Source organism: Phalangium opilio, unplaced genomic scaffold, assembly GCF_054372755.1.
Source record: "Phalangium opilio isolate 3A_F unplaced genomic scaffold, DU_Popi_V2 ptg000230l_1, whole genome shotgun sequence".
Lineage (NCBI taxonomy): Eukaryota > Metazoa > Arthropoda > Arachnida > Opiliones > Phalangiidae > Phalangium > Phalangium opilio.
Window position 1 is genome coordinate 39,837 of NW_028324221.1, and position 72,089 is coordinate 111,925.

A 72,089-nucleotide genomic window follows, 5' to 3' on the forward strand; every position below is an offset into this window, starting at 1 on the left:
TAAAAGGAGACCCAGCCAAGAGGCTCGCTCTCTTGCTCTCTCTCGCCTTTACGCTCTTATGCTGGGATGCTTTTGGACTCTCGACGATGACCCGTACCTGAATTGAACCAAAAGAATGCCGCCCGATGAGCCCGCTTCCACGATGCCGGACTATTAACCCTTTCCCGTCCAACGGAATCAACCTCGCGGCTCGTGGCCCAACGATCTAAAGAGTGCGCGAACGAATGTGCGGAGAACAAAGAAAAACGGTATCGTAAACAATTATTACTTATGAGCTCACGCGGACCAGAAACCAGCCCCATTATTATGCTACAATATATTTGAACTATTTATTTATAACCAATGCGATATTTTAAACTAATTTGTGAATAATACCCCTAGACAAATGACCACCCCAATTTAAATACTAAATAAATCGACTTTTACTTTTAACTCTTATATCTTGAAACTAGAATGTCGCAACATTTACCTTCTAAAAGCGCCATCTTTCGAGAATCAAGCGCAAAAAATAAGCCGTTGCGTCCTTTAAATACCGCCCATAGCCAGAAGACAATGCGCCGGCTTCGATTAACGTAGGCTACGATTAAAATCATCAATTTAATGACTGATTTGTTTATGAATTTAAAAATTATATAAAAAAGGGAAGATTATACACGCCTTGTATGGTTTTAAATATGAAACGCTCAGTAGCAAAAAAATGTGGGTTCCTACTAGTTTGTGAAATTTTAGCTATTAAAATATAAGTTTGAATTATTAAATTTAGACCGAGAAATATTTTGGATAGTGTTTATTTTCCACAATTACATTTAGAGACATTTAGTAATTATTTGGTTATTTTCCATTTAGTTATTAGATTACATCAACAATAATTATATATGATTTTTAAAACTCGTAAACAAATTGATATTAGTAGACATAGCTTTGGAGGGGCTAGTCATTCGCCCTAATTGTGTACACCTGAATACTGATTTCTGAATTTTTACGTGAATTCCGATGATTACAGATCGAATTTCTTGATTTCTGTGATTACGATTATTTTAGGTGATTTTCATAATCTTAACACTGATTTCCCGTTATTGCCGCGGATTACTTGTGATTCTTGTTTGAGTTCCAATTAATTCCTTTGATTTTTTGGTGAATGCCGTGATTACCACTGGATTCTTCGTGATTTACAATGAATGCAGTGATTATTTCTATTTCAACTGATTACGATTTAATTTTGGATTTCGAAGGCCTCGATTGATTATGCGTGATTATTTCACGAAAGGTGTGATTTCCGAGGTGATTATAAAAGATTACTTAGTAAATCTCGTGATTATTTCTGATTTTCTCAAGATTTCACGTGATTTCCAGTGATTATCGGAGATTTCTGACTACTGATGATTTTCAAAAAATTCTAGAAATGAAGTAATCGATTTCTGCGGTTTTATACACCTGATTGTTCAAGTGACTAACCCCTCGGACGAAATAGAGAGTCACGGCCAGTTAGAGAAAATATTTGTATTTCCAATATTATGAGGGTTTTCAATTGTTTTATTCCCTTCGTGATACTCAGTTATTTTTTGCTATATTTTTAAATATACTTTAGTTTCTGGCAGCGACCTCTACTATATTATTTCGTTTACACTTGTTCCGGCACATAGTATTGTTAATTCTTAGTCAAGCTGATTGCTTTAGTAATGTGTAAGTGTGCAAAATAGATTTGCTGAAGGACCAGATTTTAAAATTTTCAGTTTAAAAGTCACGATTTTAAAATATCAAATATTTTTAAAAAATACTTATCGTATTATAATAAAAAATATCTTAGTTGATAAAGAAAGAGTATAAGATAAGAGAACCAAATGGAAGGACTGAAGTCCCAGGTGACGTGATTATGAAAAAGGAAATAATTTAAAAAAATTGCTTATCTTCGTTTCGTCACTATAATTCCATTTGCCCAAAATATTTTACCATGAACTTTAACTTTTTCTTCGACATTGCACGTGAGAGCAGAGAGTTTAAATTTCACTTTCAAATTTTGGCAAGAAAATTGTTAGTATAAAAATATTACAAGATAAAACCTTTGTGCAAGGTAAGACAGCGAGGCTTCCATTGTCGTTTTTATATGTCTCTGATTTTTCCCTTTTTAAGTCTCAATAATTTAGGAAGCTGTTTTCCGGCGCTTTAAGAAACCATGTTTTAAAAGAAACTGATTATTTTCCTTATATCTGCGCTATTTATTTTTAATTTTTAACTTGCGAACCACAATATCGCGCCATAAATTCAATGGGGTCAGCTTCGTGTCTATATATATTTTTAGGTATTAATTACAATTTTCCTTACACAGTTGAACTTGAATTTTGGAGATCACAAAAATCTGAGAATTGTATTCCCATAGTAAGGTATAAATATTCGCGAATACAATTTTTATCTCTAGTACTTTATCTACAGAAAGTTACTATAGCTTACTATTTTACACAACTATAACGATAACCTTACTTTATTAAGCAAAACAGACATATGCTTAAAATTTTATGAAATTTTGGAATAAATATCGCTCGAGGGGTCGGACGTTTGTCAAAATCCCGTACAGTTTGTTTGAAATCATCTATTTGGACTAGATTTCAAGATTTCAAAAATCTCAGTCAGAATCTCAAAACCTCTAAAATGGCGAACGTCCGAACCCTCGATATCGCTTGTAATTCACGAACCTCAACACGAAAACAAGCTGTTGTTAAAATAATGTCAAATTCATTAAGAAAACCCAGAAACGTTTTCCATTATTAGTTCAGAGATTTACATTGTCAATAATTAGCATCATACGCGTGACATTTTTTGTCATTATTAAATTCCGAATTTTCTACTGTGCTCATTACAGTGTATCTTTACGGAAACGTTGCTATTTCACAAGATTTGAATTTAAAACTGCAATTAGCCAAGTTAACTTGTTAGCATGGCGAAGGCTAGGCCCGTTTCTTTTTCAACCAGCACGACAATTCGAAAAAATAGTTTTGTTGTATTAGTAATAGTTGTAATAATGATGTAAGAGTTTTGTATTGAAAGACTATTCGCTTATAAAAAAACACTAAATCAACATAACCTGTTACTAAGGAAAACGTTCGACCACCTTGTTTTTCAACAAGCTTGAAAATGCCATCAAATAGCTTTGAACTTGCTAACGTTTTAAACTTACATGAACAGCGAATAAACATGGAAATGTCACACTTTTAATAGAAACCTGTTAATTTAAAAGTGTTCCGAATGGTAACTTCGCTGTAGGTTTAAGAAAAAGGATGGATTGGACCACCAACAACCCTATGCTTTTTCCAGGGGAAATCTAGCGGAAAGACAATTTCTTTTCGTTTAAAATTACTGGTGGGTGACACATTATATCTTCAAGACCTAGCGGCCCTGAAGAATAGCCAAAAACATTAAACCCAGCATTGGCAAGTGCCACTAGCAAAATGCGATACCGATACTTCTTGTTTGTTAGGAGTTTTTTTATACAAATAAGCTAAAAGGAGAAGGAACATGGCGCTCGTATGCATATTAACTCTGTTTTAGATTTTATCGTCAATGCCTAGAAATAGCTAAATATTTAAGACTAAACTTCGAATACCTAGCTGTTTTAGAAATCTTTTTGGATTTGATCAGCTGTCTTAAAAACCCTTTATTACCTGGTTACATTCTTATATTGTTCGCATCACCCTAAATACGCTCAGTGTTTAATGATACATGATCATTGCCAGTAGCTCTATGGTGAAGACGAAAGAAGCGACTCCAAGCATTGCCGCCCACATTCCCAACTTGGCTTCGATGTCCTTGAACCTGAGGACATGTACTTCATTCTCAGCCGTTGAATGTTCGAATTCGATGTGGTAGTCTCTCTTGAGGGAGCGTAGCCACGGTGTTATTTGGCCAGTTTCCAAAAAAGCCCGCAATCTGTAATAATGAAAGGATCATAATTACAATTTTTTTATCAGTGGCGTAAATTTCATCTCTAGGTTTCACATTAAGCACGACTTCATTATTCGACGGTGTCCTCCCATTGGATCGAATCCCATTCGACCGATTTTATCTGAAATATGATTTTAAATCCCGCCGTTTGTGCGGTTTCTGCATATTGGGATTTTTTATTAGGAATGTTATTTTTACTTATAAGGCCATATAAGTTAATTTAGAGATAGGAACTTTCGTCTCACCATGGCGCAGTGGAAGAGTATCGGACTACCGTGCGACAGTCCTTGGATCGATTCCCCGAAATAAAAAGTAAACTACGTAATAATAGTTGCATGCGATTGATTATAAATTTCACTTGAACTTAATTGCAGTTACGTTAGACAGAGTGGGAAACTATATAGTAATTAATAAAAACTGTCATTGTAGACAAAGACTGGAAAGTGTAAAAGATAAGGTTTGAAAATGAACTGCCTGAAGTAACAGATATTAAAATTTTCACTTTTGAAGACATCATTATTAAACATCAATTATTTTAAAAAATTCTTATCTTACTTTTTTTCACCAAAATTACTTCGGGAAAGTATTTTAAAAAGGAACATGCGCGTTATTTTAAAAATACTACGGCTTTACATTTTATTTTTTATCAAAAATTTAAAATTAGGTAGAAAATTGACCCTATAACGTGAGAAAATCGTTGAGAGCTTACAAAATATAAACCGTATTGAAACTTTACAAAACATACTCTTAAATTGTAAATCTTTCAAAGTATTAAATATTAACGTGCTGTGTTGCTCTCAAAGATCACGATCAATCTACAGATCTTTTCGACACTAATAACTAAATCACAAAGAAAAGGCCTATATTATTTTCCGCTACGCAATATTTTCAATTTCAAAATATAAAAATTTAAACTCTTCAAGAGAAATCTTTTCAGATATCCAACCATTTGAATCTCCTAGAATCAAATGTTAGTTGAAAGTAAAACCAGTACCAAGCTGTATCCCTTAAACCCTTCTAGGTGACAACTACTATTGAGGACAAATAAATATTGCTGAAAAATATTTTGGGAAAATGAAATTTTGGTGAAAAAAAGTAAGATAAGAATTTTTTAAAATAATTGATGTTTTATAATGATGTCTTCAAAAGTGAAAATTTTAATATCTGTTACTTCAGGCAGTTCATTTTCAAACCTTATCTTTTACACTTTCCAGTCTTTGTCTACAATGACAGTTTTTATTAATATCTGTCACTTCAGTCTTCATATTAATTAAAATTCTTTAGAAAATATGGGAGAAGAAGTCCTAGGCCGTTGCGCGTCCATCGGTAATCTAGCTTAAATACCAGCCGTCGGTAATACGGCTAAATTACTAGTCGTCGGTAATGCGACTAAATTACCAGTCGTCGATAATGCGGCTAAATTACCAGTCGTCGGTAATGCGGCTAAATTACCGGTCGTCGGTAATCTAGCTTAATTACCGGTCGTCGGTAATGCGGCTAAATTACCGGTCGTCGGTAATCTAGCTTAATTACCGGTCGTCGGTAATCTAGCTTAATTACCGGTCGTCGGTAATCTAGCTTAATTACCGGTCGTCGGTAATCTAGCTAAATTACCGGTCCTCGGTAATCTAGCTAAATTACCGGTCGTCGGTAATCTAGCTTAATTACCGGTCGTCGGTAATCTAGCTTAATTACCGGTCGTCGGTAATCTAGCTTAATTACCGGTCGTCGGTAATCTAGCTTAATTACCGGTCGTCGGTAATCTAGCTTAATTACCGGTCGTCGGTAATCTAGCTTAATTACCGGTCGTCGGTAATCTAGCTTAATTACCGGTCGTCGGTAATCTAGCTTAATTACCGGTCGTCGGTAATCTAGCTTAATTACCGGTCGTCGGTAATCTAGCTTAATTACCGGTCGTCGGTAATCTAGCTTAATTACCGGTCGTCGGTAATCTAGCTTAATTACCGGTCGTCGGTAATCTAGCTTAATTACCGGTCGTCGGTAATCTAGCTTAATTACCGGTCGTCGGTAATCTAGCTTAATTACCGGTCGTCGGTAATCTAGCTTAATTACCGGTCGTCGGTAATCTAGCTTAATTACCGGTCGTCGGTAATCTAGCTTAATTACCGGTCGTCGGTAATCTAGCTTAATTACCTGTCGTCGGTAATCTAGCTTAATTACCGGTCGTCGGTAATCTAGCTTAATTACCGGTCGTCGGTAATCTAGCTTAATTACCGGTCGTCGGTAATCTAGCTTAATTACCGGTCGTCGGTAATCTAGCTTAATTACCGGTCGTCGGTAATCTAGCTTAATTACCGGTCGTCGGTAATCTAGCTTAATTACCGATCGTCGGTAATCTAGCTTAATTACCGGTCGTCGGTAATCTAGCTTAATTACCGGTCGTCGGTAATCTAGCTTAATTACCGGTCGTCGGTAATCTAGCTTAATTACCGGTCGTCGGTAATCTAGCTTAATTACCGGTCGTCGGTAATCTAGCTTAATTACCGGTCGTCGGTAATCTAGCTTAATTACCCTTAATTGGTAATCTAGATTAATTACCCTTAATTGGTAATCTAGATTAATTACCCTTAATTGGTAATCTAGATTAATTACCCTTAATTGGTAATCTAGATTAATTACCCTTAATTGGTAATCTAGATTAATTACCCTTAATTGGTAATCTAGATTAATTACCCTTAATTGGTAATCTAGATTAATTACCCTTAATTGGTAATCTAGATTAATTTCCCTTAATTGGTAATCTAGATTAATTACCCTTAATTGGTAATTTAATTAGTAACCCTTAATTGGTAATCTAGATTAATTACCCTTAATTGGTAATTTAATTAGTAACCCTTAATTGGTAATCTAGATTTAATTACCCTTAATTGGTAATCTAGATTAATTACCCTTAATTGGTAATCTAGATTAAATTACCCTTAATTGGTAATCTAGTTTAAATTACCCTTAATTGGTAATTTAATTAGTAACCCTTAATTGGTAAACTACTTTAATTATCTTTAATTGGGAGTCTAGTTTAATTATCTTTTATTGGTAATCCAGAATAATTAGCAGGGAAAAGTTAAAATGTCCATTAAGCTAGTTTGAATTTGACTATATCCGCGACAATTTAGACCCGTGTGTTTTGATGACGTCGCTGTAGCGGCCGCGTCAACGTCACTGCAGCAATATTAAAGCCGTCTTATCTCACTATCGATAGGCCATTCCAACCAAAAGGCATTAAGAAGAAACAATCGGATTATTATGAGGCAACTATACGTTAAAAAATGCCAACATTGGTCTCGCTGATATTGGCGATAATAAAACAGTGTATAAATGCTAAAATATCGCAGATTGGGGTAGTTTTTAAAATTTAAAATTAAACATACTTAAAATTAATTTTTCTGAAAAACCTTAAAAACGGTCCTAGAAAAAGGTTTAAATTTTGATATAAAACCATTCCCAAACGTAACAAACGAATATTTCATTTCAAAAGGGTGGCCACAAAATGTTATTTCTATGGGAAAATTTAACTTTTTCACCAAAAGGGCTGATTAATTTTATGGCAATGAAAACCACCCTTAGCAACTTTATTTTTTATACAATAAACTAATGGGTGGATCTTCTTGAAATTTTAACCACATATTGAGGGCCAGAATTGTAGTTCTGTGGAATATTTTCAAAGCAGTTAATACGATACAAAAAAAGTTATAACCAATCAAAAAACCATCCTTATACATTAAAGTCGGTATGAGGTCTTATCTAAGAGAGCTATCGCTCTCCTATAATATATAAACAACCATTTCAAATAACAATATTAAACAAAATCTTTGGAATATCAAAATGAAACAGAACTTTAAAGCTACAAAAGTACTAAATGCATCATAATTGCGAAAAATACTTCCACATATTCACTTTATATTATGGAAAAAGGGAATATTAAGGTTCTGTATGATTTCTTAACACATCATCACAAGGATAACTGCTAACGCGACGCACTAATGTAACAATGGACGGACACACACAGACAAAAGATAGACTGCTTTTTAACTCTCCGTATTAATTTTGAGTTGAGAAACAAGATTATCTTAAATATTAAAATAAATATAATTAATATTAAATATTTTCTTCGTCAGTTGTTTGCCTTATTGAGCGTTACATCGTTTTGATAAAGAACAATTAAACATTCTTGAGAGACTTGACTAATATTGGCGTTTGAAATGAAGCATACGCCGGTTGCTTCGCCTTACTCAAATAGGTAGTATATAAGGGTGTCGAACTATAGTTTAAAGCAAGAACAAGCGCAAGAATTGCGAAAACCTTTGGTGACGATCTCACCTTAGGGAGGCTAGACGTTTCTCGTAACCCTAGCTGATCGCCGCGAATGTCTTAAACCCAACGATGACGATGGAGTAGAAGCCAGGTGTACAGACTGGTGTCCAAGTGGAATGGACGAAGACCAGAAGATGGTGGTGATTAGAAGCCAGTATGTACAGACTGGTGTCCATGTGGGATGGACGAAGACCAAAAGATGGTGGTGAATAGAAGCCAGTATGTACAGACTGGTGTCCAAGTGGAATGGATGAAGATCATTAGATGGTGGTGATTAGAAGCCAGTATGTACAGACTGGTGTCCATGTGGGATGGACGAAGACCAAAAGATGGTGGTGATTAGAAGCCAGTAAGTACAGACTGGTGTCCGTGTGGGATGGACAAAGACCAGAAGATGGTGGTGTGAGAACTCAAGTAGAGGAGCCATTTCCGTGACTGTGAAAGCAGTTCGGAAATGGCGAACACGTTTGCTCCGATTTGGAAACTGCGAACGCGGTCACGTGGGTGTAACAACAGACACACACACAGACACCCACACACACAGACAGACACATACACACGTCGAAATTAGAACCTCTCCGTGACATACGTCACTCGGAGAGGTAAAAATAATATCTGCGCTTCAGTCAACTGGAAAAACTCTTATCGTTTTGTTTTTTAGGCTTGGGCAAACCAAGTCTTTTTAATATAATATCAGAGAGGTGAAGCAACGCTGCATGCGGGCCAACACGCTCTGAGCCGTTACGGGTGTGCTACTTGGGAATGTCATCTGACCTAATGCTATTCGGGTTTCAAAAAGAGATTTTTAGTCACAGTATCCTTACATAAAAATTGGAAAAAGCACAAAGCCCTGGTCTATTCTTGAGCTTGCGAGCGTCCATCATATTCTACAGAGAAGGACCGATTATCCAGTTTAGCCTCCGTCCCTTTAAACGACTTATTTTATTTATAACCATAGTATTGTTCTGTTTATGACATATCCGCCACCAGGATAGCAATACGCAAGAAATACTCCGCTCTGCCGTTTTATAAAGTGTGGTAAAAATTCTTTTGACCCAGACTTACAGAAAGTATGATAGGCTTATGGTTTTAAATTAGTAAAATTATAAGACCAAAATGTTAAACTTAAATATGTAAATTTTTACAATTGTAGAACGAACGTACTCTTCAGTTCCGGAATGTTTTATAAAAGTTTGGACAAAATCCGTTTCGGGGCAAGAAACGCTTTTGTTGAACCACCTAAAGCCTTCATTCGAGGCCAAAACAAGTTGTTTGCCGGCAGAAGTTTTTTGGATCCTTCTTTGTTGTAGTTTTCACTCTAATTAGATTAAAAAAAATGTCTTAGTGGACGAAGACTAGAAAAACCAAATAATAAGAGTAGAAAATTGAATGAACCGAAGTACCAGATATTAAAATGATTTTCAGCTGCTTGTATGTTTTGTGTAGGCTGTGGAAATACTTTAATATTTGACAAACCCCCTAAAATTACAATGATATAGCGTGTAGCTCTGTACATTCAACAAACAGAGTGCTATCGTGTTCTTCAATGTCCATTGGGATGTCATACATTTCTGTGCGTTGGGAAGATGTTCCAACTTCTACAGTTAATGCGATATCCTCTAGTGCATTTTCGTCTAGATTATGCTCCGCGGGTTCATTGTCCTCAATGTAACTTGCCAAAGGTAGGCTAGTTTGGAGTGTGATATTGACCACCGCTTGAGTAGTTGGCAATAAATTAGGCCTATTTTCAACCGTTTCATTTACCGTCGCGTGAGTGGTTTGGGGAAAGGTTTCGTTTGGGATTGTTCTAGCGTATGTTTTCTGTAAGTTGTATTAACAAGTTAAATAAGCACCTAAAGTTATTTTGCAAAACAGTACAATGCCAGCTCTAAAATTAGAATTTAGGAGATCCTCATTTGATTCCGGTAAAAATAAAGAAGGAATCGCGGTTCTTGTCAGTACTTTAATGGAAGTATTTTCCCGAAAGGCATTTGCCTCAAAATGATCTCCGCAAATCGCGTCATTTGCAGTTGGAACCCAGTCCGTTTTTCCTATGGTTTTAAGCCATTTGTTTAACCAAGTTGCTTTATCTGGAAATCTTATTGTGATAACAACTTAGTTTAATAAATTAATAATGTCAACGTTTAATTTATTGGGTTTTCACCGATGCCATGTAACCTTTTTGTTCCTTCCTGTATTTTTACAAGAGGAAACAGCGCATTTTTTACCCATTTTGTTGAATTTTGAACAGAAATAAAATAAAACACTTAAATATAATTTGGAAACATTTATTCAGATAGTTAAGAAGAAATAAAATAATATAAGGTCCGTCAACTGAAAAAAGGTTGAAAAAGTTACAGATTTAGCGCGAAAAGTTCATTTTTCCCGCCAAAAAATCATTTTTAGCGCGGAAAACCTTATTTAGCTACGCCATCTAGTTTTAGCTCGAATAATATTTTAGTTAAGAATATCGCCGAATGATAAAGTTTACATGGGGTACGTTTATTAACCCTCTTTGATGACAGCGCTTACTAAGCCATGTCAGATTTTCCCTACTGTACGCCTTTTCGCGTTTCCGGTTTTGACATCATGATTCTCAGTGCTTGCCCATCAAAAAAACCATCTAATCGATATGGTTTTTTTGATGGTGTGACGTAGTGCTTGATTGTTTAACACGTGACAGACGAAAAGTTGGCGCAGGATTTAAAATATAAATTAAATATAAAACCGCACGTCGACCCTACCGTAACGCTGGAAGTATTTCGTTTCAACTCCATCTCACCCGTTTCCTCCAAGAAGGTTTTGAATTGGCGGCATTCCTTCTCCCCCAAAAAATATGTCTTTCCCACCTTTTTGGGCCTATTGACGCTAGTAGGTCTATTTTTCCTTTGCGGGCCACTTTTCCCGCTGGCGGTCGATTCCTACAACCAGGGATTGATGCCCAGCTGTGTTATTGTATCAGAGAGAATTTACAAAGGGCGTAGTAGACTCTGTTAAATGTTATGACGCCCAAATAAGACGTCGCGTTGCATCAGAGAGAATGAATCTTGAGCTTTCAGGGCAGGCGAGTTTCCGGTCACATGAGAGCCACTTCGATTTTCATTGGATTTTCGTTCCAACCAATGATGTCGGGCAAATCTTCCCCCGTCTGGGCGTTGGCTAACCAGAGGGTCTAACTGCTACTTTTTAATTTAACATTCAATAGTTGCTTCATAATTCAAAAGCATTCCAAACCTTAACTTTAGAACGAACCAATGTTTTATTTTAATCAAAATGAGGTTAGTTTTCAATATATTCCTACTCGCTTACATGGTGATACCATACTTTTTAATAAGTATACTTTAGTGACATGTTACAATGAATTTCAGAGACAAGTTCATAACACTCATTTCCCTTTAAACGTCTAATGGATTTTTCTTGTCTATGAAGTTCTAAAGACTTCGAGTGGCAGTTTTCAGCTATAGCCTTATAGATCAGGCGACTCGACAAACGCCTACGTTAACCTAGGCAGCGATTTAACAATAGCCTCGTCAGAATTTTTAGGCTGTCTGCCTAGTCACGTCATCTATGGGGCCATGGCCCTGCGGAACGATATCACATTGCCCTCAAGTTCACAAAATCAACAGAATAATTCAAAAAACGTGTTTCGAATACCAAATAATTTGGTCAATTGAATGACAAAAACATTTTTTAGCCACGTCGTATATATACGATGAGGCTATTAGTTTTTCCCGCGAGCCTGTGGTGGTGGTGGTGGCAGTGGTGGTGGTCGTGGTGGTCGTGGTGGCAGTGGTGGTGGTCGTGGTGGTCGTGGTGGCAGTGGCGTAACTACAGGGAGCATAGCCCGCAACTGCGGGCGGGCCCTTGGCTTTTGGGGGCCCTTTCGAACTTTTCTTTAAAGACTGGTTAGTTCACATTGTACCATGTTTTCAGTGACAAAAATCTACATACAGTATAGTCCTAATATTTTTCTGACACAAGTTTCGCAGCTGGGAGGAAGTCAACAAGCTTTATTAAACTAAAATATGAAAAATATAGGCCAAAATCCGTAAGAGCTGTAAAGAGAACCTTCATATTGTAGCGTGGGAAATAGGTTAATAAACGAAATGCCAAGCAGTAAATAGTGAATCATTCTTTACTTCAGATATCTTGTTTCTGCCACATGACCAATGAGTTAATTCTTGGACTAATTCTTACCTATACTGTAAGCTCCAATGGGCGAATAGGGTCAGCTTAATACTTATTCTGAAACTAAGTTACCATAAAACTGGCAAAACTGAAAGTCTAAGTTACCATAAAAGTGGCAAAACTGAAAGTTTAATTAAGTAGTGAAGTCAAGCGATAGTGGATAGTGGAAGAATTCATTGCCAGGAGAGCTAGAGGTCATATTGTTCTTATAAAATCCTATATTTTCGAAAGTGTGTTATTTTATTCTATAATTTAACAAATCGTCTTTTTAGTCCTATATTTTTGGGATTTCGAAGTAATTATTTGTAATTTCAGCAGTAGCACGTTTTAGAAGCAGAAATAGTGGGATCTCATTTGGTCAGATAAATATATCGCGGAGCTCGCTTCGCTCGCTCAGCATTTTTTATCCTGAATTTTCATAATAAGAGAATTGATACGATCCATTTATTTCGTTTTTATATGAAATGATAACAATTACTATGCACTCGAAAATAACTTAATAACATTTCGCCTTAAACTTTTCATTTTAATATCTAAGCTCACAGGTTGAGCACAATACCTTTAAAATATGTTTAGTTATAAAATAGAATTATAAAAATCTGTCATTTCTGAAAAACATCTCTTTCTACCTGACCCTTTTAAATAGTTTTATTTTCTCATTTTAAGTCTTTTTGCTTACAAATTAGTCACCTTTTCAAGTAAATCTAAATGTTTGTCAGTATTTGATTTAATCTACGTGCGATGTAACGCACTTTAAAGAATCTTACATTCTCCATAAAATAAAACTATGAACACTTTAGATCTAATCATTTATTAGTCCATTTAATGTTTCTAGTAAGGTTAAGAACTGTGACTTAACGTTTTACTTTTGCTTGATATATTTAAATCGAGAGATAGGATCATGGTATTGCCTTAGTTTAAATAGAAGGTTTAATACTCCCTTTAAGATTCCTGTCACCCGTCCACAATAAATAAGGCTTTTACGCTTTCAATCCCGCTCCCCTATTTCACAATTCAAAGAAATCGAGGGTAATTTTTAAAAGCAAAAGCAAGTATATACCGACGTTATATTTAGCATGGGCTTAAGGTGATGTTTATTATTAAAAGTTACGTGTGTTTCTCCACAAATCGAGAAGAATTTTAAAAGCAAATGAAAGTACTAGCTTGTGGTCCCGTGGATATTACAATTATAACGTAAGTTTTTTTTTTTGAAGCAAGGATTAAGGGTTATATTTTTTATACTTCTTATGACATCGAGACGTTATTCACTCTGATTTTCTGTACTTTTTTTAATGGGTATTTACGATTATTTCGCTTAACCACTGTTAAAGGATGCTCACGTATTCCGTTCGTGTCACACTATAGAACCGTTAAAGGTAACGGATTGAGGGGCTATTCGCTCAAATATTCTGTATGCCTGTTTAGTACAGTACGATGAGGCTACTATTACGAGTCCAGCCCTTGCGTCTTCTTGTTGGTAATAAAATTCAAGGGGAGTGAGCCAGGTATGAGTGAGATATCTTAGTAGAGAGCGGCGACAAGGCGAATTTGAAATTAAGTATGAAAGGGAAAAGTAGTAATATTAAAATATCGTGATGCTTTCATTCATTTTGAATGCCCAAGACTCGAGATAAGGCCCAAATTGGCGGGCTGCGGGCGGGCCCAGCAAACGTCGTTACGCCACTGCCGTGGTGGTCGTGGTGGTAGTAGTTTTTCGAGATTTGAAATGTGGTCAGAGTTACCCAAAGAAATGGTTATGTCAGAGCTAACCGAAGAAATGGTTATTTTATGCCTTCGGCAGTATAAAATGTTTCGTTCGTCATTGAAGCGAGGGAGAGTGAACGTGAGAGAATTGTGGTAAGGTGATATTTTTCGTTCGTGTATTTTAAAAGGATGGGGATTATAATAGTATGTTTAAGCATTGCATTTAATTGTACAGGTAAGGTAAGGCTTTGTGAATTGTGGTTTACGTTTCCTCGATATATTTAAAGCTAGAAAGAGAGGATTTTAGTATTGCCTTAATTTAAATGTAAGGTTTAATACTCCCTTTAAAATTCCGGTCACCCGTGGACCATAAGGGTTTCACGCTATCAATCATCCAGATCCCCGATTCAAAATTCAAAGAAATCGAGGGGGATTTTTATGAAGCAAAAGCAAGTAAATATCGACGTTATATATAGAATGGTGTTTATTATTAGAATTTACGTGTATTTCTCCTCAAATCGAGAAGAATTTTTAAAGAATGTCCGAGCGGGCGAGAATTCTGGAAGCGCGCTTAGGAAATGTTTTAGTTTCTTCTTAGCTACAAGGTATCGATGGGACTAATAGTTTTAACTGAGTAGTAGTGGTAGTAGAAGTAGTATTAGTAATTTAGTAACGGGCGTTGGCGATATTTGATTCTCTTTGCCAAGCAACCAATGACAATTTATTCCCTCTGACCGGTATATTAGGGGATATTTCACTAGAAGTATATCTATTGTAGTAGGGGTAGCGAGAGTACGTAAACGATGTGGCTTAATTATGGGCTAGACCATCTTGTTTAGTGGTTTTATTCGCTATAGAATAGTCGGTTTTTCGAAGCTCATTATTTGGTATTCTAGAATTTTGAAAACCATTATTTGATTCGTTAGTGCAACGCCTACGTTATTAATATAAAGCCTATGCACGGCGCCTTAAGCTCGGGGACAAAGAGCTGTCTTGAGCCGCTAGTTTTTACGCATCAATGATCATAGATGGCGCTTTTCATTTAGCGGCCACAATTAAAAAAATGCCGGGAAACTGGGTTTTTATATGAAAGTTATTTATACCAAGACGTTTCTAATTATAAGCAGTTTTTAATTATAAAATTGGACGGAAATGTTTATTTTTCCAAATTATGACATAACAAAGGACTATTGCTACTGTATCACAAGAAAATATATCACATTATCTTAAAACGTATTTACCAATGTACATTTTTTTCCTTTTTATCTATAACATTAAAATGGATTAATCCTAGAGTTTTAGGACTTTTCTGGATAAAGGCTTTTTGTAGTTTTTTTTACAGTCATTTTGGTCAGTTGCATCATTTGCGTGGTTAATAAGCAAGGGTCGCAGAAATTTCTCTAGCATAATTTCAACAAACTTGATATCTTTACACTTGCATATCAACCCCTTTTCAAAATGTGGAAGAATTATGGCCATATAAGCCTTCAATGGTTTATTCCTGGGGAACAAGTGTAGGGACGCGCTAACAAATTCCAAGACAAGTTATAACAAATTTATAAAATATCGATTTGAATATTTGAGCCCTCCGTGGTCTTGCGCTTTAACCAAAGCGTATATTGGTGAATTTGAAACCGTTCCGCTAATTTTTTCCAGACAATCATAACATTGTGTGTTTTCTTCCGCAACTTTCAATATATATCCACCAACTTGGGAAATGTTTATGTTCTTGACTGACAATGCGGTGTGGTCTGAAATTTTGATTTGAACTAATTAGAAGTTTTCTTCAGTGGCGCCGCCAGAGGGTAGGCTGGGTAGGCTACAGCCTACCCGTAAATTTCAGAGGGGACCCGAAATTAGGTTCCAATAATACTAAAATACCATTATTACAATATTATGACCTTAGTTTTAAAACGTTTCATAAGCATGATGAACCTTTTGGCATTTGATTTTTACTAGAGATGGCCGATACAGCAGGCTTAACCCGATACCGATCGATACCGGTGCAAAAATGAACCGATACCGATATTTATTCACTATGATCCAAAACCCGATACTGAAACCGATACCGATATTTTTAGTAGTTCAGTGCCACTTACATATGAATTAAAAATACTCTTTAATAATTAAAAGAGTAATTTCATGAATTATACTACTAAGTACATTGTTCAGAGGTACTTCCAAAATAATATCATTGCTTGTCTTTTTGAACTAGTATATGCTGAGAGGCCCGTTTATACTTATACTTTTAGTAATTGTTAGTGAGTTTTCATTGAATTATTGAAAGCAAAATGTTAAAATTATTCAAAATTTGAAAAATATTTGCGAAGCTAACTTTCAGTTTAAAAATATGGTGATATAAAACATTTCTTTAGTTTTATCAACAGTTTTATAGCTATTTTCGCTTATTAATTATTAGATAGACTAAATTCTGGTTCTTTTTATTTAAATGAGAACTGATCACGATTGACATTCATAGAAATGAGATTTTATCACCATCAATGCGTTACTGAAAGACCTAAAATGTCATGTAGCGCCATCTAACGCGCATTTTAAACGAGTATCGGTTTAGTATCGTATTAAACCGGGAAGGGCTCACATGAGCCTTTTTCGTATGAGCGGATTTCATAATAGCGCTCCTCATAACAATAGTTCCCTAAATAGCGGTTTCCCGAAATGGCAGTTTACCCGTTTTAGCAATTAGCGATACCGTGGTTCTCCTTAACGCGGCGTACCGTTACAGAAGTTCTCTAAAGAGAAGAAAAACGATAGTTGTTTTTTTGGTGTAATCTGGGTTATATGAACTCAAATAGAACTAGGTCAGATATGGTTAATTTGGTTGGGTTAAAGTTGATTATTTCAGCTAAGTATTATTTGGTCAGGTCAGGTTAGGATAGGCTGTGTTGGGCTGCTTTCGGTTAGGTTTTGTTTCGTTTAGTTAGACTTAGGCTAGTAATATTTGGAAATAGTGTAACAATGTTACGCCTTTTTCAAGATATTGTTGTTTATCTTCATTGACCTCCCAAGTAATAATATACCTTTTCCAAAAAATTAGTGTTCACAATTATCGACTTCCGAAATGAGATAAGCTTAAGCGAATTATTTCTCTATCCTGGTATGAGATTTGTCAACTGATGCAGCCTGAACAATATTATAATATTTAAGTGTACTTTAAAAAATTCAAAACCACGATCCGTTAGTAGGTCACATTATTGATTAAATGATCACAGAAAAAGGTAGTTTTTTGAAACCAACGAATATAACTGTATTGTTAAGAAATGCTCGAAACTCAACACAAACACTGCTATGTCCCAAAATAGCAGCCGCTTTTTCTAAAACAGCAGCCTTTATTTCTAAAACAGCAGTATTGAACAACGGCGCTGTTTTTTGGAATCGTGGTTGCTATTTCGAGAACTGCTCTACCGGGAACTGCTCATACGAGGTACACTACTATCGGGAAACCCCGAGTATCAGTGCCGATACCGATATGGTATCGGTACCGCTTCATCCATACTTTTTACAATATTCTACAAAATGGAAAATTGTTTAACACATTCGTGGTGAAAGTTTTTCACTAGCATAAAAATTTATTTAGCTTTGTAATTTTTTGTTTCGCGCTCTTTAACCCTCTTCTCTTATTCCTTCTGCTAACATATAACTTCTATATCAGACTCCTTTTGGTAAACCGACTTAACTTTTCCTCACCACATCGACAGTGTACAGTGACCTCATAGGAGGGTTAGCTGAAAACCCTCCTCAGCTTAAGCTATCTCTCCGATTCCGTGTTTTTATTATTTTCTCAAACTACAGTTTTTATAATAATATGTCTATTGTCGGGTAATACTGAACTTTAATACATTTAACTTCTCTATATCAATAATACGATAAAAATTGCTGTTAATTTAATATTATCGACGCTGTGGAACTACATTTTTCTCTTGAAATTGTATAAGGGGCCCCCAAATCTTCCTTAGCCTATCTCCAAAAATATCCTGGCGGCGCCACTGGTATCATGTTTACATTCGGGTTCACCGCGCATAGGTCGCGGGAGTCGCGGCGCAGGTCGCAAAATACGTCAAATAAATTATGCATGACGTCAACGGTGACGGTTTCTACACCTCCTCCCCTTTCAGTCAGACACCCAGGCCCTTAAAATGGCCTCTTAAGGATTCCAAGTAGTAAATCTATGTATTCCTGATAAAAATAATATTGAACTTTTTTCTTAAATTAGTGATGATTAGTAATTGATTACTCTTATTAGTTAATAAAATTAAGAGTTAATTGAATAAAATATCATTAACGTTTATAGGCAAATTTAAACTTGAAATGATAATTTTTCTTTGTCCGAACTTGTTACTGAAATGTGAAAAGAACCTTAGAAAGTGCATGTGCTTGGTAAAATTTATTATTAGGATTATTTGAGAAATCAAACTTTAATAGAAAGATTTTATTGCGAATGCCAATACTTAAAATTAAACATCAAATTATCATTTTTGTTTGTCCGAAACTGTAACAAGCTTATCTAATCCCAACACCCAAATTCCCAAATTAAATGTACAGGTATAGTTAACCCCAAAAATGTGTCTATCTAAGTAACTTAAAATATAAACACTTACATAGATGGTAATATCATAAACTTGCTTAGTTACAGAAGTTACCCTGATACACTCTCTAGAGACTACGGTACAAACTTCGTTTGGTTTACAAATCAAATATCTCTTACGTTAAAAATGTGTTTAGTTTTCATTAGATTTAGACTTTAAGACGAGTAGAATTAACTTAAAATATAAACACTTACATAGATGGTAATATCATAAACTTGCTTAGTTACAGAAGTTACCCTGATACACTCTCTAGAGACTACGGTACAAACTTCGTTTGGTTTACAAATCAAATATCTCTTACGTTAAAAATGTGTTTAGTTTTCATTAGATTTAGACTTTAAGACGAGTAGAATTAACTTAAAATATAAACACTTACATAGATGGTAATATCATAAACTTGCTTAGTTACAGAAGATTCCCTGATACACGCTCTAGAGACTACGGTATAAACTTTGTTTGGTTTACAAATCAAATATCTCTTACGTTAAAAATGCGTTTAGTTATTATTAGATTTTAGACTTTTCGACGAGTAGTATCCCTAAAATAATTTTGTAAACCTTCTTATGCTAAAAACGCGACATACTTTACTGCCAATCTACCATTCGCGAATTTCCCGCCAAGAGTTTATAATTCAGAGGCGCTGCGTGTTAGTTTACCTCTCGCATACGCGCGCTACCATGGAAACGGCCCACCCCTAACTTAACGAGAGGCGAGAGTAACGCGAGTCACGTGGTCCCCCTCCTCTCTCTCTCTCTCTCTTTCCCTCTGGCAAAAAAAATAGCTAGCCCGTCGAGGGAAGAGTGAGATACTGTTGGTGAAAATCGCTACTAGGTACTAAGCCTCAATAGCTCTGTCTGTAAGGCGTTTTACTTTGGTGCCTGTGTGGATACAGACGTGGCGGGTTCAAATCCCGGTCGTGCCAAAAAATTAATTCTTCAATAATGAGAAATTAACGGGACTTCGTATATATGTCGCTGAACGTTGTATTTCTAGCGGGAAGTTTGAAATGAAAGTAACTTTATTTATGATGGATTCTCCCAGGTCACATGAAAAATTGGGGCAGAAAGGGGGTGAGATGACGCCCAGCCGTACGAGGTAATTGCAATGCTTCCGCAGTCTATAGACAGCGAAAGCAAAAACCACTCAAGAAGTAACTTTAGAAAGCATTAGATTGCTCGAAGAACAAACTCACAGAAAAAATCCCTATCCAGGCTCAGTTCCCCTTGTAGCCCCTGAAATGTTTGAAGTAGTCCATGGTGTCTCAACAGATAACTCAAAACAACAAAGCTACCGGGACGCAGCCATGGGCCGACAGAAAATCCTAAACAAGTAGAACTACCTTTTATACAAAACAAGTATACGGATCTCTATAATAAACTCCAGGACAAGCCCGCATCTAAGAAGACAAATAATGAAATCAACAGAAAGCTAGAGGGACGCTCCCAGATAAACCCGACAGGAGCGTCCACTAAAGCTCAAGACACTAACAAACCCTTTAAAACAAAGGCAATAAAGGAAACTGATGTCTACTTTATTGGAAATTGTGCACATGATACATCAGAAAGCTCCCTAATAGAATATATAGAAAGTAAGGATATAACAATTACTAGCTTAAGACCCTCCTCTAAAGAACCGAATAACAACTACAAAAATTATATCCTAAACACCACAACTTCATTAAATGCGGTTTTGAATGCGGACATATGGCTAACAGGCATCTCTTGCGCCATCCTAGGACGTGTTAAATCTAAAGATACAAAAGTCTGGGGATCGCTGCCGAACGTCAAGGAAATTAGATGTGGAGTTAACTCTGTTAGCTATATTCTATCGAATTTCTCGGCAGAAACAGATGTCAATGATCTACAAGAGCATCTAGAAGAGCTGCAAATAACTCCCACGACAATTAAATCAGTAGAATCAGGTCGATATTTTACAACTTTCAAACTAGAATGCACTAGAGACCAGGAACTAGCTCTACGAAACAAGAAAAATTGGCCAGTAGGGATCAAAATAAGAAGGGAATTTCCCGTCCCTATCACCCCTCAAGAAAACGACGAGGTGTGACTGCAAAAGAGGGCTGGACTAAAAATTGGACATTTGAACATACGTAGTCTAATACGTAAAACAGTGGAAGTCGAATATTTTCTGACTAAACACAACATAGACATACTAGGGCTTACCGAAACATGGTTAAAGGAAGATATGCCTGACGTGATATGTAAAATAAATGGCTACAATATGTGGCGACAAGATCGAACTGGCAAGAACGGCGGCGGGGTCGCCATATACTATAAAACTAGAATACCAATTTCACGAGTCCTCATTAACAACGACAACAACTGTAAAGACTCCAACTTAGAATCACTGTGGGCAGCGATCGAATACAAAAACTCAAGCAGATTAGTGATCGGAATTATCTACATACCTCCTTCGGCAATATTTCCTGACACCATTGACAACCTGTGCAGAATCATGGAACAGGTCCAAACTAAACTGACGACAGAAGTAATAATCTTAGGCGACACCAACTGCGACCAATTAAAAATAAATACGCCATCATCAAAGACCAAACTTCTTAATAAGCCCATGAGTGACTTCAAACAAGTCATTACGGTACCTACAAGAATAACCCTGGAATCCAAGACCTTAATAGATCACATTTACACCAATTATCCAATCCCAATTACCGAAACCAAAGTAATTACATGTGGAATCTCCGATCATGACCTAACCTGGATAGTAAGGAAAAGGTCTTGTCCAAAAATTCAATATACTATTAAAGCAGTAAGAAACCTAAAAAACATAAACACAGATATCTTTGTAAAAGATTTACAACTAAAGCTAAAAGTAATGGATGGTAATCTTGTAACTTCTGAGTCGGGCCTTGAATACCTACAGCAAGAAATAATCAATTGCCTTAACTCACACGCACCCGCAAGACGCAAATACGTGAGAAAAGAGAATGCCCCCTGGCTCAATCACTACATTAAAAGCCAAATACACCTGACGCGACACATACAAAACCAAAAGTTGTCAATCCGAAAATAAAGAACTCTTCCATACACAATATCGGAAACAGCGCAACTATGTAAACTGTCTCATAAACAAACAAAAAGCAAGCTACTTTAAGGACAAACTAGATAAAGAAAACAACACTGCAAACATTTGGAAAATAATAAAACCATACCTAAAGATGCAAACTGCTAAAAAAAAATAAACCAAATATACTATGACAACCAACTTGTGGAAGAACCAGAACAAATAGCTAACAGTTTGAATGACTATTTTGACAACATAGCCGAAAACTTAACCACAGCGAGCAACCAAACCGACACGCGAATAATATCTTCGACACCAGAAGCAAACCAAACTCAAACCCTGGCGAATTTTGAGAGAGTCGATGAAAATACAGTATTTAACATGATAAAGAAAATAAAGCCTAACAAAGCTACCGGCACAGATGATTTGGCGCCTGAACTCCAAAAAGCCTTGGCGGCGATAATTGCGAGACCAGCGACTGAAATAATAAACCAATCACTCACTTCAGGTTCCTTCCCTAAACAGTGGAAATCAGCCAAGGTGATCCCAATATACAAGGCCGGTAGTGACACCGACCCAAAGAATTACAGACCTATATCGATATTACCTGCCCTTTCACTGATATCCGAAAAAATTGTATACAAGTATCTAAATAACTACCTAGAGGAACAAGGGACCTTCTATACCCTACAATCTGGCTAGTAAACGCCAAGATGCTGAGTACGTTGAAGCTGAACGTGTTAGAAATCAGTTGAGTAAGGCTAGTAAACGCCAAGATGCTGAGTACGTTGAAGCTGAACGTGTTAGAAATCAGTTGAGTAAGGCTAGTAAACGCCAAGATGCTGAGTACGTTGAAGCTGAACGTGTTAGAAATCAGTTGAGTAAGGCTAGTAAACGCCAAGATGCAGAGTACGTTGAAGCTGAACGTGTTAGAAATCAGTTGAGTAAGGCTAGTAAACGCCAAGATGCAGAGTACATTGAAGCTGAACGTGTTAAAAATCAGTTGAGTAAGGCTAGTAAACGCCAAGATGCAGAGTACGTTGAAGCTGAACGTGTTAGAAATCAGTTGGGTATGGCTAGCAAACGCCAAGATGCAGAGTACGTTGAAGCTGAACGTGTTAGAAATCAGTTGGGTATGGCTGCCAGTCGTGCAAATGTGGAGTTTATGAACCCTGAACGTTCTAGGAATAGATTGTCTGTGGCAGAAAGTAGAACAGATCCTGTGTTTATAGAGCAGACGTATTTTGAAAGCATAAAAGAAGGTCCAACGTGGCCATGTGAAGGGTGTTCAAATCTTTTTTTTAAAGCATCGGGTACCTTAGTTGAGTCTACACGGTTAAAAAAAATGGAACTGTTTGACACCTTTAGAGGTGTTTCCTAATGCATCCCCAGCAGCACCCCTATTGGTGTTTAAAAGCACCATTCGAGAGGATGTCAATACGCACCTTTCAAAACGGTGCGAAATAATACCTTGTCTGAAGGTGCTTTTTATATCCTGTGAGGTGTTTTAATCACTTTGAATAGAGGTGTATATTAATACCAGAAAAAGTGTTAATAAACACTTTAAAAAAAGGTCTTTTTGAGACTAATTTGGTGTTTTTAAATTCCATTGACGTTGGTGCTTTTTAATTCTTGTTAGGTTTAAACCATCACCCTTAATAGAGGATTATAATTATACCAGAAAGGTGTCTATAGACTCTGTAAAAGGTGTTTTTTGAAATTATTTTTTTCAAAACACATGAGTTACCATAGATTAGTCTATCAAAATAGCTGCTCAAATCCAGTGGATTAAGGGTAAACGTTTTTCTGCTGTAAGCCTTATTCAACCGTGTAAGAATTGATATGCGTGTGAAATGGTTACTTTATCCTTTACTGTATATCCTATATAGTTCTATTTAAGGACCTGATTTACATCATTTAAATGTGTATTTAATTTTCGGCTCACTGTGAACCGTCAAGACCTCCTCAAAGACACACGAATTCATGGAACCAAACCGAACAACGCTTACCAAAATCTTTAAATGTAGCATTCAGTGTAACTAGGAAAGTGTAATTTCAGGTTTACACTGTATATAAATGTAGTAAAGCTGAATTAAAAAGTAAACACCAAATTTGAAATATTAATATAAAAGATGTTCTTGGAATATTGAAATGAAACAGAGCTTTTCAGCTACAAAACTTCAAAATGAATCGTAATGCCGAAACATACTAAATATTTTCATTTAATATTCTACAATAAGAAAATGTTATGGTTTTGTAAGAGATAATTTTATTTTACTCGCTTTATATTAACTTTGATATGCGTATAGTGTTTCGATTCAGATGCAATCTTCATTACTCGTTCTATATTAACTCTCACTTGTGTCAGTACATAGAAATAAGTTTATCTTAAATAATTAATTAAATATAAATGATATTAATTTTTTAAATCGTCAGTATTCTACCTTAATTCTAGTTAAGTGGTTTAAAGAAGCGTTATTCTTAAAATGATTTTAAATATAGCTATTGTTGATGTTTGACTTCTAGCGTAAACCGTTTTCACAAATTTTGGAAATTTAGGGTATATAAGGCAATTGATTGACAAATGGTAGGAATAAGCGCTATTGCGTGAACCTTTGGTCGAAGCCCTGCCATTGGGAGGCTAGTCGTTTCTCGTAACTTAAGCCGTTCGCGCGTACATCTTAATCCCAACGATGATAATGGGGTAGAAGCTAATGTTTCAGATTGGCGTGTATGTGGTATACACAGATGGTGTTGTCAGAAGCCAATAAGTACAGATAAACGTGTATTTCGTATATACCATTAGAAAAACAAGTGTGGAGATTGCGTAATGAAGTAGAATTTAAACCTCTCCGAGTGACGAGAACGTCTGGCACCGTGTTCGCAGTTGGCAAAATCGAAGCAAACGTGTTCGCAATTTCCGGACCGCGTTCGCAGTATACAGAAATTCGAAAAATGTTACTTCATTGCTATATCCATTTTATTTAACGTCAATAATTAACTATCCGTTACACCTTCATCTGCCTTCTAACAACCAATTGTTTCACCCAATGCTAACCGGTATTTAATGGTTTCTAACAACAACACCATGCACTAGTCATTCGTGTACACCACATACGCCACACGTCCACACGTGAGACATGAGAAACGTCTAGCCTCCTAATGGCAGAGCTTCCACCAAAGGTTCACGCAATTGCACACTTTCTTACCTCTTATTGTGAATCAATCACCTTTTATACCCTTAATTTACAAAAGTTCTGATATAGGTGTTCCCTAGAAGTATAACGTTAAAGATAGCTATGTTTAAAATTATTTTAGGAATTAAGTTTCTTAAACCGACTTAACTATAATTAACGTAGAATACTGACTATTAAAATAATTAATATCACTTATATTTATTTAATTATTTAAGATCAACTTCTTTCTTTGGAATGACACAAGTGAGAGTTTATATAGAAAGAGTAATGAAGATTGCATCTGAATGGAAACGCTACACGCATATCAAAGTTAATATAAAGCGAGTAGGATGAAAAGATATCTTACAAAACGATAATATTTTCTTTTTGCAGAATATTAAATGGAAATATTTTAAATATTTTTCGGCATTACGATCCTTTTAGTAGTTGTGTAGCTATAAAGTTCTGTTTCGTCTCAGACACACAGATACGTCCAGTGTAATACCTCTCCGTGACGTCATCGTCACTCGGAGAGATAAAAACCTGTGTCAAGGGGAAATTAAAGTATTTTTTATGAATTACTCTAATTCCAAGATATTCCAGCATATTGAACTCTTCGAGAATTATTCTCCAATGATTGAAAAAATCATAATAAGTATGAATTCCTTCTAATATTTGGTATAAGGTATTGCAAAGCAATTTTTAAAATCTTTGGGATATTTTTAGAATTTAGAATGCTTCACTATGCAGGTAGAATTAATAGGTGATTTCCCTCTAAGGTCATATCAAAAACCTTTCACTTAAAAAAAAACACCATATCAGCTAAAAATGTTAAGTCAAGCCCAAAGGTGTTTATTCGCACCATTCAAACAGATTTATATTAAAAACACTATTTCCGTTTTTAAAAAAATTGATAAGGGTCAATTAATATCTAAAGGTGTTTATACGTACCAGTGAATCACCATTTCCTTAAAAAATACCTTAAAAGAGTCAACTAGCTCCTTTTTACGGAGAAAACACCATCTCAGTTAAAAAACACTCTAAAAAGAGTATATAAACACCTCGAGGTATTTCCGAACACCCATGAAACACCTTTTTTTATAACAGTGTAGAGTGTTTTTGGCAGTTCCTGGGGTTCACGGTCGTGAATTGGGTGACAAAGTATTTTTATGTAGTGCTTGTAATAAAGCGGTCAAGAAGAACGAAATCCCCAAGTTTTCCAGAGAAAATGGATTTGAATTTCCTGAAGTTCCGTCAGAACTAGTTAATTTGTCTAATTTGGAGGAAAGGATGATTTCACCACGAATACCTTTTATGCAAATAAGAAGGTTGGGTTGTGATCAACAAAGGGGGATTAAGGGAAACGTGGTCAACGTTCCTATAAATGTCGAGTCTACAGTGTCAGTGTTACCACGGTTACCTCGTGAAACAGATACTATTCAAATTGAGTTTATGAGGAGAATGCAATATAACACACCATATTTGTATGAAACTGTTAGGCCTAAAAAATGCACGAAGCTCTTAAGGTTTTGGTGAAAACACCGTTGTATATTAAGCATGGAATATCTGTAAGAGTCGATATATTGGATCCAATTCCAGAAGACCTTGAATTTATTGCTGACGAAAATGATCGTTAGTTAAATCAAGATGATATATTAAGGGAAAACCCAGTTGGGTCAGTGAATTTAGCGAACGAAAATGATAGCGACGACATGTGGAATGAAGTCAATGAAGCTAACGAAGTTAATTTATTACCAGTTGGGAATCAAGACACGTTGTTAGTGTCATTGTCCGATTTCCTTCCGACTAACACCATGCATGTTAAGTTTGCTCCTGGTGAAGGTCAAACGCCAATGTCTTTGCTCTATGACGAGGACGCTGAGGAATTGTCATTCCCCAGTATTTATGTCGGTCAGAAGAGAAACCTTAAGGTTAAAGGTAGATTTGGGGATATTGCCAAGTGGGAGCTTCGTAATGTTGATCGACGTTGTGCCATGAATGTCTCAAAATTGTTTTACGCTTTTGTTAAGTTGGAAACAATGAAAGTTAGTGAATCTATACAAGTGTGTATGAGAAAAACCAAGAGAAAAGATGGCTTTAATTACACTGCTGGGTTTTTATCGTCTGCTGGTGCACTTGATTCAATTGTTAAGCAGGATGACGGTTTTAGAATATTAGAGAAATTGCAGTCCTCTCCTTCATATTGGCAGCATAGCCAGAAAGAGTTAATGGCTATGATTAGGCAGCTTGGTACGGCTACGTTTTTCATAACGTTTTCCGCTGTAGAAGGCAAATGGCCGGAGCTTTTGAACATACTGAGAGTGACCTCAGGTCTAGAACGCTTAGAGGATAATGAAATTAGGAGTTTAAGTTTTTCGGAAAAGGCCAAGTTGATTCAGAATGATCCTGTTACTTGTGCTAGATATTTTGACCACCGTTTTCGGGCTCTGCTTAAAGCTTTGCAAAAACTAGGTCCCCTTGGTGTTATTGAAGATTATTACTTTAGAGTTGAAATATTAACCCATCAACGTGGGTTGATATGGATTAAAGATGCGCCTAAACTCAAAGATGATTTGTCGAATGTTTCGTACTAGTCAATTCCAGGAAAAATTCTATTGTTAAATTCTTACTATCTACGTAGGTGATTAATGCTTTTGGCATATATTCTATAGACCCATACTTATAGCGTATGAATACAGTTGTATTGTTATAGTGAAATCAATTCTAAATAAAGGAATAGGGTAATAGAATTTAAGCTTAGCAATAACAATGGAATCAAAATTTTGCCGAGTATATTACGATTATGAAAACACTCTTAGTTACGGAAGCGCAAATAAATTGAAACAAGGACTAAAAAGTATTTCAAAGAAAAAAATTGAGACTTGGCTTCAGTCTCAACCCACATACACTATTCATAAACCAAGGAGAATAAACTTCCCTCGAAATCAAACTTATGCTACAACAGCTGATGAAGTATTTCAATGCGATCTAATTGATCTACGACGTATCAAAAAGCATAACAAAGGTTTTCAATACATTTTGACTATAATAGACGTATTCTCAAAATATGCCTGGAGTTTTCCTTTAAAGAATAAAACTAGTAGAAAAGTTTTAAGCGCATTTCAGAAAGCGATCATAGAGAGAAATGTTGACCAAGGCAGTGAATTTCTATCAAAAATGTTTAAAGAATATTTGAAGAAAGAGGGTATTCAACTCTATACAAGCGTTGGAAGGATAAACTGCGGTGTTATTGAAAGATTTAACAGAACGTTAAAGGATAAAATATTCAAACTATTAACAAGAACCAAAAAATATAATTATATTGGTAGTTTGCCAAAAATCATGAAGGCCTATAACTCTAGTACGCATTCAAGTATTGGTTTCGCTCCAAAAGATGTTAATATCGAAAATGAACATTTAGTATGGCAACGTTTGTATGGCAATCAAAAACCTGCTAAACTCCCAAAGTTAAAGATTGGTGATTTTGTCAGACTGTCAAAGAGTAAACCTCTTTTCGAAAAGGGTTATAAAGGTTATTGGACGAGGGAAATATTTACCGTATCAAAAGTTCTTTACAGAAATCCAGTTTGTTACGTAGTTAAAGATTACAACGACGAAGAAATAAGAGGTGCCTTTTACGAATGCGAACTTCAAAAAGTAGTCTACTGATATATGTCTATTGGCAAATAAATAAATGTTCATTTTAATCTAGTTAACCATGTCGAACGATTCATTTTATGTTACACTCGTAAGTTCGGCTTCTATGAATGTCTTTCCGGATAACACGCAATCTCATTTTAAAGTTCAGTTACCAGCTCCTTTAAACTTAGTTGGTAATTGGCATGTGGGGCTTGCCGAAGCATTTTTACCCCAGGCCTGGGATAATGTATCCGGCGAGTATTTATATTTCAATGCTGGAGTACATGACTATACTGAAAACAGCTAGGACCAGTATAAGATACAACTTGTCGCGGGAAACTTGCGTGGAGACGAATACGATGTTTATAAGAGTTTAATTAATTCTATTAATAATGCCATACCCCCGAAATACGACGGTCGGTTTATATGTTTATCACCTACAGTGATGACAATGAGAAGGCTTTTTGCGCTCTGAGAGCTAAAAATGGATATGAAGTTCAAATACCGGAAGAAATGGGGATAATCTTAGGCTTACCCTTCATGGATTGGATCAAAGAGAGATACACTTTTCCCGAAGAACTGATTAAAAGAAAGAAAGACGATCCTTTAGAACTTCTCGGCCTTTTGGCTAAGATCATGTGTAGTATCTGTTCTGATCAGCTTAATATCTGATCGGGTTCCATTGGGACCCTTCGATATTAACTCGCTTTTTGGAACTGGGCAAAGTTTAACGGGCTTGCCCGACTTCGCCACGAGTCGACCTGATATTGCATTACATTCAGGATCGGCTCACCCCCTCTCTAATTAAATCAAAATTAAACACGCTTATTCTGAAGCAGCTAACATCAAAGAGATTAGGAGTTGAAGCTATCTGCTTGGGCAAGGCATTGTGGGAGTTGTCGCTGTACTGCTTTATCCTCAGGTTATAGTTCACTCTTTATATCCGGTTCACCGCATTTCAACCAATAAGAGTGCAGAGAAAGACTTCCAAAGCGAGAACACTCCAGCCAAGCAAAGAGGGTAGCCTCTTTGTACCCTCTTTGCTGACATATGTCCATACTATCTCACTCCATTTTATCTCTATTTGCCATTGATACAAATAAACATATTTAATTTAAAGTGGCCAGTAAGCGATTTGCAGTAGATCAGCTCCAGGTTTTTGCACAGGCTCGAATCCAGCCTGTGACAAAATTAGTTCTTTACTGTTTGGATTAGGTAGTTCTCCCAAGATAAAATAACAACACTATATTAAGCGTAACTAAGATATAAACAAAAATGTGTTTCCTATTAAATCTGCATTAGCCAAGAAACCCGGCGTTGCCCGGGATGTTTTAAGGATCTGAAGTCTATGTAGATGCCCACTCAAATAAAACATCTCCTTGAAGGCATTTCTTTTTAACCAGTTATATTGCAACTATCAATTTTAATTAAACGATGCTCAATTAGAAGTTAATTATAAAGGTTACAGGTATACAACAAGAAGTTCTTAATAGGCTTAATGGCTAGGTGTTAGCACAAGTCCCAACCCTTGTGAAGAACTGAACCAAACTACTTCTAATGAACTTGATTTCCCTAGTGTTACTGATATCATAAGTTACTAAGATATGTTCCAAAAGTATGAGACTACCCATACTTCGTAGTGCTACAGACTTACAGCTCGAGCTAGTTCGAGAACGACGGAAGCGAGTATTGAAGTCCTACATTCGGTGGTTAATTTTGCAGGACTTCCATCTTCCTATTTAGTCTGAATTGCTAAGCCTTTGACAGCGCCTCATCAGGCGTATGTTGCTTTACCTCCAATCTATGACCTACTTCAATCACTTCATGTCAAACTCCAGTTTGTAACCAGGAGTTTGAAAACTTATTATGGAACATATCTTATGAACTTATGGCTGTCCTTGATACAGCTTGACCATTCATATTCTGTAACCAATTGCAACTGTGTAGGTCATGAAGAAAAAACAATCTGAAATAAGATTACAAGTTGATAAATCTGTGATTAAATGTGATGAACTTTGGGAGGGATGACGAATTCTTCTTGGAAATGAAATCAAAAAAAACTAAAGTTACTTAAGGGAGAGATAAGCCCTAATGGAATCATTAAATTTTCAAACAATAACAGTCCTGAGAACCAAGGAAGGCCGAACGAAAAGGCTGATTCGGGGTTAACAAATAGAGAAAGAGAGCTGAAAGCTGTTTTCAAGGACCTTCCGAACCGGTCGCTTCGGTTGCCATTGGTTACCAGCTGCAGATTACCCAACTTCGAAATATGGCAGAGCGCGTGCAGAGAAGCCTCGATACACTTATTGACAAGCATTTTATTCCTTCATAAGCCCACTTCCTCGATACCCTTTATGCATTACCCAACAAAAGTTGATTAATCCGACGATATCAAATAGGTCTACTGTTTTCAAAATGGGGCGAAGTCGATCGCAGTGTCGTCTGCTTATATATAGAGTTTAGACGGAACATTGAATATTTATGTGGACGCAAAGACGTTAAATAGGGCTTAAATGTCACCAGTCAAAATTTGTTACGTATTGTAAGAAGACTTATCTTAATTAATTTGTTGTCCGCGTAAGAAAACAAGGTACTCAACACATCAGACTCTATTTTACTTCCAGACTTTTGAAAATGGTGTATTGGGAAATCAAGATAAATCTAGCCATCCTATAGGGTTTTCAAATCCCAGTGGTTTTCAATGAGCGCCTGTAAAGATGTTTACTCTGCCGAACACAGATGTTCAAGGAAATGTGTCCACTAAGGCAGCAATTAAAACTAATTGATGTAATATGATTAAATTAATCAATATAGGGTTGATAAATAATTAAGATTGGGTATGTGGTACTTCTGTCCGCAGTGCATAGACTATTTTAGAGCAATTTTTCATCCAGTAAATAGCTTTTTTTGTATAATTTCGAGTAATTAGGTTCTTAATTTAATTAATTAATTAGCGTTAATTAATGAAATATTTAAGCTTAATTAACCGTGCAATTAGTATCGCTTCTCGGCCTTTTGGCTAAGATCATGTGTAGTATCTGTTCTGATCAGCTTAATATCTGATCGGGTTCCATTGGGACCCTTCGATATTAACTCGCTTTTTGGAACTGGGCGAAGTTTAACGGGCTTACATTCAGGATCGGCTCACCCCCTCTCTAATTAAATCAAAATTAAACACGCTTATTCCGAAGCAGCTAACATCAAAGAGATTAGGAGTTGAAGCTAACTGCTTGGGCAAGGCATTGTGGGAGTTCTCGCTGTACTGCTTTATCCTCAGGTTATAGTTCACTCTTTATATCCGGTTCACCGCATTTCAACCAATAAGAGTGCAGAGAAAGACTTCCAAAGCGAGAACACTCCAGCCAAGCAAAGAGGGTAGCCTCTTTGTACCCTCTTTGCTGACATATGTCCATACTATCTCACTCCATTTTATCTCTATTTGCCATTGATACAAATAAACATATTTAATTTAAAGTGGCCAGTAAGCGATTTGCAGTAGATCAGCTCCAGGTTTTTGCACAGGCTCGAATCCAGCCTGTGACAAAATAAGTTTTTTACTGTTTGGATTAGGTAGTTCTCCCAAGATAAAATAACAACACTATATTAAGCGTAACTAAGATATAAACAAAAATATGTTTCCTATTAAATCTGCATTAGCCAAAAACCCGGCGGTGCCCGGGATGTTTTAAGGATCTGAAGTCCGCCTAACACGCGGAAGGTCCCAGGTTCGAGCTATGGTAAATACTTGTTTTGACCATCGTGATTGGGCATAAAAGTAAGCTAGATCTTTTGGAAAACTCGGAATTACTACGTATCTATGGTGTAGTGGTTATAACGTCCGCCTAATACGCGGAAGGTCGCAGGTTCGACCCCTGGTAGATGCATGCTTTGACCATCGTGATTGGGCACAAAAATAAGCTAGATCTCTTGAAAAACTCAGAATTACTACGTATTTATGGTGTAGTGGTTATAACGTCCGCCTAACACAAGGAAGGTCGCAGGTTCGAGCCCTGGTAGATACATGTTTCGACCATCGTGATTGGGCATACAAATAAGCTAGATCTCTTGAAAAACTCAGAATGACTTCGTATCTATGGTGTAGTGGTTATCACGTCCGCCTAACACGCGGAAGGTCCCAGGTTCGAGCCCTGGTAGATGCATGTTTTGACCATCGTGATTGGGCATAAAAATGAGCTAGATCTTTTGGAAAACTCGGAATTACTACGTATCTATGGTGTAGTGGTTATAACGTCCGCCTAACACGCGGAAGGTCCCAGGTTCGAGCTATGGTAAATACATGTCTTGACCATCGTGATTGGGCATAAAACTAAGCTAGATCTCTTGAAAAACTCAGAATTACTACGTGTCTATAGAGTAGTGGTTGTCACGTCCGCTTCACACGTGGCAGGTCGCAGGTTCGAGACCTGGTAGAGACATGCTTTTACCATCGTGATTGGGCATAAAAGTAAGCTAGATCTTTTGGAAAACTCAATGTGATCATGTATCTATGGTGAAGTGGTTATCACGTCCGCCTAACACGCGGAAGGTCCCAGGTTCGACCCCTGGTAGATGCATGCTTTGACCATCGTGACTGGGCACAAAAATAAGCTAGATCACTTGAAAAACTCAGAATAACTACGTATTTATGGTGTAGTGGTTATAACGTCCGCTTAACACAAGGAAGGTCGCAGGTTCGAGCCCTGGTAGATACATGTTTCGACCATCGTGATTGGGCATAAAAATAAGCTAGATCTCTTGAAAAACTCAGAATGACTACGTATCTATGGTGTAGTGGTTATCACGTCCGCCTAACACGCGGAAGGTCCCAGGTTCGAGCCCTGGTAGATGCGTGTTTTGACCATCGTGATTGGGCATAAAAATGAGCTAGATCTCTTGAAAAACTCAGAATTACTACGTATTTATGGTGTAGTGGTTATAACGTCCGCCTAACACAAGGAAGGTCGCAGGTTCGAGCCCTGGTAGATACATGTTTCGGCCATCGTGATTGGGCATAAAAATGAGCTAGATCTTTTGGAAAACTCGGAATTACTACGTATCTATGGTGTAGTGGTTATAACGTCCGCCTAACACGCGGAAAGTCCCAGGTTCGAGCCCTGGTAGATACATGTTTTGACCATCGTGATTGGGCATAAAAGTAAGCTAGATCTTTTGGAAAACTCAGTGTGGTCAATTTAGGGATGGCGGTTTTCGGAAAATTCTGAAACCGGTATTTGACGATGTCAAATCCGGAATTTACCGGAATTCCGGAATCTTTTTACACTCCGAAAAATCCCGGAATCAATCCGGTTTTAATTCCGGAACCAAACCGTATTGATTCCGGAATCAATCCGGTTTCAATTCCGGAACCAAACCGCATTGATTCCGGAATCAATACGGTTACAATTCCGGAATCAATACGGTTTCAATTCCGGAATCAATACGGTTTGAATTCCGGAATCAAAACGGTTTCAATTCCGGAATCAAACCGGCTTCAATTCTGGAATCAAACCGGCTTCAATGTCGGAATCAAAACCAAAATTACACCGACACCAAATCCGGAATTTAACCGATATCAAAACCGGAGCTATTAACATTAACTATATAGCTATAACCAAAAGTCTGATAAGACTTCATACAAAAAGTACTTAACTGGCGCGGGGGTGCGAAACGTGTTATTTTCAGTGCTTACCCCTTTGTCTGCGTGGGCAGATATCTCTGCAAAGCGGCCCTTAAAATCGAGTGACGTTTGCGCCGCTTCACCAAACATAGAAGGAAAATAGTGGCTACGCGCTACAAAACATAGTTCCCCCGGTTTTTACATATAACACAACTGTTACCAAGCGTAGAGTGATGGTAACAACTAAGAAATGAAATTTGAAGTAATTTTTCCGATAGAAAGATTTTAAGTCAACAATGAATTAAAAATATGAATTATTAAACCATTATTGGTTAAATTTAACCACATGAATCGCTCTTGATTGGTTCACTAAGTTCGTCTGCTGTATTATTTTGGAGTCATGGCTCCCGAAACTTTGTAAGTAAACCTAGTTCCTTTAAAACTAATTTTAAATTAAATGTAATAAGTTTGAACTATTGAATTAGGTTAAAGATGAAACTTGATTTACTGAAGGACTTTAAAATCAAAGACATTCTCAATTTTGAAGATGACTTTATCAAAGTTTGCCATTCAAAAAAGAAAATATTAGAAGACTTAGAAGGCAGTGGGAAATTGGACGAGATAATTATAATCTTAGTTGATAAGTTCTTTGAACTCAAAGATAATTTCGAGATGGGCCGCACACCGAATTCCAGTTTTCTTTGCGCTTGGAATTCATGGCTGCCTTCATATTCAATGAACCAGCCCGATAATTTCTTAATGAAGCTAAACTGTGATGAAATTGAATTTTCTTTAATAATTTATTGGATTGCAAAAAAAATACTGGAAAAGCATGCTAACCAACTGAGATCCAGCTCAACTGATAGTCAAAGTAAAGCCAGCTCAACTGCTAGTCAAAGTAAAGCCAGCTCTACTCAAGTTATCGTTTCCCCTAAGAAGAAGAAAATCGTACGCAACAGGAATTCTGACCGGATTTATTCGTTGCAAAGACTAGGTGGTGGCTGCCTTGGGGAGATGTGGCGCGTGAACAAAAAAAGGATGCAAGTCTATTCAAAAATTAGGCAAGGGAAGAAGCCCCTGACTCAAAAGCAAAGATACATTGCACACAAATTATACCAAATCAGCCTGTCACTACGCAACATGGATCAATCGTCAGAAGACATACCTCCAGCTTTAATACAAATCAACCAAGGCGGATTATTAATACCCCATGTGTCCCTTAATCCATACATTGAGAAAGTTCATGATCTAGTTGTAGATGAATGGATAAAATGGGATAAGATTAAACCAGGAGAAGTACTAAGTAAGAATTTTAGCAATTAATTTTTAAATCATTATTCTTATCAATCGTCACATTTTTTTCTTTAGAAGAGACTATGGCCACATTAATGAACAATGAAGGTTTCAAAGAAATGTTCCACGACGCTTTATCCAAAATAACGGATATAGTGAATAGGGATTTTTCGTTTGACGAACTCGAACAATTCAGGAAGGTATATCAGAGAAAGATGGGTCACGCTAAGCTTGGTGATTTAGTACGTGCAAAGATACAGTCACGAAATGACAGAAAAGGAAAAAGAGGAATTGGTGGTCAGAATCTCAGGTGCTACTTATACAGAAATACAGTTAGAAAGCCAAAGACAGGGGAAAAGGGCAATCGCACAACACAAAAATCAGTATTGCTTAAGCAGTGTAAAGCCTCAAAGTCAGCAGTGGTAAAGAAAATTCGCAAACGTGTTCCTAATGGTCTTGTGATAGAAAGTATATCTGTTCCTAATGAGCCTCCAAAATCAGTATTGCCAAAGAAATCTCACAAAATTAAAAAAGAGGCGACTTCTACTACATTCTCAAGTCCAAAACAGTCTAGAAGCGGAAGGGTCCTGCGACGAAAGTTACTGATGGATGAATTCATTTACCAATGAGATATTGCAGGATAAGACTTCATGAAATGATTTTTAATTGATTCATCAATAAAAAAATTACAAAAAATATTAATTTTGAAATAAATTTAGGATTCATTGATATCCTCGATATGATTTTTTATAAAAACAAAGCTTTGTGATATTATAAAATGTTAAAATAAACATTGAAATTTTATTTTGGCTTATAGCGATTTCCACTGACTGCACTAGAGCACTCTAAGTGCACTCTCGGCGCGTTTTCGTCCGCCACTGGGAACACGAGTGCAACACGCGCCCAGAATCGCGTTTTCCACTGACCCCAAAAACTGCCCGAGAATTGCTCTTTCGTGCTCTGAAAAATTCGACGGAGCGACGGTGCTCGAGTATGACGTAATAAAATCAAAATGGCGGACCACGCGGTATCTCATAGAAGACAGGCTCTCGCTTATGCTTATTTCTGGAATCATCTTCTGAAAGTTCTGAAGATGAAGAATACGAGGTTTTATGATTACTTTAAAGATATTACGCCTCGTCCTAAAACAATAATTATGTCAGAGAGGTTGTCGATCATTACTCAAAATAGATTTTTTGTAAATTAATTGAAATGTTAATTCTATTAATTGGTTTCAGCCCATTTGCGTCAAGATATACACACTTTATTACAATTTCGTCTCAGGCGCCAATTTTGATTATTCAGAGCGCACTCGAACCTCTCGATCGTGTTCCACTGACGAAACTATTCTCTCCAAAACTCGCTGAGGGCAGTTACGTCATCCTAACCCTGAGAGCACTCATTGGAGCAGTCAGTGGAAATCGCTATTAATGAAATTGCAAAATTTACATTTTGGTTGAATAAAATTATTTGCTTGAAAGATCAACTCCAACTTTACGATATTCAGCTTCTGCGTTTTGTGTTGTTTTCGTGCATCCTTTAAATAGTAATGCCCGTCTAGAAGTACGGTAGTTTAAACTTGTGAGTTTACCTGCTGTTACATATTTTTGTTGGCTGAAAATTGTTTCCACTGCAGAACCATTTATGCGTACTGGGTAAATATACTTGGTAGGGTTACGTGAGGTGAAATCTTCAGCAAAGTCACAGAAACCAAATATAGAAATTCTTAAGAGCTCCCATGTTTGCCATGCTAGAAATTTCTGGCCAGTTTTTTCTTTTAGATCTTCTTCACACAAAATTCGTTCCGTTGCCCAAGACTCAAAAAATTCCAGTCCTTGCAGCATCGATTTTACAGGTGCAGACGTTAATGACTCTACTTTGTCGTGCGATAATAACCCCTTCTCAAATATTTTATGGCACGCAAATAAGTAATCGTGGCATGCCATAACTTTATCTTTATCCTCAGGTGGATCTCCTGCCATGGGATTTGCGTAATTAAATAATTCACCCAAAACCTTCTGAGTTTGCATAATTTTGGCTGGAGTAACATTCAGTTTTACCCAAGGATCTCTTTCGATGAACGCCAAAATTAAACCTTTCACTTGTACCAACTCATTGTTATCACGTCTGTCAACTTGCCTTTCATACAAATCAACGATTTGTGACCAACCGAATACTATATCTCCCAATATCGTAAATTCTTTAGAATCGTTATCCTTGGAGTGGTTTAACGCATTAATCATGTTTTTTAATTGGTGTGTTGGGCAAACAATCCAAAATATTCGTCTTCCCTTGAGAAATGGGTGTTTAAAGCAAGGCTTGAACCGAAAATTGAAGGTTCCATTCTGATTTTCAGAGTAAGTGAAGGGTTTCTCAATTCCTATTGTGTGTCTTAATGCTGCAATATTGGAAGTGCCACCATCACAAACCAGAGCAGATGTTTCCAAACCAACACATTGAAATGCCCAGATGACATCGTATATGGTGTTAATTAAGAAAGAATTCGAAGCAGCCTTTGGCAACATAAAATAAGGACCAATTATATCAAAGCTGCTGGAAACGCATCTCCATAAGGATTGTAAAACATATTCTGCCTCTAAGGTTTCAGATACGGTATTTTCTTTAAATAAATCATCCATTGAAGGGTATTCTGCCGGATCAATACAACAACCAATGAACTCGTTGTTGCTCGAGTTCCACATTAACTTCCCAATAATTTGGACCTCATCAAAAATTAGCACTCCTTCTTTAGGGGGTTTATTCTTTCCTGGATACTTCTCAACGAATTCATCGAATCTCTTTGCTTCTCCTTGTAGAAAAATTAAGTCAATACCTTGCTTAGATGGAATGTTTTTCATTTTGTTCCTTAGAGAATAAACACTGGGCAACTTAAAGATGTCAAAGGAAGCTAATGCTTCATAAGCAGCCGGAGACCGCGAAAACACGCTTAGAGCTATACGGTATGTTAACGGACTCCACCGGTTTCCTTTACTCCCTTTTTCACATCTCATCTGATCATCAATGAAACCATTCCTTTCAGTATCCAGATTCCAGCTTTTTTTCAAGGCAATGCCTAGTGTATGGTTTTTTTCACTTGCTTCTTGGAAAACCTTTTCAAGTTCTGCACTTCCATTAGTATTGATACTGGCAATTACTTCCTGCATTTTTCTGTGTTGATCCATAATGAGCTCTAAACTGCTTTCCTCCAACTTTTGTTCTAATTCCTTAACTCTTTTATTAACTCGGAATCGTATAGTCCGATTTTCTATGAACCGTTTTTTCCGGGACCTCGGCGTTAAAACACTAATTCTGCACCTTGAAAGCACACTCAGCCTTTTAAGATGGGTTCGTGGTGTGACTTCAGTTCTTTTTTTCTTTTGTCCCAAAATATATCTACAAGAAAAAAATTAACTTTCCAATATTTGCTAAAAAAAAATGGTGAAATTTACCTATTAAGGTAACGACATTTTCCACACTGATGCTGATAACTTTGAGCTTTTAACTGTTCTTTTGGTAAATTTTTTGGTGCGGCATAAAAAACTGGACAATCAACAGACTGATGTCTCCTAAAAGGATATTGAATTTCCTCAAGTTTTTTGGTTTTGATATTTTCACAATCTTCCTATTGAAGAGAAACAAAACAAATAATTTATTAGTTCCATACCTATTATTCAGCTTAGAAAATTACACAAACCTTAGGAATCCCTGGGCAAAATACAAGATTTTCAACTAGATCTTTTAATGCTTCATCAATTGCATTATAACTAATTATTAACCCTTGCTCCTCAGTAGATCTAAATACTTCTTTCTGCTCTGCTTTTTTGAATGGTTTTAGAATAGTCAAGCGTCCATCCATTGTAAAAAACGGGTGTGACCCAAAATCCCCCCAGCCAAAATCCCCCCGGACAAAATCCCCCAAATCATAAGTAACGGACAAAATCCCCCCAATGTAGGACAAAATCCCCCCAAATCATTATAACAAGACAAAATCCCCCCAAATCATTATAACAAGACAAAATCCCCCCAAATCATTATAACAAGACAAAATCCCCCCAAATCATTATAACAAGACAAAATCCCCCCAAATAATTAAAACAAGACAAAATCCCTCCAAATGATATTTAACGGTTAGGTTTGGTTTGGATAGGTTAGATTAGGTTAGTAATATTTTATAAATCATTTAACAATGTTACGCCTTTTCCAAAATTTTGATGTTTAGCTTCATTGACTTCTCAAATAATATGCCTTTTCCAAATCATTACTGTTATGTTAGGTTAGGTTTGGTTAAGTTAGGTTAGTAATATTTTAAAAATCATTTAACAATGTTACGCCTTTTCCAAAACGTTACTGTTATGTTAGGTTAGGTTTGGTGAGGCTAGTAATATTTTATAAATCATTTAACAATGTTACGCCTTTTCTAAAATATTGATGTTTAGCTTCATTGACTTCCCCAATAATATGCCTTTTCCAAAACATTACTGTTATGTTAGGTTAGGTTAGGTTTGGTTAAGTTAGGTTAGTAATATTTTATAAATCATTTAACAACGTTACGCCTTTTCCAAAATATTGATGTTATGCTTCATTGAGTTCTCGGTACAATTTCGGTATGAGTGAATAAGGTCAAAAATCATTTTAGAGCAAAATCAAGCACACCATTCAATAGAGCGTAAAATTTAGATCTAAAATGGCCGCCGCTTTTTTCAAATTTCCAAAAAAAAAGTCTTATCCCCCATAAGAATTGCCACCTTTTCCAAAATATTGATGTTTGACGTTAGGGTTCATTTTCACTTAAGAGGCCGAATAGGTTAGGTTAGGTTAGGTTGGGTTAGGTTAGGTCAGGTTAGGTTAGGTTAGGTTAGGTTGGGTTAGGTTAGGTTAGGTTAGGTTGGGTTACGTCGGGTTGGGTTAGGTTAGGTTAGGTTAGGTTTAGTTAGGTCAGGTTAGGTTAGGTCAGGTTAGGTTGGAAAAGGTGCCAAATTATTGGCCCTCTGATGTTTTCCACACTGTTTTTGACCTTGTTCACCTATACTGCAAAAAATGTTTTTGGTTTTTTTTTGGAAATTTGAAAAAAGCGGGGAATATTTTAGATCTAAATTTTACGCTCTATCGAATGGTGTGCTTGATTTTGCTCTAAAATGATTTTTGACCTCATACCGAAATCCTACCGACTTCTCAAATAATATTTTATAAATCATTTAACAATGTTAGGCCTTTTCCAAAATATAAATGTTTAGCATCATTGACTTATCAAATAATATGCCTTTTTTAAAACATTACTGTTATGTTAGGTTAGTAGTATTTTACAAATCATTTAACAATGTTACGCCTTTTCCAAAACGTTACTGTTATGTTAGGTTAGGTTTGGTTAGGCTAGTAATATTTTATAAATCATTTAACAATGTTACGTCTTGTTATAATTATTAGGGGGGATTTTGTCTTGTTATAATGATTTGGGGGGATTTTGTCCTGTTATAATGATTTGGGGGGATTTTGTCTTGTTATATTGATTTGGGGGGATTTTGTCTTGTTATAATGATTTGGGGGGATTTTGTCCTACATTGGGGGGATTTTGTCCGTTACTTATGATTTGGGGGATTTTGGCCGGGGGGATTTTGGCTGGGGGGATTTTGGTATACAATCGTAAAACATTCTGATAGGGGTATCATAGTAGTTTCCAAGAATTACTAAATTGTCAGATCTGGTGACTTCCAAATGACGCAATGTACCATCAACACTCTTCATACATTGAAAAACAATACAGGCTTAAATGAAAAAAATCGTTAATATACACTCCTCATATTATTCATTTTTTTATTCTATTATTATACTTACCGAGTTCTAATTTTGAGATGTAATCGTAAATGAGGTCTAATGCAGAAGTAGTAATTGAATCATCTTGGCATAACTTCAATCGTTTCGTAACTTGATCACCTGAATGTGTAGATTTTCTTTTCAAAGGGTTGGTTTGCGTCTCTATGGAACGTGTTATTTTCAAGTGAAAGTCGCACTGTGTTGTTCTATTACTGGTGTAAACATAATCGGTTTGAGAGCCTGCTATCTGCGTTTCCCTTACATTCCTGTTTTCAGTTGTTTGTGTCCAGGTATTTTTAAATCTTTGTTGTTTTGTTTGGGATTCTGCATTCCACAAAAGGGGGTTAATCTGAACAGCTTTAGAAGAAGTTTCTTTCAGATAAAAATCGCACTGCGTTGACTGATTTTTGGGTTGTATAAGTGGAGTTAATGATGGTTTTCTTTTAGGCGGCATGGCCAAGGCTTAGAAGTTTATAAGCTTTATAAAGAGCAGAAAGTTATCTTAACTTGGGTTTTTTATATAAAAACTTTTAAATTGCAATTATTTACTTACCTGATGCTAAGAAATGTTTAGGGAAACACTTAGAAACAATTCTATATTTAAAACGTCGTTGAAACTTGAAAAAACTAAGACGACCCGAGTTTAAACCGTTTGTTCTCAATTAAGAAACCTCACTTCGTACTACTTTCAGAACTTCCGGATAATTCGCCTAGCTATTGGCTAGTTTTGAATTTAGGTATCTCATTCTCATTGGTTAGTGTAGACTACCGTCGTCTGCAGTGTAAATTACATGTTTTCTATTGCCACAGCTAGAACCGAGAATCAGTTAAGTACTTTTTGTATGAAGTCTTATCAGACTTTTGATATTGATAGACTAGAAGAGGTACTTAGTGGTTCAGAGACTTCGCATCGTCTGAACAGGATTATTGTTCATCCCGTATCAGATTCACGCCTTCCGCCAAGACTTTTACCTCAACTTTCGAAACAAGACAAAAAGAGAACCATCCATAATGCAGATAAGCCTCTTGATTCCTACTATGTTCGAAAAAAGAAAGGTCCATTATCGATAAAACCCATGGTTATTACTTTTCACACCAAGGAGCTAGTTTTTCAAGCGCAAGTCAAAGATTTAATATGGATTATGGTTCGAGACTTTGATTCTGCTGATCAAACAATAAACGCTTGGATGGGATTTAATATATTAACCAGAATCAACGTTTGTCACTCCCGATACAATTGGATATTTACCCACAATTAACGTTCCTGCAACTGAACTGGCCACTGTCCAAGAGCCTCTGCGCAATTGCTCGGAAATAAAACGCACGTTAAACTTGAGTGCCATTGCGGTGGTTTTTGACCAGGCTTTATAGCCCAAAGCCACTGAAATAATGTAGGCTAAACAAGACATATACAACAGTAATTTTTAATGATGGGAAATTTTCATACCATTTGCAACTTTACGTTAAGCATTGGCAAGATGTTCGGCGATGCCGGGCTTCGCGATGTAGCGGTTGAATCTGGAGTAATCAAGGAAGGCTCGATTAATAAAGTTCTCGAAGGAAAGCGGTAGAACCGTGCTGTCCGTTTACATAAATTGATGTTTGAAGCCCTCATGAGCATAGCATGGCGAGGTTTCACTTCAAGAACGAAAAATAAAAGCCCGGAATCCGCCGAATTAATGGAAAAAGGTTATGACGCTCTCTTAGAAGTTTATCGCGACACTTGTCACGAAACGTATACTACTGCAGTTTCTAACCAATCTTGCGATACAATCATAAAAGAATTTATCGACTGTCTAGACACTTTCCGCAACCAAAGGGGTGACCTATCAAAATTTTGCATGATTTACTTAGATATGGTTAGCGTTCTTCTCCAACTAATTCGAGCTGATAGGGAAGGTGATTGGTACCTCCACTTATCAGCCATTCGGGAAGTCATTCCTTGGTCCTTCGCCATGGACAAAGTGAACAACTCAAGATATCTGCCTTACTATTACGCAACCATGACTCAACTCGAAAACACTTGTCCTGAACTATATGAACATTTTAGAAACGGAGGATTCTCGGCTCAGTTACGTCAAGTCAACCCTTTCGGTAAAATCGCCGTGGATCAGACAACCGAGGAAACCTGCTTAAGCTAGGTTAGTAATATTTGATAAATCACTTGACACTGTTACGCCTTTTCCAAAATATTGATGTTTATCTTCATTGACATCTCAAATAATATGCCTTTTCCAAAAAACATTACTGTTAGGTTAGGAGGACTAGGTTAGTAATATTTTATAAATCACTTTACATTGTTACGCCTTTTCCAAAATATTGATGTTTACCTTTATTGACTTCTCAAATAATATGCATTTTCCAAAAAATTACTCTTAAGTTAGGTTTGGTTAGAAGCACGTCTCTTCTTCTTTGGAGCGGTTATATACTTCAATTATATTAAAACGGCTTAAAGTATTTTCATGATGAATATAACATAAAATGGCACTATTTGGTTAAGTTAGGTTAGTAATATTTTATAAATCACTTAACAATGTTACGCCTTTTCCAAAATATTGATGTTTATCTTCATTGACTTCTCAAATAATATGCCTTTTCCAAAAAATTACTGTTAAGTTAGGTTTGGTAAGGAGGACGTCTCTTCCTCTTTGGAGCGGTTATACACTTCAAGTATATTAAAACGGCTGGCTTGAAGTATTTTCATGATAAAGATAACATAAAAAAATAAATAAATATTAGCAATTGGTTTTATTATGTCATATTTTGCTGATTTACTACTATTTTGTTCTTACAATCCTTAGTTTTAAAATAAGTATTTAGAAAATGTTTGGATCTAGTGTTAACTTTACATAGGCCTTAAATTGTTTTAAGTTAATTTAATTTTTTCCCGGGAATTTATTAATTTAAATTACATCGGGAAAAACCCAAAGTGCGGGTTTTTCGGTCCAATGGGATTGGTTTCGGTTGATTGGGATTCGGCGCAATGGAACTGAACCGTTCACCATGGCTCTCACGCGCACTACCTCGGTGCTCAGCCGAGGAGTAAGACGTCAGGTGATCTTTTGAGAGGGAAATTCAAAAATGGTCGGTCATATTGGCGAATACCACGTTGGCGAATTTTTTTATTTCCTCTTTGGCGAATTTTTTTGAACGAAAAATCCATATTGGCGAATTAGTTTTTTACGGTAATCTACGTTGGCGAATTTTATGAAAACATTTTTTTTAACATTGATTATATATAAGGCACAATGAAGATTACTTCGTCACTTTCGTTATGGATAGTTGTCAGAACTACACAAAATATTTAAGTTGGTCCAAAGGGAAAAGAACGTATAAACTAGCTCATCATGGATATACATATTCTAAACGGAGCACGTTCGAGGAGTTACAAAACCTCACAGTCAACCCCGAATTCATAATAATGGATTTCGAGAAAACAGCTGCAGCGTACCCTGACAGCAAGGTTCGGGGGTGCTTTTTTCATTTAAACCAAATCTCATGGAGAAAAGCCCAAGAACTTGGGTTTTAATCCCGTTACCAAACTGACAAACAATTTGCTAAATGTATATAATTATTAACATGTTTAGCTAACATTACACACTAGAGATCAGCATTCAGCAAGGTTACTGTAGCTTTGTCTACGGTTAGCTTACAATTTATTAGCCTAATAATGGTTTCCTATAAGAAATGTTGTTACAAAAACTGTAATAATAATACGAAAAACTGTAGCCCCAATATTAAATTCATCCCATTCCGGTATTCCCCAAACATAAAACCAGATTTGACTTATGTAAAAGATGGATTATTTCGCGTTTGGTAGAACTGATTTAACCACGGAAATGATAAAAAGAACACTTGTGCGCCCCTTGAACAACAGAGCAGTGTCCAAATGCCTCGAACTATTGCGACAGCCACGGTAACAACAATACGTTACTATCACCATATTTATTATTTTTCTTTGAATATTGGGAGGTTAAAAAATAAAACACTGGAAAGGGTCAGTAGATTAAAATAAGAAACAAATTTGATAATTACCGTCGCCGAGGCACTGTAAGCACGCACGCGGCACGCACGATTCGCGAGTATCGGAGTATCACCGAGACACCGACACCGTAAAACTCAAGCTTCGGCCGTAATAATGTAAACAAACTTCTCTGACATTTTTCTCTCTCGGTTGCGCCGATTGCGCATGTGCGCCACGCTCTTAGAGAGCCACTGGCACTGGTAACGTTTTTGAAAGGGGGGGGCTGACGGAGAATTTGGTCTCTACGACTCTCCTCTACTTTTGTGCTCACTGCCGCTATGAAGAAACCTATAGCCAAAGGGAAAAACAAGGAAATTACTTTGAAAGCTGACCATAGGCTCTTTGCCAATATGGTTCTCATATCAGAAAGTCGGAAATTAGACATGCAAGATGTTTCCAGTCATCCACTAGGTCCTTTGCAAATACCGACGGAACGATGAAGAAAACAAACAAAGCAGCCTTGTCACATTATCTGAAAAAAGTAACATTGCACCCGTTTCCGTGGTTCCTTGCCCAAAAACTACAATAATTGACGCAATGGCTCTAATTCATAAACTTCAAGGCGAACACCACACATTTGACGAACTTTCGGATAAAATATTTTCGCAAGTTCTTCATGTTGCTCGGGACAGTGACCGAGTAGACTTAGTTTTTGACGTTTACAAAATAAATTCGATCAAAACCATAGAAAGAGCTAAAAGAGAGTCACAAAAAGGAATAGCGTTCGGTCAAATTCGACCAAATCACAAAATCAAAAATTGGCATAGGCTATTAACGTGTGATTGAAAGTAAAAACAGCCTAATAGAATTTCTCGCACTCAGCTGGAAGACCAGAAGAGAAGGGAAAATATAGGCAATAAGAAATTGTGCGTGGCGCATATGGAAAAATGCATTGAACTGACCAAAGACAATATACAAGAGATTGAAGATTTAAACGTCAATCTAGAAGAGGCAGACACTCGCTTAGCACTACACGCCAAACATGCTGGAAAATTTTACCCAAACGTCATTTGTGTTTCCGACGACACTGATGTTCTATTTCTGGCCTTCAATCGTGAAATGAACACTAATGTTTTTTTAATGAGAGGCCAAAAATCAAAAGTCAGAATTCTAGATGTTTCAAAATTAGTCAATGCAATAGGAGTTGAAACGTGCAGCGCGTTGATAGGTCTTTACGCCTTTACTGGCTGTGATACCGTTAGTGCTATGGCAGGCCACGGCAAATTAAACGCACTAAAGATTATTTCCAAAAATGAGAAATGAAAAAACTATACATGCTCTATGTGCAAAGTGGAACCTTGATGAAAATATCTTTGACGAAATTCAAAAACTTACGTGCCAATATATTGCAATAACATTAAGGTGACAGATGTCAATACACTGAGGTACCAGATATTTCGTGCCAAGAAAGGAAATGTCGAATCGGGGCAATTGCCTCCATGCGCGGATACGCTTAGGCAGCACACTTTAAGAGCGAATTACCAGGCTGCAATTTGGAAGAGAAGCCTCGAAGCATTTGTTGACATTCCGGACCCAACAGATGGTTACGGGTGGATAAAGGGCGAGGAATTACTGGACATTCTATGGATGACTGGCCCACCAGCTCCAGATATAGTGCTATCTCTAATGGCTTGCAAATGCACGCGTGTTTGCCGTCCAAACGATTGTTCATGTATATTAAATAATTTGAAATGTGCGACAGCTTGCAAAAAAGCAAATTTCACAAATATGGTCGAAGATGAAGATATTTATCTACGAGACCCTAAAAACACTTTTTCTTCGGATAGTGAAGACGACTGAGAACTGTACTAGCGTTTGGTTCAGTCTTACATGACAACGTAGATAAGAATGCCAGATTTCGATTTAAAGTCGTTTTCACAATTACGTTTCAGCAATTGTCCTTATAGGAAAAAATATATAGGTCTGAAAAAGCATAAAATCCTAATTTGGCAAAATACCTGCCACAAATTAAAATTTATCATTGAAAGTTAATAATAGAACGTTTCATTGTCATTCTCTTGGTAAAACCCGCATGGAAATCCGTCCAATAGCAGCGGAGATATGTGTCATTTAAGAAACCATCTTGGAATGGCCGCCATTTTGAATAGCTGGGCTATAGAACCCCACACCAATTTTTCCCATACATCTAAGGCACCCATGTTATCGAAAATAGCATTTAAATCTGGTGCCTGAGTTGGTACTCGAATTCCTCATTTTGGCCTTCTGGCCGACGGACTATAGTTCGTTCCTTAGTTTGGCTATTGTCAATTTTACCTCTTAACAAAAGTATGGGCATTAAGTAACTCAACGCGACAAAAATGAAAAGGCAAACAGCGAAAGTTAATTGTAACCCTAAAATTGTTTTAATGTATATTAGTTCCAGCGCAACTAAAGGTAAACACTTTCATTATTCAGAAAGAATCCAAGTGCAACCTAAAACATCAAGATCAACAACGTAATAGGGCAACTCGAGTTCGGGACAGTCGCAATCACGGATCATCCACACTTTTTTTCCGTCGACAATTGTCGAGTATATTTCCGGTTCTACTCGTGGTTCAACAGGTTTGCGCGCTACACCGTCAATATCCAAGATTTCCCGGAGAAACCCTTAGTCGCAACGACTTCCGGTTCACTATTCACTAATTTAATCGAATTATCCAATGAATTAAGAAAATCGAGTAGTCTAGTTATTCCCCCTCTAGTATTTTGGAAAATTAAAAAAATATCATCTACATATCTTAACCATAGTTTGATATGGCGACTTTCGATTTATCGATTAAATTTACATTAGGGGAAGAAAAGGTTGGGAAACTCCCATTTTTAGATGTTTTAGTAGAGCGCTTAGCTTCGGACGAATATCTTAAGTGTGGGTTATACCAGAAACCTACCCATTGTCATAGATTTTTAAATTTTCAGTCGTATCATAGTAATAAAATAAAAATTGGGGTTGTTAAAAGTTTAAAACATAGAATTGAATATATTTCTGACACACCGGAAAGGGACAAACAAATTATCGGTAAACAATTAATTAGTTCCGGTTACCCTAAGCCTTTGATCTCTGGAATTTTTAGCTCTCACGACTTAAGACCTCAAAATAAGAATAAAAAACAGAACCAACTCTAGTGTTACCGTATGTGAAAAATAAAAGCGAGTTAGTAAATAGGATTTTGAAAAGTAAATTTAATATTAGAGTAGTTTCAAAAATGGGAGAAAACCTAAAACAGATATTCAAAAATAGCCAAAAAAAGTCATGTAACAGTAACATAAAAATGAGCGTTGTGTAGTATACCAATTTAATTGTAGTTGTAACAAAAAATACGTAGGGGAAACAAAACGTCCTCTAAAAGAAAGAATTTCTGAACATAAATATTGTATAAAGACAGGTGATTTAAAAAATGGCATGGCTAATCATATCTTGGATATTAATACAAAAAACTGTATCATTAATTTTGAGGAACCAAAAATATTGTATAAAGAATCCGATTTATTTAAAAGAAAATTTATCGAAGGGGTGTAAATTAATGACGGGGGGAGTTAAATCTTGATGAGGGAAAGGAAACGGCGAAACTTTGGGATGAGTTCGATAAAAAACTCTTGTAATCTAAAAGGGGGAGGTTAAAAAACTAGTTGGTTATAAAAAAAATTTTTTAGACCTAATCTGACTATATATATTGTATAATATTCATTGGTTGTTAGTTTGATAAAGACCCGCGGGTCGAAAGCTCACGCTGTAATTTTATTGATCTTTTACATCAATAAAAATTTGATTTTATCCATGTGTTTCCTCCGTTGAAATTCCTTAAAAGATATTCTAAAGAGAAATTAATATTCAAGAAAATTTAAATAATCGGTCCACAAATTTTTGTCGCGAAAAAAAAGACAGGTAAAATATTTTGTGCGCTCGTGCCAGATAGACTCGCTTGGTAGAGCCTTCCAGAACATTTGCGACGTTACGTGACGTGGTGATATTTAAAATACAGTAAAAACCCCAGTTCGCCGGTTTTCGCGGTTAGGTTTAGCGTTTGGTGCGCTCCGCTTTTTATATCCCCGGCGTCAAGGGCTTCCCAGGCCGGCATGAGGGTAAGGTAGGATTTAACTTTATCTAACTAATCCAACCAACACGGGTTTCTGACTGACTAGACCACGGGGAGTTTGGAAAAATTAGTGACAAAATTCTAAACCCGCCGCAAGTTGGTCAAAATTTTTTGGAAAATTTGAAAATTGCATGTGCTTACCGCCATTTGCGACGAAAATATAGCTATGATATTTTAAACACCAGTTGAAACATTTTCAATTTCCATACCAGGGTAGAAAAATATTTGAAGAAAGCTCCAATTTTAAAAATAAACAACGATATTTTGGAAAAGGTATAACATTATTTGGGAAGTAAATAAAGTAAAACAACAAATTATGGAAAAGGCGTAACATTCCATACTTCCATCTATGTCCTATTTAGTCTGCATTACTAAGCCTTTGACGGGGCCTCACCAGGCGTATGTCGCTTTACCCTGAATCTATGGCCTACTTCACTCGCTTCGTGACAAGCTCCAGTTTGTAACCAGTGACAAACTTATGGAATGAACATATGACGGAGAGAACTTATGAAATTATGATCTAGAGGTCTAAGCGCGTCTGAAAAGATCAGTCACGAACTGTAGAGCCAGAAAATTTAAAAGGGGTTTAGTAAATTCGTTATCATCTGTCTGTAGCGCCATTTGGGCTCGCCCTACTGTTTATTTCATTCAGTATTAATTAGAGGAAAAGTTCAGCTTGCGTAACTGATTATACTGTAACCCTCAACAAAATATTTAAAGGGAGATTCTCCCGAGGGCCATAAAAGTATTGATTAATAAAGACAACTTATGGTTCAAATAATACCAAAACTTTATTCTTGTTGACTGAACTGAAGAATAATTAAAGGGATAAAACCCGCAACCTAAGTATCTAACTATTACGAGCTCCGTCTTGGGAGATAACAAAAATAATTAGAGAACTACTCTCTTTAAACGACAACCGTGGACTGACTATCGTAATCACACAAACATATCGCAGTAAGATATAGACCTTTTCACCGGTAGAGCGGGGGTGAAAAGGGGGAAAAATTTCGAGAGGTGAGCATGCGTAGAAAGAATGTTTGGGGGCAGTGCAGTACTTTTAACCATTCCTTTTACCTTATTTGCTACGCATTCGAGTTTATTTTTATAAAACAGTGTTGTATTACTTGTTGTAAAAGTATTAATTGAACTTCCGAGGTGAAATTTTATCAAATTAAATTGATAGACGTAAAATTAGGGCATTAAATGAAATTCTACTCACTAAATTGGGCGCCAGGGCTTACGGGCATTTATACACAGCGCTTTCGGCGCGGCATCGGCGGACATCGCCGTCTATTCGCCGATGAAGCGATGATCTCGTACCGTCGCCAAGGCTTAGTGAGTTATAGCGGCCTACTAATATCAATGCACCGTTTCCATTACAACTTAAACACTTTATTTCTTAACATGATTTTAATTGTACTATCTCGGTTTTAAATACCAGGCATGTTATTTTAATATTAAATTTCAAAAGGTCTCCCATACGTCCATCGTAGTTTAGTTTACACGTTTAACTCCATAGAACTCATGCCCCCAAACATTGCAACTTCTCATGCGCGGCCCTTAATGTGAACAGGTCTATAAGGAAGGAAGAGGAGCATGCAGCATGGAGGCAAAAGCCCTGCCAGATCCAAGGAGCGGAAGCTCCAAGGATTCTGGCAGCGATGCTACATCCTCCGCTCTTTAGGGAACGTTTTTACATTTGAGAAGAAAACAAAAACCAAAAGGTTACCCCGAAGAGCCCAGTAAAGTTTAGCAGGGGTTTTTTTGTGTCTTGTTTTTCTTTCTTCTTCTATTTATTGTTAGGCGTAGTTAGCCAGTAGGGCGAACTTCTGATTCTTGTCCCTTCTTTCGATGGCTTCGGCGCTGTGAGGAAAAGGGCAGTCCGTTACCATATGGTGGCCAACCATATGGCAACGAAGGCATTTAGCGTCGGTCCACACGTAGGCCTTTTTGGCCCCGGGAATTTTAGACGGAATCATTCGCTTCGGTAAGGCTCTAGTAGAGCGGACTGGATTTATTTCTCGATGAAGAGGAGAAGTTGATTTAGGGATCCACCCCATCGACCAGACCCTTTCCCATCCTATTTCCTTTGGGTCGGTTTCGGACGATTCAGAAGACGAACTTCTCTTTGCTTGCTTTTTGGCTTCTTCCTCTTCTGGCAATTGTTTTTTGAACTTCGCGTACGCAGTGATAGGTCCTGCCACATCCAAGTCCTCTTTATCTTCGTTTAGAGTTAAAACGGAGTCACATTCCCGGGCAACATGCCCCTCTTCGCCGCACGTTGAGCAAGTCACCAGAATTTCATCGTTCTGTTCATGAAGTTCTGCCCTACTATTTTGGGTTGGAAGATATTCCCTGGGAACATAGCAATCGATACTAGAATGCCCTTTCTGCTTGCATAGTTCGCATTTTTGTAAACTAATTGGACTTTGGAGGGTTTTCAGGACTGCCAATGACAAATCCACTTTAGTTTGACGGGTTCGGGATTACGGTTTTTTCTTTATAGACATTCCCTTCGGTGGGTCAAAGTAAAGAGGGCGATCCTTTCCTCCTTCCGTCATCTAAAAATGTAAAATTTTAATAATTTCTCTTATTTGCTTGGGAGATAAACTCCCAAGGGAAAACTGAGATTGGCAATCGGGCAAAAGAGAAATGTTCCCTGGTTAAGTTAGTTATCTTATTATTCTGGGGGTAAACTTGGACCTCCTAAGGTGACCTTAATCTTTTATTGTCTGGAAGGCAATAGTAAATATCGACTTCATTTCATCCTGGCCTAACCGTTGCCCTTTTAAACACTTCTCTTCGCCATCCCAATCGAAAAGGCTCTAAATAAGCATCGGGTAAGGTAACCCTATTTAATCGAGGAGTTCTCATCAATTCCTATAACGTGGTCGAGGAATTTTCGGACGCACGCGGGGATTGGGAATGCGATTGAGGCGTTAGAATCTCTTCCGTAAAACAAGAATTTTGCTCAGGCGTTAGAATCTCTTCCGTAAAACAAGAATTTTGCTCAGGCGTTAGAATCTCTTCCGTAAAACTAGAATTTTGCTCAGGCGTTAGAATCTCTTCCGTAAAACTAGAAGTTGATTTGTGTAGCTCAGTTTCCGCGACTGATGTTACATGATCAGACGGGGAAGCCTCCCCTGCCACAGAAGGCGGACCATCACTAGATGAACTAGTGAGCTGGAAAGCTCGCATATCGAGGTTGGTATGGAGTAGGAGAGGAGGGTCTTCAAATAGGGCCATGCCCGGTTCACTTTCAGAGTCAGTAGGTTGACGAGGTACATCTGAAATATCAGGAATGATTTGTTGATCCGCAGCTCGACCGTTCAGAGTAGTTGATGTCGAGGTATCAGATGAAGTTGGTGAGGGAGTCCTTGTAGGTTGGTGTTCGCGACCACCGTCAGGGGAAAAGCTTGACTCAGGATCATCTGCAACTTCTGACTGAGAAGCGGATGCATTGTTGGCATTATCGAAGACAGCTACATTTGTCCAGTAGAATTTTAAATGTTCTATATTGACTTTTCCTAAATTCTGCCCTGAGTTAGCATCCTCTAACTCGTAGATTACAGGAGAATGTTTGGCGATTATTTTAAAGGGACCTGCCTATTTAGGACTGAGTTTCCTCATAATTTGACCTGTCGTACTTGACAAAGGGTGGGTTTTCATCCATACAAATGTTCCTACCTCAAATTCTAGAGGGTCATAATATTTCTTTTGATGAGCCTTGGCTAATTTAGATAATTCATTACTGAATTCTAATTGTTCCTTAAGAACTTTTAAAGCTTTAGTACGACCGAGGTCATCAGGGTCCTGAATGGGTTCTTCAATTTCTAAATCCCATGGGAGACGTGGCTGCCACCCTAAATTCAAAAAGAAAGGGGATCTGCCCGTGGTTTCATGGGGTGCAGAATTTATAGCAAATTGAAGGTCTAGGGTTTCATCCCATCTGTCATGGTGATTCCCTACATAGAATGATATAAGCTCGCCTATTACTCTATTTACTCGTTCGGTGGGATTTCTTTAGGTGTGTAGGGGGTGGTAAACTTTGGCTTAACTCTAAAAGCTCTGCACGTTTGTAGCCAAAGTTTCGAAGTAAATTGTACCCCTTTATCACTAAGGATAACTTTAGGAGCTCCCCCACCTAGTAATAATAGAGTTAAAAGCTTGGACGCAAGTCTTGGCTGTAATAGTCTTTAGTGGAATCATTTCCACGAATTTTGTCATATAATCGACAAAGACTATTAAATACTTATAGTGGTGTCTACTTTGAGGGAAAGGTCCCATTATATCGACACTAATTTGGTCCCAAGGACTTGTTATCTCAGAGGGTTGCATTAGCCCTGGCTTTTTATTATTCCTAGCCTTAAATTGTTGGCATAAAGTACATCCTCTAATATAGTTCTGGACTACGCTAACTATGGTTGGCCACCAATATCTAAATGTCACTTTTTTTGGGTCTTATCTTTGCCCCTGTGAGCTGATAAAGGGTGGTCATGTAGTAGCCGCGTGGCTTCTAGCCTTAAAATATATTTTCTCAGCATAATTTCTATAAGGTCTTCTATACAGAATATTATTTTTAAGTTCGAATCATTTATGCCTAACTGAGTTAGGTTCTTGCAAGGAACTTATAATAGGGGAAGCAAAAGGGTCTTCCCTTTGTGATTTTCTCACATCTTACAATGTAAACAATGAATATAACGCTCTAGGACTTGCGGCTGTATTCTGCAGAAAAGTTAAGCTCCTCCTTCTCTCCTAAGTTCGCTGGTTGGGCCGTCAACCATTGCCCTTGGCCTTTTAATTGGATACGTCCACCGATGACGTTACATTCCTAGGGTCATTGATTGGTGAAAATTCCGCGCAGACTCTGATGTAAAATATCAAATTATTTACCAAATTCAAAATGTGTTTCATCAACTGACAAATGAGTTACCGGTTAAACACCGGTTTCAATGGTTGCTTCGGTAACACTATGTGCTGAACGCACTCACAGTAGACGACATTTCAACCCTTAAATCAACCTCCCGACGTTTATCAACGTGTCAAGAGAAGTGGCGAGCATAATTTATGAAGGATTCAACTAAACTCTTTAATTTCCCCCTTTAAAAATCCGATATAAATAAAAACAAACCATTTATTTGATTTCTTTTATAATTTTTTTCTTGTTCAAATTATGTGGCAACTGTCGATCGCAGTAAAGAAGTCACTGCAGTGGATGGGAAAAAAAGGAGAGGGGTTGATCGCTCGTGGTAACTGAATGGTTAAGTCCTTATTTGAGCACTTAGCATGACCAAAATCGTAAGAACAACTCCATGATTCGTTCATGCTCTTCTGGCACTAACAATTTCGCACTTATCATATTCTCATGGAATGGTGTGCTGATGAGCGAGGTACGCCCTTACCCTTTTATCAATATTTATCCTTTCCTGTCTCAGACGAGGTATCTCTTCCAGCTGCTGACGAACAAGCTTATACAGACATTGAGTGTCCAGTGCTGATTGTGTGCTTGCATGGTGGTTATAAATAATGGCATCTTGAGTAAAGGCTAGTCACCATCAATATACTTCTATTGTGAACAGATTAAAGGCATGCCAGTAACGGTTTCAAAACATTAAAGGGGGTAACCCACTTTTTTTCCTTTATTAAACCCATCTCATCCACGGCTTCACTAAGCTCTGTTAACAGTTAATGAAAACAAAAATCAAAATAATTTAAAATATGTTATGAAGTCTATGTAATAAATTATTAAATGCATGCATATAACCCATGCAATAAATGTAATTGGCTTCTTAAATGAAGCGGCTAATAAATTACAATATAAGTTAACAGTAAATTATCACGAATTATTAACATTATCATGTGAATGCGAGAAATAAATTAAATCATAAAATACATGCATACAGCGCATGTAATAAATGAAATGGATTAAACTGAATGTGTACACGCCAAATTCAGCATGAAGAAAATACCTATTTATAATGAGATAATGAAAAAAGTGCGTGTCAAATTGGACATTAAAGAATCTTTGGTGAAAATAAATTAATATTTACAATGAGTACAATAAAATCACAATGGAAAATACAATCAAAGAGAGAGTTCATGCCTTAGAGAAGAAGGTGCATGCCAAATTGAGCAATAATAATAATATTAATACAGGGAGACGTTATTAAAACAACCTATCATGGCATTAAGAACAATTATCTACAATAAAGTGGAGCATGCTTCGCTTGAGCATGTCTTCAAAAATCAGAACTAGTCATTATTTTCAGGCTGCAGTTTTTGCCTAACGTCCGCAAAGCCTTGGTCATGTTGTTGGCTTGAATACTCCCAGTTTCCAGTCTAAATCTTTTTTTTAAACCTTAGCTTTCGTATTACTTGCAAACATGAGCAGGGCCTTCAAACATGCGTTAGCTGAAGCTATGAGCGTTTTCTGCTATTCTTACTAGGCAGGGACTCAGCTATAAGAAAGATGAAAAAAGAACAATGAAATGTTGATGTAAAGAAATACCTTATGAAGAATAAAATTAAAAGGACACCGCAGTAACTCCTAATTGGCAACTGACTTTGCAGAAACTCTATATCTTAAAAGAATGTCCAAATATCCTCCACGTCGAATTGGGGGTCAATATTTTAGAAAACAATGTTATAACCATTTTTATATCCATTCCTGCTATTGTTCGTAGAACAGCAAGTTCAATGGCCAAAGTTATGTTCTTGCATGGAACGGAAACTGATACATTTTGACGTATGCAGGACTCGGTTAAACGACATAGTTGAAAAATACTTTTAGATTGTCTATGCAACCCACCATTGTCTTTCAGTTGCGTAAATCGCGATTGCATATTAAAGCATAATTATGCTAGTTTGGGGGCTCTTCGATTGCTTGGAGACAGGTTTTACATCTTATGGCTTTGCAAAGACGCGATACCACAAAGCCAGCAATCTAGAAAACTGAATTTCCTCTGAAAATGGATGCATTTTCTTGTTGGATGTAAAATTCTTTAATTTTATCATCTTCTTGATTGTGAAATTCTCCTACTGTTGACGGTTGCATTTCAGAGTCATATTCCGGGTAACGGTAAACGTTGCAAATTCTGGGGATTTCAGTTTCATTTAGAGCAGTGACATTTTCGGTTTAAGTAGGAGTAAGGTGAGTCGCTAAATATGGTCAAACTACAGTTTTAAATTGGCAGCTAGATTTCTACTTTTCCATCACTTTTGCAGATCTCTAACATGTCTATAACTGTGGTCAAATTACAGTTTTAAACCAGCAGCTGTTTTATCTACTTTTGCATCGCGTTTGCAGAATCGCGCTGCATATTTCTGCCAGTACAGACAATTAACAGTTAATAAAATAATAAACAGAAAATGTAGAAACAGCAGATAATTTGCAGTTCTGGAATTGCTGTGAAATTTTCCCGTTTTTTGAGCTGCAGAAATTCTAGCCTTAATGTATACATATTACAGCGTGGTAGCGATAAAAAAGCGCGTATGCAGATGAATTACAGCTTAAAATGTTTGTACAGGAGATCATAATGTAGTAATTTATTGATCTACCAGTAAGATTAATAATTAGTTTGTTTATAATTTATTTGAACCTACCGCAAGTATTTGTAATATCTGGCTTTTATCCCAAGTAACCGAAGATGAAGTTGCATATAATAACATCAACATAACGCTATTTTGACCGAGGCTTAGCGAAATTGCTTAATAACTCGTGATTTTTACGTTTAAAAGTAATTATAGTATTCTATTAATGTTTAAAGACATTTTCTTACGAAAATAATAAAAAATCTGACCTAATTAGCCTCCAGTTTCATTCCTAATCCAAAATTTTGGTTTCAACCGAGAGCTCTAACGCCATGTTTTTATTGCCTAATCTCCCTCTGACGGCGTGAATCACGACAAAAACGCCGTAAGTCCAATATTCTAGAGGGCCGGTAGGAACTTCTAGATAAGATCCCACACCCTCCCGTAATGTTAAATGAAAATTCACAGATTGTCGCCGATTTTCCCATAGGAATAACATGGGGTTTTTGGGGCTCCAGCACATCGAATCATTTAAAAACTAAAGCGAAGTTACGTTTCGGAATACTTTTAAATTAATAAGTAACTATTCAAGGTGTGCCTTTTTCAAGTTTCATCAAAATTAATTAAGTCTAAGTATGTTAATTTAATTAAAAATGCAAGTACCTCAAAAGATTACTCTACAGCAGACGACGCTAATTGCTCTACAGTAGACGACGCTAAATTGCCATTTCACCTCCTTGAAACTTTAACTTGATATTTTTCAATAACTATAACACTAAAATATTTAAAAACTTCACTGGTGGGTCTAATTTTTGTTTAATTGTGTGTCTCGGTTGAAATTCTATACTTAAGATACCTTTTTTATTTATATTTTAGATGATAGTTTCGACCAAGGCTTAAGTTGCCTTTGTAAGGCAGATTAGTGAGTCCATTTATTAACTAACGCTATCCCTTAGTTAATCCATGGTGAGTATACTGCAATGGGTGATTGTAAAAGCTTGAAGGATAGATGGATCAGTGTAGGAAATAAGGATTTTTTTAAAACTGGACCAGTGGCCTAGGTATTTTAATTAAAACAACTGGCCACGGTGCCACCCAGCGTGGGCAATATGGCGGTAGCACAGAGTAAATACCAGTTTAAAAATTGCCTGGACCAGTTTAAAAACTAAATTGGAGGGGGATTCAGTGGTCCTCGGAATACTTTCAATTTAACAAGTAACTATTCAAGTTGTGCCTTTTTCAGGTTTCATCAAAGTTAATTAAGTCTAAGTATGTTAATTTAATTAAAAATTTATTACCTCCAAGGATTACTCTACAGCAGACGACGCTAAATGCTCATTACTCTACAATTGACGATGCTAATTTGCCATTTCACCGCCTTGAAACTTTAACTCTATATTTTTTAATAAATATAACACTATATTTATTCAAAACTTCACTGGCGGGTCTAATTTTCGTTTAATTATGTGTCTCGGTTGAAATTCTTTACTAAAGATACCTTTTAATTTATATTTTAGATGTTTGTTTCGACCAAGGCTAAAGTTGCCAAACTTAGGCAGACTATTGAGTGAGTCCATGGATAAACTAACGCTATCCGTTACTTAATCCATGGTGAGTCTATGTAATGGGTGATTGTAAAACCTTTGAAGGACATATTTAAGGGTAACCAGTGTCCTGGCATTAATTCAAATATTTTATTTATCCACTTCTTTAGTTTAGCAGACGCGTACCAATGGTGAGTTAATTTACCACTAGCCTATCAATGGTGAATTAAGTTGCCAATCGCCTACCAAATTATTTAAACTTTCCCATAAAATTATGACTGACACTTGGTTTGAGCCAATATGCTCACGAACATCTTACTGAATCCTCGAATGAATGACGTTTTAGAGGCAAAAGATTATTTATAATAGATTAATACGAATAAAGACTGAAGGAACAGATATTATATAAAAAGGACTTGGTTTGCCCAAGCCTTAAAAACAAAATGATAAGAGTTTTTCCAGTTGACTGAAGCGCTGATATTTTTTTCTATTGAATTTTAAAGACAATCCGTATTTTACTACTCTTTAGAATTTAATTCAATCTCCTGATTTTACTGGTAATGGATTTATTTCCTATAAATTAATTGAAATAAAAAATTACTTATCTCAGATTTTTCAACAACAATTACATTTTCCTAAAACATTTTATCATGAAATTTATTTTTAAGGGATATCGTGTAAATTTAATCTAATTGACACATTCTTTTCTATTTTCTGAGGATTTTCCTCTCGAAAGGTTTCAAACACAAGAAGTTTTCATAAACACGAACTTTTCTATTTCGTACCTCAAGTTAAACAATAAAAATATTGGATCTTATGGATTACATGACTATTCAACTGTAATTAACCCAGGTATCTTGAAAATAAATATTCTTTGGCTACAAAAGTTTGATTTCTAGTCATCTTTGACCCCCAACTACAAAAACTATTTTAATTCATGTGTGCTTTACTCTCTTTGTTTCACCATTATGATGAATTAACTAAGCTACCCTGTGTTGCTTTATGCAACTCAACCAACACTTCTAAAATCTTCCCTAAACCATCCAATAATTGTGCCTGTGCATAAAGAAGAAACAAAACCCTTTCTCAAGTATATTAAAGGTTATAAAAGTCCTCCCTTTTGTAGTCGAATGGACCGCTTATAATATGTTTTTAATTAGAGAATTGTTTGAAAGTTAAACCCCTTCTCCCTTGAAAAAAAAAATAAATTTCATGATAAAATGTTTTAGGAAAATGTAATTGTTGTTGAAAAATCTGAGATAAGTAATTTTTTATTTCAATTAATTTATAGGAAACTAATCCATTACCAGTAAAATCAGGAGATTGAATTAAATTCTAAAGAGTAGTAAAATAAGGATTGTCTTTAAAATTATATGGAAAAAAATATCAGCGCTTCAGTCAACTGGAAAAACTCTTATCGTTTTGTTTTTAAGGCTTGGGCAAACCAAGTCCTTTTTATATAATAATATTAGGCCTAACCTTTAAGCCTAAAACACAAAAAGGTAAGTTACATTTTAGGTAATGTATGTACACTTGTTTAGGGGTAGTTTTCAATTGGTGTAGCGAAGTTAAGCTAACTTTAGGGATAAGAGACGTGTTTTAAGCATACAGAGATTGATTGATTGAACGTAATTATTGAGATTAACAATCTTAATCTTTATTCTTGAAAATATTACACATAAACATTTTAATCACGTTTATCGCAAATGCATCTTTTATCACTTAAGGCTTTGCAACCTGAGTACTTTCCAATGGGACATTTACAAGAGTAATATGCATTCATTTTATTTCGAAAGAAAGGCTCGTAATTAACTTTGCTGCAGTCTGTAAAATAAAGGTAACACTTTTCAACAAATAAAGGTGGCGGGGCACAGTATCGTCTGGTCAGTTTTTAAGGGTTAAGATAGTGTTAAAATTGAGAGGACCATCGGCCATACCCCTGCTAACCTCTCGGAAAGATTTGGGCGGGGCTTAGCGAATGGCGACATCAGTTAACATGCGTGAGAAGGGACGGATAAATTCGAAACGTCACTTCCGCGTGTCTTGTGATTGGCTGTTAGAGCTACGCAAAACGCGTCACCCAAATAATTTCAGTATGATATTCATTGTTGTATAGATTCATGATATAATGGTATGAGGACAACTTAATCGTTAATTAGATATTGGATAGGCTTTAAAGTTACGAGTCCCGCACATACCAAAGTACTAGTTCTTTGTTGTTTTTAAGCCATATCTTAATATCATATATGTCCACTAAACTGTCCGGTCAATGTTAACACCGTCTTAAGACACAAAAAAGGTGCTCGGACACGTGCAGACTTTTCAAACCCAGATAGTATCAAAAATAACTCGGTTTGGGCAAGAAGTGATATCTAGTTTATTAGGGAGAAGGAATAAATTCATTTATCCACATTTCCAGCTCTTTATCTCCAATCCAAACGTAGACGTGTCCGGAGTTAATCCCCGCCGCCTCTAAATTACAACCAGCAGCATCTCATTGGTTCTTGAAAACTCGTGCACGTCAGCGCGACGCGAATGAGAAAAAATTACAGTCATATTTTCCGACCGAGGAGAGGAGGCGAAATAGCCCGGTGGCCTCCTTTTAGGTCCCCCCCTTGTATTTTGAAAGGGGGACTGCAGGACTAAGGCCAGCGTCAATACTTACGCATCTTAAACCTTTTCCCTAATAAACTAGATATCACTTCTTGGTTTGGGTTACAGTTAAGTATAAGTGATTCTCTCTCGTTTTTGGGTTTAGAAGTGGGAATTATCCATAAATATTGAATTTATAGTAATTGACTTACCATTATCGCAGTTGCATATTCCATCGGACTCGCAACTTCCAAAATATCTAATACCATGTTTTTCATTGCAGAGACATATTCCTACACCAATTTCTTTCTCACATTCTTTAGGAAAAACGGTGATTTTAAAATCAGAAATTAAAACATTTGTTTTTTTCTGTGAATACTGAAGTGTTTGAAATTCTATAAGACAACTTACTGACGTCAGGCTTAGGCTCGGCCATCGAAATGACGACGCAACAAACCAATAAGAAACAAACTAGGGTACCTCGAGACATGTTCTTTTCTTTATAGTACAAAAAGGAAGTTAAAAAATTTAGATAGAGAATTAAAAGATCAGTTTAACTTTGCTTTAACCTCTATTAAATAGTATCTAATATTGTCCCCAATTACAAATAATTTTAAGAGTAATTTTTAGAAAACAAATTTCGAAAAAGTGTTCGTTGTCTAGTGAAAAATTTTAAAGTTTAGAAACGTGCTTTTAAAAAAATAAAATTCAAAGTTTTCTTACCAAAGTTGAAGAGCGAAGAGTTAGAAGCTGACTTTCGAGTTCTCCGGGAGAGTTAGTGATGATTTGGCAAATGAAACATGGCCTTTTATCCAATGTTTTGCTGACGAAGCAACTACGGTTGAAGTATATAATTTCAAAATTAAAAATTATATTAAAAAACGAGAACGTGAAAAATTTTGCCATCCTCGTCTACATTTGTCATATACTTTGTTATGAATGCATTCATATTCACCCAGCCACAAATATAATTATTATATAGAAATACAGCGTATGTTCTGCCTCTAGTGAGAGACTGGGACCAGGTTTACTATTCTACATTCATGCTCTTATACGAGTAAATTCATGATATGCACTCTAAACAAAACGCGGGGGTTTGTTTTTGCGCGCGCTTTCTGGTCTACTTAAACGAGGGTTTCTAATGTACTTTCAACGGTATTTGACAAGGTGTCTTTGCATTGGGCTGGAAAAGGGGAAAGTCAGGAAGTTTTTCTCATATGAATCCCCAGCGCCACAATCGGGAGGAAACTGCGTAATAACTATAGTTGAAGTTTTCCAAGGTTTAAATTTTTCAAGCCTCTATATTTTTCTTTTTGCCTTAATATTAGGCCTAACTTTTAATCCTAAAACGGAAATGTTTATGTAAACTGTACACTCTAAGAAAACGAAGTGTTAAAAATTTGTTGAAAGGGTGTCAATTTAGAATACACTTTTTCTTACACCGTAAAAACACCCCAAAGACACCTTATTTATTTTTAAACCTTGAGTTTTTGTGGCCAATTTAAGCCGTAAATTGGGTTTAAAATAACACTTTTAAAACACCGTTTGAAATTAATCATAGAAAATTAAAATACTGCGGGTTTCTTAAATAAGGTCTTTCATTTTCATTAATGTTTTAATATTAAAGTCAATCCAGACAGTAAAAAAATATTGAAAAATATAATTGTTAAACATGATATTCATGAAAGAAGATATTTTAATCCTTTAAATAAAATTAACAAAGAAATTGTACTTTCATAAAACACTGCTTAACGTGTTACGCGACACTCTTACAGGTGTTAGGCGACGATACTAGGTCAGGTACTGGTTTGACAGTATACTCTTGTTTAGGGTTAATTTTCAAAAGTTGAGGTGAAGTTAAGCGAACTTTATAGGGATAAGAAACGTGTTTTAAGCATACAGAGATTTGCAGAACGTAATTATTGAGATTAACAATCTTAATCTTTATTCTTGAAAATATTACACATGAACATTTTAATTAGTACTTTGTTCGCAAATGCATTTTCTACTACGGGTGCTGCAACCACCGTATTCTCCACTGGGGCATTTACACGAATAATATGACTGGCGCATATGGAGGCCTTCGTAATTAACTTTACTGCAGTCTGTAAAATAAAGGTAACACTTTTAAACAAATAATGGGAGCGGGGCACAGTATCGTCTGTCAGGGTAAATTACCATTACTTTGAAAATTATCTATGCCTAAAACCAGGGATAGATTTAATTTTAGAAGTAGGAATGGAGAACAGAGTAATCTGGGCGCGCGTCAAAGTCCCGGACCCCCTTTTAACGGGACAGAGGGGGGTTGAAAGAAGAGGCGGGAGGGTCACAGCGACAGAGGTAAAAAGGAACTACGTATTTTCTCCGCCGTCCCCGTCAGCAACGTCATCAAAACGTAGGGTTTAAGTGAGCAGCCAATAAGATAATTTAAACTTTTCGTTACGTGTTGGTTGGAGGGGGGCATATCTATACTGGGTGGGCTATGAGTCGGACTACTGAAGTAAATACTAATCGTTAGACTCCATTCCTACTTCTAAAATTAAATATATTCCTGCTTATATTGAGTAATATCTTTCAAAGGGTGCGGAACAAGTGGGAATCATCTATAAATAGAGTAGAGAATTTGTAGTAATTGAATTACCAGTTGCACAGTTGCAAGTTAAATCCGGCTGGCAAGTTCCATATCCTGTATAATAGCGTATTGTTCGGCAGTAACATATGCCTCTACCATTACTCTTAACACAATCGTTAGGAAAAATAGGAATTTAAAAAATTTGTTTTTTCTTTCACAACTGAAAAGCGTCCAATTCTGTAAAGACAATTTACCGTTTCCACACTGGGCTGTCGAAATTGCGACGAAAGAAGCCAATAAGAAACAAATCAAAATTCCTCGGGACATAATTTTCTATTCAGTTCAGTTCAGGAAGACAAATTAAAATTAAATTAAGAAATATCAATTTAACTGAGACGCTTTGTTGTTTCCTTAACTTTGCTTAAACTTCCCCAATTTCAAATAGTTTTAAGAGTAATATTTGGAAAACAAATTACGAAGAAGTGTTCGTTGTCGAGTGAAGAATTTCAAAGTTTTAAAACCCGCTTTTTAAAAAGATAAAAAATCAAAGTTTTCTTACCAAAGTTGAAGAGCGTAGAGTTTGAAGCCGACTTTCGAGTTCTCAGGGAGAGTTAGTGATGATTTGGTAAACGAAACATGGTGTTTTATCCAATGTTTTGCTGACGGAGCGGCTACAGTTGATGTTTGTATTAATCATCCACGAAACTTCAAAACAATAAGACAATGGAAGAACCACAACGTTTAAAATTTTAAATCCTCACCTACATCTGTCGTCGGCTTTATTACAAATTCATTCATATTCACCCATGAATATGTACATACAGCTTTGATTTAAATATTATACAGCGTAGACTTTAGTGATAGACTGGGACGGGGTTTTGTTATTCCTCATTCATGTGCTTATACGATTAAATTCATAATATGTACTCGAAACAAGGCACAGGTGTTTTTGTTTTTGAGAGCGCTTTCTGGTCTACATAAACAGGAGTTTTAAATGTCATTTCTACGGTATTTGACAAGGTATCTTTGCACTGAGCTGAAAGAGGAGAAAATTAGGAACTTTATTTTTCAAACCTCTACTTCATTTTGTTATAAAAATAACCTATCGTTTGAGCCTAAAACATACATAAAAGCCATCATAGATTATAGGTAACTTATGTACTCTTGTTTAAAGTTAGTTTTCAAAAAAAATGAGGCGAAATTAGGTGAAATATATGGATAAGACACGTGTTTTAAGCAAACGTACATTGAATGAACGAAATTATTCTTGAAAATATTACACATCAAGATAAACATTTCAACTAATTTGAGATTAAAAATTGATTGATTGAACGTAATTATTAAGATTAGTAATCTTGATCTTTATTTTTGAAAATATTTCACTACATATGCTTAGCAGTAAAAGAAACGCAACTGCCAAAACGGGAGCATACACCGTATCCTCCTTTGAAGGTTATACAAGAATATGGAAGATTTTTATCTACGGTTTTGCAGTCTGTAAAATAAAGGCAACAATTTTCAAAAAGGGTGGCGTGGCACGGTTTCGTCTTCTTAAAATTTAAGGTTATGACGTGGAACATTGATAGGATGGTATGCTAAATAACAAAGATTACTAGATTAGTGAACAAATTTGAGGATTTTATGCCGCTTCCCACGCGCTAAAACTAGAGAGAAAAAAATTGGTCGAGTTCCAAAAACATTTCCTACCCCCCTTCCCCTCAACGTAAAGCGGCCGAACACGGACGCGGCTCCTTGAATCTAGTTCGGCCGTCTATCACCGCGAGCGTCTCACATTTTGGAGGGAAAATTCAGAAACCGCTACTAGAGGGCCAACTGTTCTTGTGTTATCAAGAATATTCACTTTCGCCGAGTGAAGAATTTGGTTAGCTCAGTACTTCTGGTCTCATCTCACTTCTGCTTGAACCAAAAACGGATTTATGTACTAAGAACGTTACTCGACGTCTACAGATTCTTGACCCACAAATAGTCTAGGAAAACTGGAGTTAAATCTTTATGTCTACCAAAGAAAATCTTTCAAGTTTTGGTAAATCCATAAAAAATTTGTGAGCCAAAGCCTTGAGTTGTATCCAATATTTTTTGGGCAAATCTACCTCCACACTTTGAACCCCATTTTCAAAACTCAGAAGCTTATAAAACAAACATTTTTCTTCGCTTCATTGAAACTTGAGACACCCGAATCAGTTCATTCAGTCTTTGTAGCGGAAAATGCGACGAAATCGGCATTGACTCCAAGTATGAATAAAAAACGGGCCTAGGTTCCACGAGAAAATCTAATCCAGTCAACCATTCTTGTCCACATTCTTATAAGAATGATACCATTATCCCCGGGTTCGAATGCAGTGTCAAAAGGGACTGTCTTTAGGATTACCTTTTCTTTAGTTTAAATCCCTTTGCGCGCTTGAATTATTAAGAACATACAGAGCACGTAAAACTGCTAAGCCTATTTCTCTATTTTTTTTCTTTTGATTTATCCAATGTCTCTTGGGAAATCTGCCGCGTAGTTTCGGTTAATATTTCAAGAATATTTTAAGAATAGGGCCTTGGTCTCTATATTTTTTAGTTAGATCACGTGGTATGCGGTTATCAATGAAGTACGTTTCTAAAACAGTAAGAATTAAGACGTTGTATTATTATGGACGCTTAAGCCTAATTTTAGGCCCGAATTCTTAACCCTAAATAGTCGCGGAATTTTCAGTTTTAAACCAAAATGCTAACCCTCCTAATACGAATTTGTTAAAAATAATTAGGCATAACATGTTATCACTCATTAAAAGAATAATTAGTCGGTTAATTAACGTAAAATTAAGCTATTAGCGAAGTATATCTTATGATTTATTACACCTACTATAATTATTTAGGCTTAGCAACGAAGGCATACAAATACAAGTTGGGAAAACCAAAATATTACCTCTCCGAGTCCAGAAGAGGCCTACTTACAAACTTATTTACCCAGATATGGAAATGTTTCTTTTTTTATGAACGAATACTGAAGTTCATTTTATAAAATATTAAAGAGGTATACAAAGCATAGCGAATATACTGTAAATCAGACGACATTTTACATCCAATAAGGATATACTTGTACACATTAAAATCATCCGATGGGGGAAAAACGGGAAATGAAGAGATAAAACTTTGGAGGGATATTACCTTTACGTGTTTGTAAAGGCCCAATTTTCTACTCTTAAACTGTATACCCTCTATGTTCAAAGCCAGATTCTCAACAGGGTTGCCGTGTAAACACTATCCTCTCGTTTCACCTCGACGATTTTCTTAATTTGTCAACATGACTGTTAACCGTACATAACACCAAAGCTTATTTGTGGCTACTCGCACTGAAAGTAATTGCGCACCATAAAACGCATGAAAACACGAAGCTAGACTCCGATTACGATCAGACCTTTCACTGATCTGCGCTGCCTTCAGCAGAGCTCACCAAAAAAGACAGCGGATTTTGGAAAACGTTAACCGGTGAGCTCTGTCGTCATAGCTTTGCTGAACGCTTTTCTCCGGTCATCGGTGTTTTAAAAATGACACTAGCGCAATAAAGCGTGCAAGGTACCAAGGCTTAACAAAAATTGTATGAAAACATATTTATAGAGATAGATAAAAACAACTTTTATAATTAAAATTAGAAAGACTAACATGTCTCTTAAAATTCACGCGTGATCAACTGGTTTCACGCCAATTAAGTAGGTATAGTCCCATCAGAATCAGCAAGAGCTATTTGTAATAATACCTCCATGTTTTTACCGCCACGTCACGTTATCCAAAAACCCGACTATTATCTTTGAAGACCGCGCTGGCTGAGTGCTGAGCACCGTGACGTCAAAATTCAAAAACAAAATCCCCTTCTGTATGACATTGCTAACAGCGCTGAGCTCTGCGGCCTAGATTTTCACCATGATGCTTTATTCAATTATATAATCTAAGCCTGATTATTTAAAAGTGTATTTAACTTTCGGGAACTCTGAACCGTTAATGTCTCTGCATTACAGAAACGAAAACCAAACCCAAGCGTTTACTTTTGGGTTCACTAGGCCTATTGACAAATAAAAGTTCATTTAACCGACATAGCAGCGTTCTTCTTGTTATTATCCTATAAACAAATGTAGTATAGCTTAAGTAATATATAAACATCCATTTCAAATAATAATTATAAAAAATATTCTTGGGATATCAAAATGAGCTTTAAAGCTACAAAACTACTAAAGGCATCGAAATTACGAAAAATATTTCCATATATTAATTTTACATTATGAGAAAACCAAATATTAAGGTTTTGTAGAATTTCTTTCCACATCAACACAAGGCGAACTGCTAACGCGAAGCACTAGTGTAACAACGGACGGACACACACAGACAAACACAGACTGCTGTTTTACCCTTTCCGTATTAATTTTGTTTTGAGAGACAAGATTACTTTAAATACTAAAATAAATATTATAAATATAATTATAATTATAATTACTATAATATATTTTCTTCGTTAGTTGTTCGCTTTATTGAGCGTTACATCGTTTTGATAAAGAACAATTAAACATTCTTGAGAGACTTGACTAATTTTGGCGTTTGAAATGAAGCATACGCCGGTTGCTTCGCCTTACTCAAATAGGTAGTATATAAGGATGTCGAAATACAGTTATAAGCAAGAACAACCGCAATTGCGAAAACCTTTGGTAGACACCCTACCCTAGGGAGGCTAGACGTTTCTCGTAACCCTAGCTGATCGCCGCGAATGTCTTAAACCAAACGATGACGATGGAGTAGAAGCCAGGTGTACAGACTGGTTCCATGTGGGATGGACAAAATCAAAGACCAGAAGGTGGTGGTGTTAGAAGCCAGGTGTACAGACTGGTGTCGATGTGGGATGGACATAAACAAAGACCAGAAGATGGTGGTGATTAGAAGCCAGTATGTACAGACTGGTGTCCATGTGGGATGGACAATGACCAGAAGATGGTGGTGATTAGAAGCCAGTATGTACAGACTGGTGTCCATGTGGGATGGACAATGACCAGAAGATGGTGGTGATTAGAAGCCAGTATGTACAGACTGGTGTCCATGTGGGATGGACAATGACCAGAAGATGGTGGTGATTAGAATCCAGTGTGTACAGACTGGTGTTAGACAGGCAATGGAATAATAGCCTGTAAGTGTAATACAATTTTCGAAATTTCCGGAAATTGAGCACACGTTTGCTCCGATTTGCAAACTGCGAACACGGTCCCCTGGGGTGTAAGTCAATAACAACAGCCTGACACACACACACACACCCCCCCCCACACACACAGACATGCCTGTCGATTTTAGAACCTCTCCGTGACATACGTCACTCGGAGAGGTAAAAAGAACTACGGAAGTTGGAAAGTAAATTGACCAAACTAAAATGATAAACGTTTCATTTCTCAATTTGTACATATTGTTTCTAGAAAGCATTAAATATGCCTTGCTTTTTCAAATTTCATTGTTTCCTGTTTCGAGTTTATTTTATAAAAATAATGATCACAATCCTTATTATATGCATACATATATAATAAACATTTTCTTGTGTACACCCTGTTTTACGATGCCTACCTATTAGTATATAGACGTCTTTCCAAGCGTTCGCTTTGTTCTCTTTGGTTTCAGAATGTAAATTTGTGAGTAAAAACATTTCGCTAAAGACGTTTTTCATCATTTATTGCTTCAATTTTCTTGTAGTCAGAGCACCTATAATGGATGCTAGGAAAATCAACCCGTTTCTTTTGGCAAAGGTGTTTGGTGACAAGAACCGTAGTAAGGGTCATGATGGAGCCATGCCCATTTCTATCGGAAAGCCGTCCGCGTTGGTAGAAACTTCTACCCTTGTTGATGTTGATAAATCTTCTAGAGCAAATAGGTACGATGTCTTTATTACATTTTCCAGCACTATATTTCTATTTGGAAACGACTTTTTGCCTTTTATATACCAAGAAATGACCGAGACGCTCTCCCCACCATCTATCTATTAGATTAACAGCAAGAAAAAACACAAGATGGTGCCAATTCTTTAACTTTTTAAGCTAGTTATCGCGAGTGATAGCAATCATCTAAAGGGTTGATGTCAACCTTGTGCTTTCTATGAGTGCAGGATATCTAAATAGGCTATTAGGCATAGGTGTCATCCAACCTTGAACGAAAATCGGCGGATGTCTCACGAATTCCCCTCATGCAACTAGAAAACAAGGTGGTTAAGGTAAAACTTTACCTTCTACCGTCTATAGTTATAAAGCAGCGATAACTTATCGACCTGCTTAACGCTTTCGATAAGTTATCACTCTCGTGAAAACTAAAAAAGTAAAAGTTGAACTTCACCAACTTGTTTTTTATTAGTACGAGGGGAATTCGCAAGACATCGCCGATTTTCGTTCAAAGTTTGATGACACCTAAGACTAATCACCTATTTAGATATCACGCTCTCATAGATGGTACTAGGTTGACACCAACCCTTTAGACGATAGTTCCCACTTCTTTAAAAAGTTATAGAATTGCCCCCAATGTCTTTAGTTCTCATTTTCGCTATGACTCGTATCTTCCGTATTTGTGCCGCTTCGACTGAACCTTATAAGGTCACATTGCCCGCGGTGGTAATCTAAGTGACATTTTTAACATAACATAGTAAACTTGGTGGTCTTTACGTTGTGGCAATCACTACACAAAGGTTACTAAGCAAACTATGTTATCTGTAAAACAGGATTAATTTTAGAGCCATATTTTAAATTAACGAAAAAAAACGGAATCTTCTTGGAACAGCGTTAACGATATTAAAGAAACACACAAGAAGAAACAAAACACTGAAAACAAAACCAACCTTGATAGTGGTTATCAAAGTTTATTAATGAAGTAATAAAATATAATGTGAAAGCACTTATAGTCATATTTTTATGGTGATAAGAAAGTACGCAGACTATGAAGATAAAAAGATTCCAGAAGGTGTTATCGATATTGAAGAAACGCCCATGAAGAAAAAAAAGGCTGAAAATAAAACGAAAGTGATAAAGGTGCCCATAGCGTATTAAAGAAGTAATAACCATGTAATGTAAAACAACTTTGAGTCATATTTTTACATATAGTTCTTGTTAAGGGTCTGTCTATAAATAGTCCAGTCTCCAGTCTTCTTGGCTCTGTTAAAGAGTTTACGAGTGAGCATGCGAAGCTTGCCAAGTTCCGTATTCCACCAAGGAACGAGCGTTGGCCGGCTGGCAGGTTTCGCTGTACAGTTATGGTGGTAGGAATTGATAATGGCTTGTTGCATAAGATAAACAGCCAAATCAAATTCCAACACCGAGGTAAGCTAAGGAGCATTACCTCTGAGTAGATGGCAAAGTTCCTTCCTGTAGCCGGACCAATCGGTCCGACCGGGGTTACGCAGTTCCGTCTACCGAACTTGACTTGACCGCGACCGAGAAGCAGATGTGCCTATGGTCTGAGAAAGACGGTTCATTAGACACATGCCAGTTAGATACCGACAGATTGATATTGTCTGTGGCAAGGGTGACATCAATGATCTCCATTTGGACGATACTGTTGCAACTGCCTCCCATTTGGACTAACTTCAGCTTCCGAACATTATCAAAGCCAAATGGCATCGTACATTGAAGGAATCACCAACACCGTATGCCACCAGGACGACATCCTAGTCTGGGGAAAAGACGTCGCGGTACATGACAAATATCTAAAGACCGTACTTGAAATACTTGCCAAAAACGGAATTACACTCAACAAAAGGAAGTGCAATTTGGAGTAAGCAGTATAAAATTCCTAGACAATATCATAGAAGGTACGGTTATTAGACCGGATGAGGACAAAGTTCGAGCAATCACGGACATGAAAGCGCCAAAGGATGTTTCAGAACTACGACGTCTACTTGGGATGATTAACTACCTGGGAAAGTTCGTTCCACGAATGGCCGAGAAACTACAACCGCTTAACATTCTCTTAAGCACGAATAACGCGTGGGTCTGGGGACGTAGCCAGGATAAAGCGTTCGAATTTATCAAAACTACGTTAACCAACAAACCAGTTCTGGGGATCTACGACCCCAAGAGACCGACAACAGTGTCTGCTGACGCATCAAGCTACGGAATTGGAGCGCTATTGCGACAAGAATTACCAGATGAAACTCAGAAAATCATTGCCTATGGGTCTAAGACCTTATCACTGCGTCTAAGACCTTATCACCAACTGAAACGAGATACGCGCAAATCGAAAAAGAAGCTTACGCGTTAACCTAGGAATAACTTTCACGTTGGAAACTCATCATCAGCCTCTGGTAGCCATATTATAGACAAAACAACTTGACGATCTGTCGCCAAGACTCCAGAGATTACGCCTACGAATGATGCGGTA

The 72,089-nt window shown here is 36.7% G+C and overlaps 4 non-coding genes and 1 pseudogene across 4 annotated transcripts; all 5 read left to right on the top strand.

The window, feature by feature from the left end:
• The first annotated feature begins 29,226 nt into the window (after window positions 1–29,226).
• On the top strand, window positions 29,227–29,416 carry LOC149612843 (U2 spliceosomal RNA). The gene has a single exon (XR_016376268.1). It is a non-coding gene; the product is annotated as a U2 spliceosomal RNA (small nuclear RNA).
• Window positions 29,417–31,617: 2,201 nt separating this feature from the next.
• LOC149612844 (U2 spliceosomal RNA) lies at window positions 31,618–31,771 on the top strand (annotated as a pseudogene).
• Window positions 31,772–32,429: 658 nt separating this feature from the next.
• TRNAI-AAU (transfer RNA isoleucine (anticodon AAU)) lies at window positions 32,430–32,502 on the top strand. The gene has a single exon. It is a non-coding gene; the product is annotated as a tRNA-Ile (tRNA).
• Window positions 32,503–32,705: 203 nt separating this feature from the next.
• TRNAV-AAC (transfer RNA valine (anticodon AAC)) lies at window positions 32,706–32,778 on the top strand. Its single transcript has one exon. It is a non-coding gene; the product is annotated as a tRNA-Val (tRNA).
• A 617-nt stretch (window positions 32,779–33,395) lies between these two features.
• TRNAV-AAC (transfer RNA valine (anticodon AAC)) lies at window positions 33,396–33,468 on the top strand. Its single transcript has one exon. It is a non-coding gene; the product is annotated as a tRNA-Val (tRNA).
• The last annotated feature ends 38,621 nt before the right edge of the window (window positions 33,469–72,089 follow it).